This window comes from Oppia nitens, unplaced genomic scaffold (assembly GCF_028296485.1).
Source record: "Oppia nitens isolate AA-2021 unplaced genomic scaffold, nextdenovo-longstitch-racon4-pilon3 scaffold1_pilon_pilon_pilon, whole genome shotgun sequence".
NCBI classification, from domain to species: domain Eukaryota; kingdom Metazoa; phylum Arthropoda; class Arachnida; order Sarcoptiformes; family Oppiidae; genus Oppia; species Oppia nitens.
In genome coordinates, this window is record NW_026533199.1 from 10795937 (window position 1) to 10854777 (window position 58841).

General features: G+C 24.5%; 11 protein-coding genes across 13 annotated transcripts; 7 read left to right on the top strand and 4 right to left on the bottom strand.

Moving 5' to 3' along the window:
• Positions 1–348: 348 nt before the first annotated feature.
• LOC128952435 (NDP-glycosyltransferase YjiC-like) lies at positions 349–2499 on the top strand. Its single transcript, XM_054297834.1, has 2 exons — positions 349–860; positions 1651–2499. Exons 1-2 carry the CDS (start codon positions 365–367, stop codon positions 2454–2456), a joined length of 1302 nt encoding a protein of 433 aa, XP_054153809.1. The 5' UTR covers positions 349–364; the 3' UTR covers positions 2457–2499.
• A 1231-nt stretch (positions 2500–3730) lies between these two features.
• On the top strand, positions 3731–5367 carry LOC128951411 (NDP-glycosyltransferase YjiC-like). Its single transcript, XM_054296659.1, has 3 exons — positions 3731–4022; positions 4110–4304; positions 4532–5367. The coding sequence occupies exons 1-3, from the start codon at positions 3731–3733 to the stop codon at positions 5365–5367; spliced, it is 1323 nt and encodes a 440-aa protein (XP_054152634.1).
• A 1095-nt stretch (positions 5368–6462) lies between these two features.
• Positions 6463–8271, bottom strand: LOC128952162 (di-N-acetylchitobiase-like). The gene is made up of 5 exons (XM_054297506.1): positions 8078–8271; positions 7796–7940; positions 7471–7719; positions 6842–7245; positions 6463–6750 (listed from the first exon to the last, which is right to left on the bottom strand). The coding sequence occupies exons 1-5, from the start codon at positions 8216–8218 to the stop codon at positions 6463–6465; spliced, it is 1227 nt and encodes a 408-aa protein (XP_054153481.1). The 5' UTR covers positions 8219–8271.
• An 808-nt stretch (positions 8272–9079) lies between these two features.
• On the bottom strand, positions 9080–10536 carry LOC128952163 (malate dehydrogenase, cytoplasmic-like). The gene is made up of 3 exons (XM_054297507.1): positions 10133–10536; positions 9410–9851; positions 9080–9324 (listed from the first exon to the last, which is right to left on the bottom strand). Exons 1-3 carry the CDS (start codon positions 10451–10453, stop codon positions 9101–9103), a joined length of 987 nt encoding a protein of 328 aa, XP_054153482.1. The 5' UTR covers positions 10454–10536; the 3' UTR covers positions 9080–9100.
• A 2750-nt stretch (positions 10537–13286) lies between these two features.
• Positions 13287–13955, top strand: LOC128951412 (uncharacterized). Its single transcript, XM_054296660.1, has 2 exons — positions 13287–13295; positions 13380–13955. Exons 1-2 carry the CDS (start codon positions 13287–13289, stop codon positions 13953–13955), a joined length of 585 nt encoding a protein of 194 aa, XP_054152635.1.
• Positions 13956–15835: 1880 nt separating this feature from the next.
• LOC128952434 (uncharacterized) lies at positions 15836–16455 on the top strand. Its single transcript, XM_054297833.1, has one exon. The coding sequence runs from the start codon at positions 15836–15838 to the stop codon at positions 16397–16399; it is 564 nt and encodes a 187-aa protein (XP_054153808.1). The 3' UTR covers positions 16400–16455.
• Positions 16456–17613: 1158 nt separating this feature from the next.
• LOC128952803 (histone acetyltransferase KAT7-like) lies at positions 17614–20624 on the top strand. The gene is made up of 8 exons (XM_054298248.1): positions 17614–17700; positions 17795–18334; positions 18406–18970; positions 19076–19377; positions 19478–19680; positions 19760–19853; positions 19934–20080; positions 20168–20624. Exons 2-8 carry the CDS (start codon positions 17911–17913, stop codon positions 20389–20391), a joined length of 1959 nt encoding a protein of 652 aa, XP_054154223.1. The 5' UTR covers positions 17614–17700; positions 17795–17910; the 3' UTR covers positions 20392–20624.
• A 664-nt stretch (positions 20625–21288) lies between these two features.
• Positions 21289–21866, bottom strand: LOC128952254 (28S ribosomal protein S21, mitochondrial-like). Its single transcript, XM_054297612.1, has one exon. It carries the CDS (start codon positions 21694–21696, stop codon positions 21391–21393), a length of 306 nt encoding a protein of 101 aa, XP_054153587.1. The 5' UTR covers positions 21697–21866; the 3' UTR covers positions 21289–21390.
• Positions 21867–23250: 1384 nt separating this feature from the next.
• Positions 23251–37005, top strand: LOC128953036 (ras-related protein Ral-A-like). 3 transcript variants are annotated; one of them, XM_054298530.1, is made up of 5 exons: positions 23251–23313; positions 31611–31836; positions 36248–36456; positions 36573–36747; positions 36861–37005. In XM_054298530.1, exons 2-5 carry the CDS (start codon positions 31675–31677, stop codon positions 36969–36971), a joined length of 657 nt encoding a protein of 218 aa, XP_054154505.1. In that variant the 5' UTR covers positions 23251–23313; positions 31611–31674; the 3' UTR covers positions 36972–37005. The 3 variants fall into 3 exon arrangements, with proteins under 3 accessions (XP_054154505.1, XP_054154506.1, XP_054154504.1); XM_054298531.1 differs by lacking the exon at positions 23251–23313 and adding an exon at positions 29230–29264; XM_054298529.1 differs by lacking the exon at positions 23251–23313 and adding an exon at positions 31032–31107.
• Positions 37006–38264: 1259 nt separating this feature from the next.
• On the top strand, positions 38265–39707 carry LOC128951413 (ras-related protein Ral-a-like). Its single transcript, XM_054296661.1, has 4 exons — positions 38265–38369; positions 38968–39173; positions 39438–39627; positions 39678–39707. Exons 1-4 carry the CDS (start codon positions 38265–38267, stop codon positions 39705–39707), a joined length of 531 nt encoding a protein of 176 aa, XP_054152636.1.
• Positions 39708–49387: 9680 nt separating this feature from the next.
• Positions 49388–49867, bottom strand: LOC128951414 (uncharacterized). The gene is made up of 2 exons (XM_054296662.1): positions 49762–49867; positions 49388–49683 (listed from the first exon to the last, which is right to left on the bottom strand). Exons 1-2 carry the CDS (start codon positions 49865–49867, stop codon positions 49388–49390), a joined length of 402 nt encoding a protein of 133 aa, XP_054152637.1.
• Between the last annotated feature and the right edge of the window lie 8974 nt (positions 49868–58841).

The window sequence follows — 58841 nt, forward strand, 5'->3', positions numbered from 1 at the left end:
TATTCTAGTAGTCTGTTTGTATATAAATTATCGGTCAAAAACATTTTGAAAATAAAATATTTTAGTATAATTTATATCAAAAAACTAAATTATTTCTAGACATACGTGAAAAATATATATATATCACCACAAGTTTATATAAATATATATATATATTTATATACTTATTGTATAAATAGCCAATAATTGTATCTCTAGTGTCTCTCTTATATATAGATATTTAGTCTTAAGGGTAAAACGTGATCTATTATATTAATATTAATAATAATATTATTTTAATAAAATTTATTATATATTTGTATAGACATTAGTTATTAGTTTATAAATTATTTTAAACCCAACGAAATAGTAGCCCACAAAAGAAATGCCGGCCAAACGTTTGTTAACAGTGTTGTTCACACCATTGGACGGTTGGGGACACATAAATGCGTGCCACGGGTTGGCCGAAACGCTCAGAGATCGCGGCCATCGGGTAGTGTTTGCCGTAGACTCGGCATTCAAAGGCCGACTCGAATCGTTTGGCTTCGACGAGGAACTACACTACAATACAAGGCCAGTGGTGTGCGATATCGATCCGCGTACTGACTATATCAACAAAAATCCCGACTTATATAAGTTAAGTGCCGTCCGAGTGGCCGAAACTGTATGCGTGACAGCCTTCGAGCGTATGTTCAACACGTTTCGCGATCGCGACTCACAATACAAACAGATTATAGCGCGCGTGAGACCCGACATCATTGTCATCGACTCGTATATCGGATCGCCAACATTGACCAATTCGGGCGTACCGTTTGTCTGGCTATATTCAGCTGCACCGTTGATGGCCTTTAACAACGACCAATTGCCGCCACCGTGGTCAGGTTGGTTATCATTTTGTTTTTATATAGTGATACTATTTTTTTTATTATTTTAAAATTATTTTCTACTACTACTACATATTTTATGATAAAATGTATTTAAATTTGTTAGAGATATCAATTGAAAATAATTTTTCTTAGTTGATAACCAGTAAGTATAGTATAAAATTATTTAAATATTTTTTTTAATCAACTAAATGTAATTATTGAATATAAGATACTACTTTTTAATTTATATTTTGTATTATATGTTAATTAATTATGTATTTATAAATAATTTATAATAATTTATTTCTTTTAAATATATTTTATTGTTTATTTTAACAATTTAATTTAATTGTAATGTTAAATTAATATTAATTCATAAATTTATCATATAATAGTAAATAACAAATAGTTTTTAAAAAATATTTATTTATTTGACAACTAATAATATCCTAATCAATGATCTAATATGTTATGTCATATTGTATAATACCTTTAACTTGTTATTGACCTAGATAAATTATATTACTAACTAATATATATATTGTTTTGTATATTTGTTTTTACGCGAGTTTAACCCTATTAGATAAAATACATATATTTAATATGTAAGTTATAAATAGACAAATAAGTCAATTATCTTTAATTATTTGTAGTGTTAAGAAAAAGTTGTAAATATTTATTTATTTACATTTTAAACAATATTTACTAACTATTGTAAATTGTTTTTTTTAATTGCAAAACAAAAAAAAAATCAATCAATCACTCATCAAAACAAACAAACAAAAAATAAAACAAATCAAATTAGGACTTCCCATAAAAGGCAATCGTAAGGAATGGTTAGATTTTAATGGCCAACTCGAGCACATGTATCAATGTCTGCACAATACAATCAACCAATGGCTGCTCAGTGAGGGCGCACCGCCACTGGAGTCCGATTCGTCTACATATTTGCACCCGCGATCAAAACACCTCAACATCTATATGTATCCCAAAGAGCTGGACTACCAGGAGGTTCAACCGTTGCCGTCAAACTGGCGCCGAGTGGACGGCTTTGTCCGGACAACGGACGAAACGTTTACAATACCCGAATGTTTGCGCCATCGACCGGGAAAACTGGTACTACTGTCGATGGGATCGATTGGTTGTTCACATTTGGAGCTTATGATACGTTTGACACAAATATTGGCCAAATCCAGACATCGGTTTATAGTCAATAAAGGACCGCTACATAACAGGTATGACTTGCCGGCCAACATGTGGGGACAGGAGTTTTTGCCTCAGACAGCTGTACTACCGCTGGTCGATCTGGTCATCACTCACGGCGGCAACAATACGGTTACCGAAACCTTCTACTACGGCAAACCAATGCTAGTGTTGCCAATGTTTAGCGATCAGTATGAAAATGCACAGCGACTTTGCGAAACCGGTTTGGGTGTACGTATCAGTCCGTTTCACTGTTCAGATAGTGAACTGTTGGATGCCGTCGACCGGATGGTCAACGATAGCCAATTGGCCCAAACTATGAAAACTATTGGCGATAGGATCAGGAAATCTAACGATAAAGAAGTGGTCGCGGGTTTAATAGAGTCTATTGTTTGGAAACAAAACTGATTGTTTGTGTGTAAGTGTGTGAGTGAGTGGGTGAGTGGGTGAGTGGGTGTGTGTGGGTGAGTGTGTGAGTGTGTAAGTGTGTGTGTGTGTAAAAGTGAAAGAGAGTTTTATTACATTAATTCTCTATAAAAAAAAAAAATTATTTAAAATAATTTCATTTTTATTTTAGGACATAAATACTGTATTATTTCATTGTATAATTTTAAACATTTATTAAAAAATACGATAAATTGTTAATACAATATATAAATATATATCAAATTTTTGTTTTTTATTTAATTTATATTTTTATCTTTAAGTTAATCGTCCGATGATATTCAGTGGTGGATATTATTGATTAAAAAATTTCTATAAAAAAGTCTAAAAATTTAAATTAGATGAATAAAATGCAAACAAAAAATTCATGTAAAATATAAAACTATAATTAATAAACTTTTTATCATAATTTAATTTTATTTAATTTGTCTGTAGATATTATTTTAAATGATAATTAAAATTATTATTTATTTATTTTTGAAAAAATTATATTCATTTTTGACTAGATATTTATAGTAATATAATATACTGTATATAAATTATTATTATTATTATTAACATAAATAACTTGAATAAAGTGCAAAAATTTTAGTATTTTATCACAAAAAATAGTATAACTGTATTTACTTAAAATATTATAACATTGACTTTTATTACAAATATTTAGATTATCAATTTGACCAAATAATGTTAACATAACTACTACTGTACTATAATCACATGTAATATTTTTTGAACATATAATAAACAAATCAAATTCAATGAGAGTTTAAAATTTCAAAACTTTTTTAATGTTTAGTTATCTAATTTATACTTAATTTGTTTTAATGCAAAGATCAATGAAAATTTAGTTTATATATTTCAACATATAATTTAAATAATATATATTAATTTTAATTTAAACAATTTTACACACGCAGCCTGTCAAACACACATGCAATATATAGTGTATATTGTATATTAAATTTATATATATATGTGTGTGTGTAATGTCTAGGCTATATGAGTACATCAAGGATATCAATGATAATTATTTGCACTAAAATTAGTTAATAGCACTAAACATTTTAGGATCTGAAAAATGGATATTATACACTAATAACAATATTGTAAAATTTATAATAGTATTGCCAACATAGCTAATAGTATATATATATACAGTATATAAAATAGTCAATTAATAAAACTTATAAACTTTTAATTTTTAAAAACTAGTATACAAAAAAAATAAATCAAAAATGTTAACTATATTATTTACACCATTGGACTACCATGGTCATATTAACGCTTGTCACGGACTGGCCGACTCGTTGGCCGCACGCGGCCATCGATGTGTGTTTGCTATTGATCAGGCAAGTAAGGGTCGTATGAAAAAATACGGTTACGATGAAGTCTACTATGAAAATGCCGGGTTTCCGGGTGTACCCGAAGGTGAAAACTCGGTCGTCTATTTTATCAATCAAATGAAAGACATATTTAGGGACAGTTCGCTGGTTATCGCCAAACATTTTCAGGCTATGGGTTTTGAGGGTATGTACTAAACAAACAAACAAACAAAACAATTCCCTGTATATAATAATTTGTTTGTTTGGTATTATGTGATGCTATTACCGGTAGGTATGTTCTCAATGTTGACGGCCCGTAAAGAAAGATATCAACAAATTATTGATGAACTACAGCCCGACGTAATTGTGGTCGACTCCTATGTCGGTTGTTATCCATTAACAAACAGTGGCCGACCGTGGGTTTGGCTGTTTTCAGCGTCACCCTTGTTTGCCTTTAACAATAGAAAATTGCCACCACCATGGTCAGGTATTCAAGTATAATATATACTACTATATACTAAAACATTGTTATAATCGATTTATTTATGATAAACCTAATGCAACCATTTTGTCTTATTATTTATTAGCCACAGTAATAGTAATAATGATAATAATATGATATCTTAAATATAAAAAATTGAATATATTTAAAGATAGTGAAGTAAACTAATATTATAAAAAATTATTTATTTTTTGTAAAAAAATTGTTTTCAGGTCTCAAAGTTGATGCCAGCGATGAGTGTCAAGAGTTTTGGCACAGCATTGAAGATATGCTACAAAACTTACACAACATTGTCAAAGAAAGCTATGAATCGTCGTCAGCACCGGTAGATGATAACAATGGTGTCGAAGTAGAGTATGATTGGTCGGACATTTGTACAGTACATCCACGATCGCCATATCTGAACATTTATATGACACCCGAAGAGCTGGACTATCAGGAGATACAGCCGTTGCCCGAAAACTGGCGACGAGTTGACGGTTTTGTTCGGCAAACAGATGAAACATTTGAATTGCCTGATAAACTACTGGACAATCGGTCGGATAGTAAACTAGTGTTTCTGTCGATGGGATCAATAGGTTGCTGTCATATAGAGCTAATGCAACGGCTGATCGCTATTTTCGGCAAATCACGGCATAGGTTTATTGTGGCCACTGGTCCGCTGCACGACAAAATTGTGGACGATCTGCCCGACAATATGTGGGGCCAGGAGTTTGTACCGCAAACGGCAATATTACCGCTGGTCGATCTGGTTATTACACACTGTGGCAACAATACGGTTACCGAAACCTTTTACTACGGCAAACCAATGTTAGCCTTACCGCTGTTTGGCGATCAGTTTGAAAATGCCCAGCGATTGGTCGATACGGGTCTCGGACTCCGTTGTCATCCACTAATAGCCACTGATGACGAACTGTTGTCGTCGGTCGACAAACTGGTCGACGACCAGGTTTTGGCTGATAAGATGAGACTAATCGGCGAAAGGATTAGACAATCAAATGATAATGAAGTGGTCGCCAAACAGATTGAAGATCTTATTGTTAAATAATTTTTTTTAATTAAATTTTTTATATATATCTAAAAAGTAGTTATATTATATAATTATATTACAGTTAAATAATTTAAAAATACTAAACTTTGATATTGTAGTAATAGTTAATTTTGTGATCGGAATTAAAGTAAATATTTATTTAACTTTATAAAGAATATATATGATATTGTAAATTAAATATACAGTAATAAGGTTTACAATATTTTACAACAACAATAACATAAATATTTTAGTTATTAAATATTATGGAAAAAAACTAATTAATATTTTTTCTTTAGATAAATTTTTCAATAATAATCGTTACGATATTTGTTTAAATTTATCGGTCAATGAGTTGTCTTTCAAAAGCGTGTCAATGGCTGTCAGTAACTCCTGTTCAGTGCACTTGTAGGCATCGAGTTGTATACCAAACCGTTTCCCCTCAACTCTCTGTGCATTAACCCACTGATCGCCAAACAGTGGCATAACTATCATAGGCTTTCCAAATGAAAATGTTTCGGTAATAGTATTGTTTCCGCCGTGAGTTATAACCAAATCAAATAATGATAGGACTTGTATTTGCGGTACACTTGACTGTCCCCACATATTATCATACAGTTTGATACTTTCATATTAATTGATCCATTGATACAATAAATCGATTCTCAGTTTTTACTTAATATATCTAAAAGTCTAATCATATTTTTGTGGACATTTGTCGCACTCATTGATCCAAACGAAAAGTATACTAATTTTACAGATTTTCCCATCAATTTTAAACGCCAACTGTTTTACTTCATGTCTCATAAAATTATTTATACTGTACTTCATAAGCAGTTTGAAGGTTATATTATATAACTTATATATACATAATATGTAATGTTATTAGTTATAGAAAATATAATAGAAAATTAAAATTTATTTTCAAATAATTAAGTTTTGCATTAAAATTGAATACATATAAATTACACTGTACCTTTACAATATAAGCTTATTTATAAATATATAAAAAAATAAATAAAAATATTTTCAAATAATATTTAATAGAAATAGAAAATTTTATATATTAATTAATTAATTAATAAATAATAATAATAATAATTTTAACAAATTTTAATAGTTATCATTAACATTATTATTATTATTAATAATAAGCGATTCATATAGAGGCTGATATTTTTTGGCCACTAACTGATGGCCAGTCTTGTTGTGCCGATAATCGGGAAACGTATGCCACATGTCGGCAATCATGGCCTTACTTTCGGCTGTTCCCGAATAGTCCAACATATTTGCGTTCCACATCCCAACCCCACGTAGTTTCTTATAAGTGGCAAAACCTATTTTCAATGACAGTGTATAGGAGTCGTCGTACCAGATCTGACGGGTCTGTCCTAAAGTGTCCTAAAAAATAATACAATAATAATGTGATAACAATATAATTAAACTATAATTTGTGTTAATTCAGAAAAAAATCTAAATTTTTGAAATTTACATTGAAATACAAAAATCTACTCCTGGAGTGTTCGTCCCAATTGCTTCCGTAGGTCTGACTCAACTGTTGTATCTGACGATAGGGTAGCTGACGGCCGGCTGCGTCGCTACAGTTCACACCACGAAACGGTACCTCTTTGATAAAGCATGTCCTCTCCGGACCGGTAGACACGCACGGGTAGTCGTAGCCATACCAGGGCAGACCCAGTACTAATTTTTCAGATGGTATACCCATTTTAAGATAAGCCGATAGTCCGCCTGCTGTCCAAAACAGATCGCTGTTAGCACTGGCCGTACAATCGGTATCGAAAATCTGTGACTTTTCGTCGTAAGACATAACAAACAAAAAGTCTGCCGCAGAGGCCAGTCCTGTAAAGTTGTAGTTACGGCCATCAACTCCTTTACCTGTTTATGGAGAGAACAGTTAGGTTTGTTTCTTAGCTCTTTCTCTCTCTCTCTCTCTCTCTCATACACACACATATAATATAGTATAAAATACAATATATAAACTTATATGTCTGTGTGTTTGAGTGAGTACGTGATTGTGAATTAATGAGAGAGAGAGAGAGAGAGAGAGAGAGAGAGAGAGAGATTAAAAACATTAATGTTATCTATGTTAACATGTGTTACCTTTCTCATTTGTTGGACTCCAGGGTACGTCAAACGTAACCTGTGATTTTGGTAGTGCCGCGTGAAACCTATCCCTTACCCGTCCGGTAAACTCTGTTAAACCATTAATCAGTGGACTGTCGGCATCGATATCGTACTCGACATCAATGTTTATTCCGTCCAAAAAGCGCTCTTTTGCGTAGTCTATCTGTTGTCCGATCCATTTGTCTACTTTTTGTTGGTCCAGTAGGTCCTGTTTGGAGAAGTCCGCTGTCATCAGAAAATCATTAAAAATTTAGTATATATTATGACAATTATTTACATCTAATAAAATAACAATACATACCCAATGTAACGACACGGACCTGGTTTTTATGTGCGTGACACATAAGCTCCGGGTCATAAAAGCCGGCCAATGCTATTGTGGTCAATCGGCTCCAATCGTATAGTTGCCATTCGGTACGATTAGATTGGCCAACAAATGCATACACCTATTAATTAATAATAAATAATTTTTTTTAAAAAATAATTAAATAAATTCATAATTCTTAAGCATAATAAAATTAATAATATTTATTTTTTAAAAATTTTAATTGATAAGTATTATAGTAAAATTAAGCTAATTTACCTCATTGCCATTATAATCAATTGGTTGGCATAATTTTTGGTCCTCACAGGGACATAGTGAACCCAAACATATTGGCAATAATGTTATTATTAATATAAAATAATAATAAATAATATTTTTAACTAAATTATTTGCAAACATAATCAAAAATAATGTTCAATTTTAAAAATTGATATAATTTTGTTTTTAAAAAATCACATAGATACAATAACTTTTTGTTATTTTATATACAGTGTTTATATTGTAATGTTGATAGTATTAGTATTATAGTATAAAGTAGTCATAGTAATAACCAATAATAAACTAAATAATAATCAATGTTGTTTATTATATTTTCAAATTAGTTAAGCTACTTATTAAATTATTATCAAAATAAAAACATATGCTTGTTTTCACTTAAAGTTAAAAGTTCATTGTATTTAAAAAAAATTAAATTATAAAATTAAATTAATCTCAAAAATATATAACTTTATGATGATTTTTTTAATCTACTATTTAAAAAAACTGTTAATTTTATTTATAATTTATATTGAATATTGTATAAGAAATTTTAGTATATATAAATTTATAAATTTTTTCAGTACTCATTGTCATTGTCAACATAAACCTGTTGAGTCAACAATATATATAATTTATTAAATACAAAAATCATGATATTTAATTTTTATTTAAAATTCATGCTTACAGTTGAATATAAAAAGTTATCATAAATATTATTCACTATTTACTATATAAATATACAGATTAGATAATTATATATATAATATTTTAATCATTTTTATTTCAATAATTTAATATTTATTTGTTTTGTTTTTTTTTTAAAAGTATAGCAATAAAAAATAATTATAAATATATTTTAATAAAATTATATTAAATAAATTATTATGTTATAAAAAATAATCAAACACAAATACTATTTTGATAAATTAATAGTAAAATAAATTTACGTTTTAAAATAATATTTTTTTCGTTATTATATATATTATTATATTATTAATATATATACATATAAATAAAAAATAATTATGATTTTAAACAATTTAATGCCTCATATTTTTCCTCAATTAATTCATTTACCGACACTTTTATAGCATTTCTAGATCTATCTGTTAGTGCAATGTTGTCAACAATCATCCACTGTTTGCTACACTTATCTACTGTTACGGGAAAACTAAACACCAGTTCCTGTGGCACACCGTACGGGTTATCATCCGATAAGACTCCCATCGATACCCAGTTATCTGTACCTAAAAAAATGAAGTTAATCATAAATAAATTGTATTTTTAAAACATAATTTTATTTAATAAATGAGAAGCTATTAGGACACCTACCTGTCCACCAGTCATGCATGTGATCAGCCGAAGCTTTGGCCGCCGAAAGTGCCGACGTATTATTGCGAGCTTTAATAACAGCAAAACCTCTTTGTCGGACACTATCGACAAACTCATGGGTGTAATAACTGTCTTTGGCTACTGTTACCAACTGTCCATTTATTAGGACATTACTAGCATCGGGAAACTGTGTGTGCGAGTGATTGCCCCAAATAGCAACACGTGCAACGTCACTGCACCTGACATTATGATAGGCAGCCAACATTTGTACGGCCCGATTGTGGTCCAAACGGGTCAATGCGGTCACATTGCTCGATGATATAACAGGTGCAGCATTTTGGGCCACTACTAGTGCACATGTGTTGGTTGGATTACATACGACCAGCACTTTTACATCAGGTTTAGCATATTTGGCCAAAAGTTTGCCATGTTTTGCACATATCTATTGAATAATATATATTTTTTTATTTTATAAAATTTAATTATTATTTTTTGAGTTAGTATTTAATTATTATTATTAACATAATACTTAGTGATTAATTTTTGTTTAATAATTTATTTTAATAATATAAAATTTTTCATAAAAATTTATAGATTTTATTTAGTTATAATCTATTATATAACAAAAAATTAATTGAAAACTAACTATAAATAAGTTTATAATTTAATTATTATTATTTTTTTAAATATAATAAAATCAATTATTTTTATAGCATTACATACCCTAACATTTGCGGCCAACATATCGCTCCTGACCATACCGGGCAGTTTCGGTGTCGATGCCATCAAAAATGCTGAATCGACTTTAGAAAAAGCTACCGATTCCTCATCGGTGACCACAAACGACTTGACCAACGGATAGACACTGTCCTCGATTTCCATCGCAAGTCCGGCCAATAGATTCACTCGTCGGGCAAATAGATGCAAAATTATCGGCTGATCCAAACCGTAGACCTGTCCACTGGCCAACATCGGTATTAAACTGTAGGCTATACTACCAGTAGCACCGGTAATCAATACTTTTATCGGCGGTTTCATTATCATTGTTGTTATTTTTGTTAATTATTATTATTAATAATTAAAGTAAATAATTTCTAAATATATTTTTTGAATTATTATTTTTTTTAGTAATGTTTATCACCACAAATTGTTTATATACTCATCATTATTATAATAAATGTAATAAATTATTGCACAAATTGTGTGCAAACTGTTATTTCGACAATTATTTTATAAATAATAAATAATTTTTTCTGTAATTATTATTAATTGAGAATCTATTTGTGGGATAGAAATTAGTTATTTATTTTATATTTATTTACAGTTTAATTTGTATGAATTATCAAATATACTTTTATATCACATATATTATATACTGTAGTTAAAATAATTACATTTTTCTAATGATATTTTTGAAATTGTTTAACTAAAAAATATTATTCAAAAATAAATAGTTAATTATTTACTGTAGAAAATATCATTATTTTTTAATACTATCAAGTTCAATATTTAATATTAATTTGATAGTGAAATTAATATAGTAGTATACATTAAGGATATTACTTATCAATTTCATAAATAAATTGTTTATTACATTTAATTTATATTGCATTTCATATTGTTTATCATTTATATTTTGTGTAAAAGACAAAGTATAAAGTATATAATATTGCGTATAATTTTTATTATATAATAGTATTGTATTAATGATAACACTTTTATTTCTAGCAAACTTAAGATAAGTTTATTAATAGTATTAATATATATATATATATAAGTAAAGTTTTATATTTGTATCTACTGTATATTAAATAATTATAATAATCTCCTAATTTATAATATTGCATATTTAGTGTTTAACTTATAATTTTTATAAAAGAAAATTAACATTATTCATAATAATATAACATTTATTAAATTAAAATAATAACTTATAAAATGAAATTAATAAATAGTTTCTGCAAATATATTTATCATATATCATAGTAATCTATTTAATGATAATATTACATTAGATAACTCAATTAAAATACTATTTTGTTGACAATTTGATTATAACTGATTGCAATCATTAAAAGTGAAACTTAAACTAGAATTTTTTGTTTGTAATTATATTGATTTATTTAGTAAATGTGATATTTATTTATTTTTTTAGCATTTTCAATAATAATTGTTTTTTATATTTTACCTTATAAATGTGTAAAGTATATATATATAATTAAACGAGTACATTTTTTGAAAAAACAAAAATTAGTAAGTTACTCATTTTTTAAAAAAAATTATTTAGTTCAAATAATTAATTATTAATAAAATAATATAATTTATAAAAGTTGATTTTTTGACCTTAGATTAACATAATATTTATTATTATTTATTGATAATAAATTGTATATTATTAATTGTTTATCTCATATATCAATATTATTTTTATTATAAATTAATTATATAGATATATATGTACAATAATAAAGTTTTATTTTTTAAACAACAGTTAAATTACATAAAATTTTTTAATCTAATAAAATTAGCATAAATACTAAATTATTATTTACAAGTTATATTAGAATATAATTAAAAATATATTTAATTTATAATTATATTTTTAAAAAAAATTAATATTATTGTATTTTTAAAGTAATTAACATTGTAAATTACATTTTTTCATTAAAATAATATAATATAAAATATATCCAATAATATCTAACATATGTAAGTTATTAAAAAAAATAACTTTAAACCACAAAATTAATTTAAAACACATGACTTAAGGTTTAATTAAAACTTTTAAATAAAATTCAATTACCAAAAAAAATGTTTTTATAATTTTATGACAAATAAATATCTTATTTAAAAGTTAAAAAATAGTGTAATTGATACACAATATATATTCAAATTTTTAATAAAGATTAATAATAACTATTAATTTATTTTATTCAACAATATTTAATGATGAATAAAATAAATTAATAGTTATCATTGATCTTTTATTAAAAATTTAAAAATATATATATTGTGTATTAATTACAATATTTTAATAACACAAATGTTAAATTTATATTTTTGTTATTGAAATACCAATCATTCAATTGCAAGATCATTAAAATATCATTAATAATTTAAATGTTAGTACTATACATTAAAATATATATATATAAAATAAAATTTAATAACAATCAAAAACAAACTGTATTTATTAAATGTACTAATATATCATATAATAATAACAATAATAGTATACTTCTAATTATTCATAATTTAAATTAAGAAATTGTAAAATACTATATAAATATAATCATTATAAACAATTTATTATTTATTATAATATTATTTAAAAAATTAAAAATAAATAAATATAACATTATTATAATTGTATTAAAAATATTTTATTTAGTCTAAGCTGATAATCTACTTAATTAATAACACGTTTTATGTCATTTAAAATGCAATTACACATAATAATGTGTCAATTTTTTTATTGTTAATTTTTATTATTTATATTTAAATTTTTTTTAAAAAAGATATTCATCAGATAATTTAAAATAAGGTGATTTCTCAATATCAAAAATTACACACTAATAATGAAAAATAAAGTACAGTAGTATATAACAGATATTTACTGTATTACATAATTATGAAGTAATGACATTAAAAATTTATAATTAAATAAAAAAAACAATATTTTCAAATTTGGTTGTCTTTTTTTTTATTTTGATTGCTATTATGAAACTCTATGGGTGTGTATGTAAATGACTTGACTTGTATAGTATAGTCCCGGGAGTCGATTGGACTATAAAAGTGGAGACAATTTGAGATATACTTTCATATTTGAATTTGAATTAAAGTTTTATTAATTATAATAATTTTATAATTATTAATAATGCTTAGAGTAAGTCAAGTTTAAATACAGAATTGAAAAATTATATTTTGTGCTAATATTACATATTATATCTAAATTCATTTGTTTATATAGTTTATTGCATTGTCTGCTCTGTTGGCCGTATGTGCCGCCCGTTCCTATCATGGATATGGTGGTGGTATGGGTGGTGGTTATGGCGGCGGTTATGGTGGTGGTAATGGTGGTGGATATGGTGGTCACTCAATTGAATTGCCAGTCAAGTCGAGCCACAGAATCGAAGTGATCCCTGTCCATAGTTCAGGTGAAAGTCACGCAACCTATGTCGATGTTCCCGGTGGTGTTCTCCCCGTTTACATGACATTCCGTACCCAATCGTCACCCGTACACGTCAATCAAGTACACAGAGGCAGCAAAGGATCCTACCAGAGCTCATCGTCCAAAGATGAACCACATGTTTTGGTCCATGAAGTGACCAAACCAGTGATCCAAGAGCTCCGTGAAGTCATCACTCCATTCCGTAAGGTTGTCCAAGTTATCGAACCGGTCAGAGAGGAAGTCCTTACTAAAGTCCATAAGGGAGAACGTGGCGGTTATGGCGGTAATGATGGAGGAAATGGTGGTTATGGTGGCAATGATGGAGGAAACAAAGGTTACGGTGGCAATGATGGTGGATATAAAGGAGGCTATTAAATAATAACTAATGGATAATTTATTCAATGTTTTTTTTCAATGGACTGACCACTAGAAAACAAATTACCTCTTATTTTGATGTTAACTCACGGACCCATTGAATCCTTTTTTAAACACTCCTATTCCTCTCTCTCCCTCCCTATCCCTACAACAACAACAACACATTCACATAAATTGGCACATTTTCACAGTTATTCAAAATTTATATATTATACATAATATTGTATATGTTGTAAAAATTTATTTATTTATATATTAAAATGTTGTGTTCATTTAAAGTATTTGGAGAAAACTTTATTTTATTTTTTAATTTGCAATGATATATAATATTTATTAGTAATACTGTATTATTATTATTATTTAAAACAAATATCCAAAAACGTGTGGACTGGTATCTGTAATGTCGATGATGTCGGTCAACACCTGCGGCAACAGTAGCCATAACTAATCAGACACTATAGTCTAACTATTAATTTTCATTTAGATGCTCCTAAACTGTTTGCATACCGTTCCTATAAAATTTGTATATTTATCAACAATAATTGTGTTATCAAATTATTATTACTACTACTACTACTACTCATCCCACTCAATATAATAAGCATAACAATTTGTACACTTAATTTGATTTAAAAAAATAAATAAGCTAAATTATATTTTAAAATGATAGTCTATTTATTTAAAAAAAAAATTATCTCTAAAAATTATATATAATATTATTGTTATTATTGTTATAAATATATATTTAAAACGTTTTTTTGTTATTATGTGATATGAATGTATAAAATTATTATAATATCATAATTTAAATAAAAAAAATAGAAATTAAAAATAAAGAATTTATTTTTATTTTTTGATTAATATTTTAAAATTAATTTATATTTATGTACAGTATTATTATTATGTCATATCCCAAAAACAATTATTATTTAAAATATTTGAAAAAATAAAAATATATTTATTATATTAATCAATATAATTACAAACAAAAAATTCTAGTTTATGTTTTACTTTTAATGCTTGCAATCTGTTATAATCAAATTAGCAACAAAAGTGTATTTTATAATAATTATTAAATATTAATTATTGAAGTTATCTATGTTAAATTATAATTAATTAGATTAATAAAATCTGAATATTAATTGTTTCATTTTATTATTCATTTTATATATACAGTATATATATTATAATTCAAAATTTTTAGTAGCATTTTTAAATTTTAGACAATAAAATTAATTACAATAATTTAAACAAATAAAAATAATTATATTTATTGTTTGATAATTGATTTATTGTATAATAATTGTTATAATTGTTTATTAATTTCATTATCTAAGTTTTTATTTTAATTGAATTAATGTTAATTTTAATTTATAAAAATATAAGTTATTCTTTAAATATACAAATTTTTATGATTATTTAATATAAATATCAAACATCATACTTACACACACACACATAATATTTTATATAAAAAACATATGCATTACATAATTATGTTATAATGACTAAGAAAACTAAAAAATAAATAGCATTTCAAATTTGATTGTCTTTTTTTAGTTGTTATTAATATTAAACTTTATGGGTGTGTATGTAAATGACTTGACGTATGATATAGTTTCAGGACTATAAAAGTGGAGACAATTTGTGATACACTTTCATATTTGAATTTATTATTCAAGTTTTATTAATTATATTAATTTTATAATTATTAATAATGCTTAGAGTAAGTAAATTTTTAATATATAATTGAAAAGTTATATTTTGTGCTAATATTACAAATTATTAAAAAATTATATATAATTTACATTTATTTGTTTAAATAGTTTATTGCATTGTCTGCTCTGTTGGCCGTATGTGCCGCCCGTTCCTATCATAGTATGGGAGGTGGATATGGTAGTGGTATGGGTGGTGGTTATGGTGGCGGTTATGGCGGCGGTAATGGCGGCGGTAATGGCGGCGGTAATGGTGGTGGTAATGGTGGTCAATCAATTGAACTGCCGGTCAGATCGAGCTACAATATCGAAGTGATCCCTGTCCAGAGTTCCGGTGAAAGTCAATCAACTTTTGTCGATGTTCCCGGTGGTGTTCTCCCCGTTTATATGACATTCCGTACCCAATCGTCACCCGTACACGTCAATCAAGTACACAGAGGTAGCAAAGGATCCTACCAGAGCTCATCATCCAAAGATGAAGCACATGTATTGGTCCACGAAGTGACCAAACCAGTGATCCAAGAGCTCCGTGAAGTCATCACTCCATTCCGTAAGGTTGTCCAAGTTATCGAACCGGTCAGAGAGGAAGTCCTTACTAAAGTCCATAGAGGAGAACGTGGCGGTAATGGTGGAGGAAATGGTGGAGGAAATGGTGGCGGTTATGGTGGCAATGATGGAGGAAATAAAGGTTACGGTGGCAATGATGGTGGACATCTGGGAGGCTATTAAATAATTAATGTATAACTGGATCAATTTTTTAAAGGATGGACCCATTGAATCCATTACCTCCTTTCCCTCTCAATCCCTATCTATCCCAATACCAACACATTCACACAAATTAACACATTTTTGCAGTTATTCAAAATTTATATATATATATAATTTGTATATATTTTAATTATGATATATTTTGTAAAAATTAATTTATTAAAATTTTGTGTTCATTCATTAATATAATTATTTTTATTTTTATTATTATTATTGATAACAAATATTATTCAACAAAATTGGGTTACAATTGATTCTAAAAAAGTTGTTTGAATTTAATATCTCTTTATTGCCGGTGCTATAGCTGCCGACCCCAGACATTATGGTCTAAATAATTATTTTTATTTATCATTCAATCATTAATTTATTATTAATTTATTTACTGAACTTTCAATATAATGAGCATAATAATTTTAATATTTAATTTGATTTACAATATATATATATAAGCTAGATTATATTTTTAAATAATAGACAATTTATTTATTTTTAAAAAATATAATTCTAAAATTATATAATATTATAAAATTATTTTTATAAATATATATATAATTAAGGCGTTTAATAATAATAATGTGATATAAATGTATGAATATTAAAATATCATATTTTAAATCAGATTATTTTTTTTATTTTTTAAATAAATATACAGAACTATTATCTTAAATTGTTATCTTGATTTTTAAAAATTGATTTATATAGTACACAGTACATATTACAATATATAATTATTATGAAATATGAAAATATGAAAAAATATTTAAAAACAAAAATAATTATTAAAATACTGGTGTGTATATTTGTATGGTGTGTATATATTTATATATTAGTAATTTATTTTTTAGAACTTTTTAAACAATTAATTATTAATTATTATCAAATAAAAATAAATTTAAAAAAAATTAAATATAAATAAATAAATTTATAATAATTATTTCAAAAACAAGTTATTAAGCAATACTAAAATCTAAAATACTTTTTGACGTAATTTATGTTAATTTTTATATTGAATATACAGTAATAGTGTAATCAAATAAAAGCGAAAGCATTGTTTGTTTACAAAAAAATACTAAAATAATAATAATTTAACGTTTATTTTGTGTATTAATAATACTATTGAATGAAAACGTTATTATTATTATAATATTTAAGATAATTATTATAATAATAAAAACATAAATAAATGATTGCATCGATTGATTGAATCAAATATTATAGCAGTTATTATAATCACAACAATCAACAAACCATTTGCATCAGTGGTAAGTGATTATCAATTAAAGATAAACAATAATTGATGTATTGATTGATATCTTCAATCGGGTTATCATTTAATTTATTTATTTATTATTTTAGTCAACAAACTGCAGTTGCGGTCACCCGTAATGTACGGTCAATGATTGGTGGTCACCACCAGAGCCAGTGGTCAATTGCCCGACGAAGACGACGTCAACCACTATAATACAATCAAAATGAGAGGCCACCCGACGTCGGCAACAACAACAACAAGACATACCGGTCGTGGCAGAGGACGCGGCGGTGGCGTAACTGGTAGAGCGTCGTCATCGGTGGCTACAGTGGTCGCTACCGGTGCCGCTACGGCCGATACGGTGGCGACGACAACAGCAACCAATGGCGACAGTACACGAAAGACCCGATCAATGGCCAAACAATCGTCCACTGAATCGCCGCCATCGACAACAAGTAGCATAACTAAGAAGAGAGCGAAAGTTAGATCAACTGTAGCCGAACCGACTATTGTGACCAGCGATGATGATGATAATGACAATGGCGTTAATGTCGATGATAGTACATTAACGCCTACGACTAATGGTGGCCGCTTATCGGCCGCGATAACAACACCGCTATTGAGTGGACGAAAGCGCCGAAAGAGAGGTATTTTATTTAATTTCGTGTATTTGACTTCTTAACTCCCGGTGCTCTCTCTCTTTCTCTATAACCATAAGGTCGCGGCGCCGCTTCATATATAGCTCGAATGCGCAACAAAACTCTACGACCATCGACACCGTCAGGTCACGAGTCGGACACCGCCGGTGGTGGCGATACTCAACGCCTATCGGCCGCCTCACCTATGGAAGACACAGACAGCGAGCGCGATAATGCCGGTAATGACAGCTCCGATTTGGACGTACAAAACGATGGCCGTTGTTGTGTACCGGACTGTGACTCTACTGGACACTTGTCCGGCAAGTTTGACGTACATTCCTCGCAAAACATGTGTCCCGTCTATCACAACGTTACGCCTGATGACTGTCGCCAGCGGTACGGCCGACGCCAACAGCGGCGACAAAAACAACGTAACGATGGCTTTGGCACCGATGAGAGCGGTAAACGACGCGAATTGCGCCAAAAGGCAGTCAGTCCGACAAACAAAGAGGACAAACTGACAGTACTATTGGAAAGTCGGCGAAAAGATTTGCAAAAGGAGTTACTTTCGGCCAACAGTCCAAATAAAGGACAGGGAGATGGAGGAGGTGTAGGACCTAAATGTAAACGCCAAAAGACGTCCAGGTTTAAAAAACAATAATTTTTAAAAATTTATTCAATTACTAATACTACCGTACTTTTATATATATTTATGCACACCTGTGCCACACATACCTAACACCTACACAGTCGAGAACCCGATTTGAAAGGTCTGACACCGATATTCGATTTGGATATGTTTCGCGAAGCCCAGGCCAGGGCTGCCGAACTCATTGAGGAACAGTTATCCGCCGAACAGGTCGTCAAACGCCAGGGTATCGGTCTGGTAGAGATGGGCCGCTACGAAATGGCCGCCTGGTATTCTAGTCCCTATCCCGAAGAATATCAGTGCCTACCGAAGCTCTACATATGCGAGTTTTGTTTGAAATACACCAACAGTCCACTGATACTCAGACGCCATCTACACAAGTGTGTCCGCCGCCACCCGCCTGGTATGTATAGATCCTTTCCAATCGGTAGAGTTGGTGCTCTACAACCGGTTTTCTATTATTTCTACGGTTTTTCTAACCATTGGTTTTTGTTTTGTTTCAGGCGATGAAATTTACCGAAAAACGAATATCTCATTCTTCGAAGTGGACGGCGAAACAAACAAACAGTTTTGTCAGAATCTTTGCCTTTTGGCCAAATTATTTTTGGATCACAAGACACTGTACTTCGATGTCGAACCGTTTCTCTTCTATATTATGACCGAAGCTGATGCCGAAGGCTGTCATATTGTCGGATATTTTTCGAAGGTTTGGGGATTTTGCGGAAATTACGACAAAAATTAAAACTTTTTTTTAAATTAATATTTTAAACTTTCACTTTTTTTAGGAGAAACAGTCGTTCCTATCGTATAACGTTTCCTGTATACTAACATTACCCCCTTACCAGAGACAGGGCTACGGACGGATGCTTATCGACTTCAGTATGTCTTATATATAATTGATTTTTGTTGTTTGACATGACATCCCTCTCTAAAAATTTTGTTGATTATTATGTTTGAAGGCTATCTATTGACCAAAACAGAGGGCAAAGTCGGTTCACCAGAAAAGCCGTTATCCGATTTGGGACTAATTTCTTATCGAAGCTATTGGAAACAAGTGATACTCGAGTATCTGTCCTTCTATGAGGGAAAGGATATATCGATAAAAGGTACGGTAATACTACTACCGGTAGTCTACTAACAGAAAAAATAAAATAGAAACTAATTATTCATTTTCTTCATTAAAAAAATACTAGACGTTAGCTCACAGACCGGTATCAATGCCTACGACATAGTGTCCACATTGCAGTCGATGGGAATGTTAAAGTATTGGAAAGGCAAGCACCTGGTGCTCACCCAGAAGGACATACTGGACGAGTTTCGTACAAAACTAAAGCGCCGCAAAAATCCCAAAGTGATTGATCCGAAATTTCTTCACTGGACACCTAAGATGACGGCCAATCATTTAAATAAACTATAGACAGAGAGAAAGAGAGATAGAGAGAATTATTATTACGGTACTTACTTTGACCAGACCACCCGTTCCCATTGCCTACCATTCCCCTCAGAGATAAAATTTCTGCTTTTATATATTGATATATCGATACATTTGTAAGCACCGGGAGATATGACAGACGACTCTTCACACGCTGTTTAATCGTTTGATAGAAAAAAAATCATTATTACATTCATTACTATTTAATATTATTTTTTTTAAAAATACGTTTTCCTAATTTGTAATTTATAATAGTATTAGTGTTTTTTAAAAAAAAAATAATTATAAAACAATTACCTATTATTTTTACTTTACTGTAATAATAATAACTATTGTATTTTGCTGTTATTTATCTTATAATAATAATAATAATTCTAATATAAACTAATTGTATAACTACTGTAAATTGTTTTCAAAAAAAAAAATTCATTTTAAAAATTTTAGTCTCAATATTGTCATTCAAATAGAGAGTTGTGTTTATAAATATATATATATATAAATTAAATATTGTAAATTTCATGTTTTAATATTATTTACTAGTAATTAATTATCATTAATTATTAAGTTTACATTATTGTGTATTTAGAAATTTAATTGTACAAAAAAAATAACATTGATAAATTTTTTATTTATATAACTAAATTAAAACTTTCACACAAACACACACACACCCAGTATTTATTTGTAGAAACCAATTATTTTTTGTTTTATTTTTGACCCTCTATTTCATCGACAAAAATATTAAATAAATTTTTATCAAAAAAAATAATTTAAACACATTTTTTCTATTAATAGATAGAAATTGATTTTTATTTAAAAATTATATATATATTATTATTTTAATATACAAACTAACACTTTGTTATTATCATATATATCTCATAATATTTAATCTACAGTACAAACACTAGTATTATGTAATAGATAATGGGTTGTGAGTTCGAATCCCATTGCGACTATTTATATTCAAAAATTATTTTGTGTCTACAATTTAACCGCCAGATCCCTATCCAGTCGATTGGTTCGCATAACAAATTTGATTTTCCTATCCATGTCCTCATTGTAAATTGATTTGCATAGTTCCCAATTAACCCGACGCCGGGTATTCCACGGCTTTTCATAGGTACGGGTGCGCCGGTAGATATCGAACAGCCGTTCGTTGCCCATAATCTTGTTGACCACTCGGAGAGCGCCGTCCAGATCGCCGTTGCGGACCAAAACTGTACGGCCGATAAACTTGACATCCATTGGCAAATGATTGCGTACACATAGTATACCCGTTACTAACATTATTATGTGTGAGTGTCTGTGTCTGTCTGTATGACTGTCACTACAAACTTATGGACCGATCAAAACACTATAATATTATTTATTATTAATTTTTTTTTAAATTAAAAATTTAGTTAATAATAACAAACAGTATGTACTTTTTAAACTGTATTTTATAATACTATTGATTGTTTAGTATTGTTTTATTATGTGTGTGTGTATTATTTTAAAATATACATGGTACATTACATAAAGTATGTTGTCTAATTAATTTATAAAATACAATAGTTTATTTTATTTTATTTGACTAAAATGTACTGTGGAAAATTTATATGAATATTTTTTTTAAATTTTATTTTTTTAAATACAGTATTTTTTTTACTTGTTTAGCTCATTAAAAAATATCACTAAAATATTATGAATTAATTTTTTTTTATTAATTAATGTACTGTAATATACATATATTAATACTAATAATTTTTTTAAACTAATATTTATTGATTAAATTAAAAAAAATAATATTTTATATAATTATTTCTAATAATTATAACACATATTTTTTGGTATTTATATATAATATATATAAAGTTTTATATTTTTACTCATAAAACTGATAGAAATGTTTATATTAGTATATATATTATTATTATTATTATTATTATTATTATATGATATATATAAGGAATAAAATTAAACCGGATACTATTATAATATTTATTCAATTTTTATAAATCAAATATTTATTATGTGTACATATAGTAAATAAAATAATGTAATATAAAACCATAATGTAGATTATTTAGTAGGCGTGTTTGCAATAAAATAAATTATTAATTATATTATCTGACATTTATTTTTTATGATTATTTGTATAACTATTATTATTATTATTATTATTTATAATACTACAATATTTATAAAAATTAAATTGCTTAGATATGGTTAAAAAAATCAAATAGATTCTCAATATAATGATTGTATAATTATGTTTATTATTTAATAAAATTAATCAATTATAATAATTTAAATTTACTCACTATTTAATAATTATTATTATATTATATTTAATTATTTTTTTTAGTTAAAGTTAGTTATTAAAAATTTTTAAGACAATTTATTAGTTTAACAGTTAATGATCTTGTAAATTGATTTAACTGGTCATAATTAAATATAAATTGATTATAAATTATATTCACAAATGTATATAAATTTCATTTTATTTTATAACAATTAGATTTTTATTGTTAATTTTAAATAACATTTGCCATAATATTTCTCATATTAAATTAATTTTGTTGTGAATAATTTGACATCATTTAGTTTATTTAAAAAATAAATTAATAATTGTAAATATAATTGAATTAGAAATACAATATAAATATATTTTTTATTTTCATTATTAAATTTGTTTGTGAATTAAGTTAATTTAATACAAAGTTGCATATTATTATTATAATCAATCATTTAATCATATATTATAATGTGTTATTGATATATATATTTTTTGTAGTATAAAAAACATTGTGTATTGTATTTTCATAAAACGTGTATATTTCAATCATTATTGTTAATAAAAAAAATTAATTTATATACAATAATTTGTGTATGATTAATAGGTTATCTAATTGAATAAACTAGGTAAGTTTCTTTTTGAATATTAAATATTATATATATATATATATAGACTTGATTTTAAAAAATATGTTACGTTTAAACCATTATATAAAGTTTATTTGAAATTAAAAACTAATTACTTTATCTTATTATTAGTAATTATTATTATAATACATGTAGAAATCTCAATTAATTGAATTTTAATTTAAATAAAATTAATATTTATATACTATTATTATGTAAATTTATTAAAAATAAATAATAAATATTATAATTATTTAGTAATTTATTTTATTGTTATTATCATTATAATTGTTAAAAAGTATTATAAAAATAAATTAAATAAATTTCTAAAGATTTTTCTCATTTACGATTTGAAACTAATAATATTCAAATTGGGAAAAAAATAAAAGTAATATTAATATTAAAATATAATATATTTTTTAATTATAATTGATAATAATAATAATAGTATGGGTAATAATAACTCAATATATTGTAATGATGTTTATTGAAGTAATATAAGAGTAAAAATAAATTAAAGTTTTAGATTATAATTAATTAAATATTTATTCTATTATTATTTTATTTCATAATATAATACAATGTAATAATTGGTTTTTTATATTTTATTTAAACATTGCTTATGATGTAAATTATTATAATTATTTGTTTTTATTCATCAAATAATATATTTTTATTATTATGTTATTCAGTATTGTTATTATTGTTATTATTATTATGATTATTATTGTATTATTTGTGATAAATGATAATATAAGGCGTTTTTCTATATTATTGTTTAATATTGAGTTTTGTGTGTCATTTAAAAGTGTTAATTGTCTATAAAGTGCTAAATGTTTTACTTTTTATTTTCTATTGTTGCACACATAGACATCAATGTCTATTATCTTTAATTTTATAATCTTTTTGTTATTTATTTTATACTGTATCTTATTTTTAGTACATTTTATTGTCTTATATTTACACATATCATTATCATTGACCTTTCAATACCTACCTTTCCTGGAACTGCCTGTCATTGACCACATCCAGTGGCTCCTCAATGACCGGTCAGTATCCTGGTAAGGGATTATCTACTATACAAACCAACCAATACCTGTATCTCCCGCCATACATACCTCTCTATATAAACCCTATCCACTGTACATACACTCCAGTGTTTCACTGCCTCTCAGTCAGTGCTTCTCATACTCCCTTACTGTGCACATCGCTGCCAGTCATTACTGCTACTAATACCTGAGCCAAGCCTCAGCACCTATACCTGTCTCACACATACACTCCACGTGTCCTCTTAAATACTTACCATTTGTATCACCATTTGATCCATTGTTTTACAATAAACTTGTTATTTGTTATCAATCGTGTCTTCATATCATTCATACATATCAGTGATCGGTCTGACCATTCAGTCCACTGATATCTACAGACATACCGTTCGCTGGCCAACCACTCACTGTAGGAGAAGACATCGGAGATTAGGATCACTCCTAAGCCTAGCCTTTGGACCACAACTGCAGATCGGATCTCATATCACCTGTTGGTCTCACAACGACTTACTGGTGATCTTATAGTGGATATCTGTCTCATACCGACACATATCTACTAGTGTTTGGTATTGATTAGACGGAAGTACAGGTCTCATACCGACCCACGCTAAGTACGACCGGTCTATTTGGACATCAATTGTCTAAATAGACATTCCTCTGGAACTAAACAATACCACACCACAACAAATTGGCGCAGTCGGCACCGATCAACAATAGATCCCTATCTACGCGTATTGATGTCCACTCCTATTATCTCTGGCTTAACAAGACACGGGACATCATATCTACTTCAAGACAACATATCTGACGAGACAACCACTGAGTCCGAAGAAATGTCTCAATGCGGAGACAACACAAACAATGCTGACCTGACCGGTCCAACCGCTCTCAGCACTTCCAATGGCACAACAGCTCCGCAACTCATTACTGTAAAGATACCGAAGTATAATGGCTCTAAAGACACACCACTCCGTATAGAAGCATTCCTCCAGATCTTCGAGCGTGTATTCACTCATCTATCCGACGACAACAAACTTATTAAAATCGTTGAATTCCTCGAAGGAGACGTCGCCAACTACTATGGATCAGATATACTCACCAATCTATCCATCACTTGGACCGAAGTCAAGGACCTCTTGACCGGTCGATACACCCATTCAGATATACCTCCAGAAGTAGCCGCAACTCGACGACGTCAACAAAGAACTGAAACCATCCGCACCTACTTCGATGGCAAAATGGAAATCCTCCGCCGCCTAACCAACTATACGGACAGCCAACGCGCTAACCTACTTACAGAAGGCCTACTTCCCGAATACCGTGAATACTTCTATGGCCGCCGCTTCCAGACTCCGAGCTTATGGCTCGAGATGGCTCAAGATATTGAAGCCGACAAACAACGACATAACAGACAGCACCGGCCGCAAGGATCGTCTCACTACACATCCGACAACAGAGGCGACCGGTCCAACAAAAAGCATAGCAAACCAAATCAGGACAACAACAACCGCTCAGACAAACGTCCGCCATATTCATGTCGTATATGCCGCGACAAAGGACTTACTTCATGGCATTATCACAAAGACTGTCCACACAAATCATCCGACTCTTCATATGACAGACAGCCCAACAATGACAACAACGGTCACACCTCCGAAGTGACCGGTCCTACAAACCATTTCATCCGTCCGCAAGCAATGGCTACTCATGTCGTAGCGCAAGACATGATACTGATTCCTGGGCGCATCGGACGCTTCGAATTATCCGCTCTCGCAGATCCCGGTTCCACCGTCGACTTGATGCCACTACATGTAGCAAAGCACCTCCGTCTCCGCATCGACACACGCAAGTCGATGACCATCTCATTGGCCCGTGGATCTGTCCACACTTTAGGTGAGGTTACCTTTACGCTCACCATGAATAGGATGCCGCGCACCGTAACAGCACAAGTACTGCCTGGCTTTCAGTACACTCTACTCCTATCCCTCCGCTCTCTTGGACTCTACGACATCCTTATCGACACCAAAAATACTAAAGCAATATTCAGATCATCACAACCGCTGACCGGTCAGCAATGCCAAGCCATTAGCAGTCGCCTACCTATTCATCCAAACCGGCGACCGGTCAGCCCATTGAATCAAAATAATCAACAGTCCACCATTTCTACTACTTCGCCCCGCATAGGATTGGCCGCCAATCAGCCAACACGACACCGTCAGTATCGTCAGTCACATCAACAGGCGCCACAAGCCAGCCGAGTTATTGAGACGCCCAGTGCTCTCACACAGGTAAGCGTGAGTACTACCGCTGTACCGGTAACTTTGGTAAACTCTAAAGCCGATACAAATGCCGCTTGTCGTATGACTACCGCCGACCAATTCCTATGTGAACCTCCAGCCATCCAAACATCTCAACCATCAGACTCTGGACCGATCCCTACTCCTCCAGCTGTCACCCGTCTAAAGCCTTCTTCAACTTTCAAAGAGATGTTCGATAATATCCGCAAATCCAGACCTACCACACGACAACCTACCGTCAACTCTACTCCGGACAACCACTCCAACCGTACCTACAAACAGATGTTCAACAAACAGCCGCCTAATTCAATACCGGACCGATCGACGCAATCATCGCACCGTCGAACCCGATCTCCTGGTCCGCGTCGGACATCTGTGGCCACATCTATCCTCCGCGACCAGTCTTAAAGCGCCGGGGAATGTTGCACACATAGACATCAATGTCTATTATCTTTAATTTTATAATCTTTTTGTTATTTATTTTATACTGTATCTTATTTTTAGTACATTTTATTGTCTTATATTTACACATATCATTATCATTGACCTTTCAATACCTACCTTTCCTGGAACTGCCTGTCATTGACCACATCCAGTGGCTCCTCAATGACCGGTCAGTATCCTGGTAAGGGATTATCTACTATACAAACCAACCAATACCTGTATCTCCCGCCATACATACCTCTCTATATAAACCCTATCCACTGTACATACACTCCAGTGTTTCACTGCCTCTCAGTCAGTGCTTCTCATACTCCCTTACTGTGCACATCGCTGCCAGTCATTACTGCTACTAATACCTGAGCCAAGCCTCAGCACCTATACCTGTCTCACACATACACTCCACGTGTCCTCTTAAATACTTACCATTTGTATCACCATTTGATCCATTGTTTTACAATAAACTTGTTATTTGTTATCAATCGTGTCTTCATATCATTCATACATATCAGTGATCGGTCTGACCATTCAGTCCACTGATATCTACAGACATACCGTTCGCTGGCCAACCACTCACTGTAGGAGAAGACATCGGAGATTAGGATCACTCCTAAGCCTAGCCTTTGGACCACAACTGCAGATCGGATCTCATATCACCTGTTGGTCTCACAACGACTTACTGGTGATCTTATAGTGGATATCTGTCTCATACCGACACATATCTACTAGTGTTTGGTATTGATTAGACGGAAGTACAGGTCTCATACCGACCCACGCTAAGTACGACCGGTCTATTTGGACATCAATTGTCTAAATAGACATTCCTCTGGAACTAAACAATACCACACCACAACACTATATATATTGTTTAATACATTTAATAGTTAATTTTTTTATAAACATTGCTATTATACTTAACTATAGAAAAATCTATTCACTAAATAATGAATAAATAAAACTAATTTATTTTCACATCAAAATGTTTATACTATTGCTTTAAGATATTGATGTTAAAAATAACTATAAAATTTTATTTAAATTTCAACTATTATTAATCTGTGAGATAAACATATGACAAACCTGTAATAAAAATACTAATATATATATATATATATATATATATATATATATATATATATATATATATATACTCTATATATAATTTATATTTTTACATAAAAATTTATAAAAAAATATATAATAGTGCTATTTTTAGCTGTTTATAATAAAAATTTCAAATGCAAACAAACATTTTTTGCAATTAAATTAAAAATTAAATGTCAATGATTTCTTTTTTTATAAAAACTTTTAAATATTTATAATTTTAAAAATAATTTCACACTACATTTCCTGTATTTCATATTAAAAAAAAATAAGTAAAATTATATATCAAATAAATACACATAAGGCACGCACACACACCTAATTTTGTTTCTATACATAACACCCTCACCACACAGTTTGCCTATCCCTTTAAATTGTAGCAATTGATAGATAATATATTATATAATAATATAAAAAGTGTATAAATAAACTAAGCTAATTTATTTTTGCTATTTATTTAGTTGTATTTAATGTATTATTATTATTGTTAACTTATATGAAAATAGAAATATAACATTTTATATATAAGTTATTTTATATAATAATGTTAATAGCAAATTATATTTTTAATTTTATTATAGAATTATTATTTTTTTTAAAATGATATAAATAATATTATGATTAAATTACATATTTATATATATTTTTATTTCAAATGCTATTTTCTTATTTTCTTACATTTATTATTATTTTGTGATTGAGTAAGTGAATGAATGAGTGAGTGAGTGAGTGAGTGAGTGAGTGAGAGAGAGAGAGAGAGAGAGAGAGAGAGAGAGAGAGAGAGTAAATATATAAAAATAAAAATAATACTAACATTAGTTTCTCAATAACTTTGGCAACATATTGCTAACGATAATAGACAACACAATCAACCAGTTGTTGGCATAATAAGTGATTTTATAGTATATGTATTTCAGTTGATAGTGAGCTGGTATGGCATTACTCGGGGGTATAGCAGATACAAGAGTATGTGAGTGTGACTGACTGTGCGTTAGAATAGTTACGTAACTGTCGGCTCTCTCTCTCTCTCTCTCTCTCCACTGATAGATAGCTAACCTGTTTTGTAAGTATATGTTTTAATGTACTGTAAGTACAGTATATTTAGCCGATGGTTAAGCTAACATTCCTGTGCTAACACAAAACACATACTCACTCACCCGCTCTCTCTTCTCTCTCTCTCTCTCTCTCTCTCTCTCTCTCAGCTTCTCTATGTGTTTACCCATTTGCCAGGCGTTCAGTCGCTTAAATACATTCACACGGTTTGAATGTCTAAAACTCTAGCATTTTTTAAAACACAGATATGTTTCATAAGTTTGGAAATGTTATATAACTGTTGGCCCTCTCTCTCACACACAACTACTCATTCATAGCACTGTGGGCTCATACAAGTGCTGAAAAATTATTTTATATAAATTATTAATATTTTTAGTTGACTTTTTTGTTGTTGTTGTTCAGCTCATGTATGTGTAGTAGTAGTAGTAGTAGTAGTAGTGATGGTTGTATGTCCTATGTTGTCAACCCGATAGTTGTCGGCCGATTGAATCAATCACTGAATTGTTGCAAAAATATATATATATATTTTAAAATTACAAAAAATAAATAAATAAATTTTTTCATTACTATGTGATGTACTGTATAATAAAAAAACAGTCTTTTTATTATGATTTTTAACTAACTGTTGATTTGATATTATTTTGTTAACAAAAAAGATTTTGTCAATCGATTTGTTTGAATAGTTTTCTATACAACTATAACAACAATACCATCAAAAAAAAAAGGATTACTCTCTTTATTTGAAAAGTGTTTTGTCGTATAATTTTATAGTTTTTTTTACTTTATCATTGATAATACATTGATGATAATACATGTGCCTCTTTAGTAATAATGTATTTATGAGCTACCTGTGCAAATCGATAAAGTTTTTTTTATAGAGTATAGATATACAGTATATATATATATATATATATATACAAACATTTTTATTGTCACAACTTTTTTCTGTAATTTTTTATCCACTTATCTTAACGCATGTATACTAGACTACTATTACTTTATACTAGTATTATATCCTTATAATGATGATAATAATAATAATAAAATAAGACAACACTTAATTGTTATAATAATAATAATAACAATAATTGTTTTTTAACTTATATTAGTGTAACTAAAATTAAAAAAAAGACATCCGTTTTTAATGTGTTGTTTGATATTATTTTAAAGTGCGACCAAACACAATACATCTAAAAACATATACTTTATATAAATTTTTTTTTACTTAATTTCATACCTGTTTTTATTACATGTGTGGTGTCATCAATATAGTAAACGATGAGCACCGGTATTTATAACTAGCCCTGACTGATATATATATATGTCTGATGATTCACTATATGTGTCCACGTTTTATGTAATACTTGTTAAAATTTATATATGACATAACTGTATCCCATTAACTGTTATATGGATAATAATAATAATAATATAAAATTCTAGTTATTTACTAATATATTAATTTTTTTTGCAAACCTAAAATCTAAACTACAAATTATTTATACAATTAGTTATTATTATTGTAATATATATATATGGAAAAAATTATTTTGATATATATGTGTAAAAATTAAATAACATACAATATTTATTTATTATTATCAAAACAACATAAATGTTGTGTTAAAAAATTGACAACTATTATATAATTAATTTTAAAATCTATAAATAATTTTGTGTCTATTTTTTGTTGCTGTGTGTCTTTAAGTGTGTTTATTTGTGAGTCTCATAAAAACTTAAATTTAATAAATATTATAATCTTAAAAAATTATGAGTGATTTTAAGAAAATGCGTGATCAAGTCCGGGATCACGCGTCCCGTTTATATCGTCGGGCCAGACAACTTGCCACAAGGTCTAATTTGATTATTTTAGTTTAATATTTTAAAAATTAAATTTATTTTTTGATGTTTTATAATAGATATACTGTAGTAAATAATTATTAATAACATAATGTACTTTTAGAGTATATAATAAATAAGCAAAATAATACATTATACAAAACTGATGTTTATTAATTTAGATAAATTGTTTGATAACGTTATGAATAAATACAATATATATTTAAACTTTTTTTTGAAAAAAATATTAATAATATTTGCGTAACGTTACATACATACACACACAGAGAGAGTATTAATAGCAATTTAAATATAATTACTGATGTTTTAAAAAATAAATAAATACAAACAATAAATAAAAATTTTGCATCATTAAATAAATGATGATTAAATAGTTATAAAATCATTAATTTTTTAAACTAATTAGTAACGAAAAATGCATTTTATTTAAGTTTTTAAATAATATATTTTTTAATTTATTTATTTTTAAAAACATATACAATATATATATATATAGATTATTCACCAAAAGCGACAGTTCAGAGCCTACCGAAGCCGATCGTTACGGTACACCGTCGTCGATGACCAACAATACGATGGCCACCAATAATATGACCTTAAATAATAAACAACTGACAACAACTACCACTACTACTACTACTACACCATTACATAAAGTAATTATGGTGGGCAGTGGCGGTGTCGGCAAATCGGCCCTAACATTACAGTTCATGTATGACGAGGTATGTGTGCTGGCACTAGTAGTTGTAGTTTAAATTAAACAATTTATTTTTTTTAAATATATTTATTTAATCAGTGTCTGTTTGTGCAAAATCCGATAATTTACTCAAACAATAGATTGACACTAAAAATTGATTGATTGACTATAAAAAAAAATATTGTTTAGTTTTTCTATTAGAAACAATAATGTTTTATACAGTATTGTATATATAGTATATTATATATTATATACTGTACTATTTAATATAATTTTTGTCATTATTATTATTATAGTTACTATTATTAAGTGTTTTTCTGACAATATTTTTAAATATAAATCGAAAATTTTTGTATTATAATTGAATTTTTTCTATTATAATAATTACTACTTTTTTGAGGTAATATTATATACCAGTATATATATATATACTGTATATTATAGTGAGGGTGTTATTTTTATATTGATATGTGGGTTTGTTGTTACAAATAAAAATTTAATTATATTGTAGTAGTAGTAATAATAGTGGTTTGACTATTGTTTTAATTATTATTATTATTATTATTATTATTATTATTATTATTATTATTATTATTATTATTATTATGTATGACTCACTGAGCTGTGAATTTGATAAAAAAAACTTTATCGCAAATATTTAATAATTTTTTCTAGTAATAGTGTTTATGTTATTATTATTATTACAATATTATACTTATTGTTACCATGGTTGACTATTGATTATATAAAAATAGTAACTTTAATTTTGTTTTTTTCTTATAAGATATTGTTTCCTAAAAATGGCAACAAAATAATAAATATATAATTATCATAATCATAAAACTAATAATTATCAATTGTTATATAATATTGTATTTTCTTAAAGTAATTATTTAAATATATAAAATATTCAATTTACTATAATTTTTGAAATATACAGTATTTTAAATGCTAATTATCATAAAAAATGCATATTTCAATGTTATATTTTCATTTATTAGTTTCATATATTTTTGTTGAAACTAAATTTTTTTTACTATTAAACAAAAACAATATACAATAAATAATACTTGTCATGTTTAATTTTAATTTAAATAGCAAATAGTAGTAGTAGTAGTAGTATCAGCATTATTTTATTAATTTTTATTTTATACTAATAAAATAATTATTAACAATCAAACATTAACAAAAAAAACATGAATAGCGTAAAAACAATTTTTTAGACACTCATTGTATTTTGTATATACAGGTACATCAGGTATATGTATCATAACAGTCAATAACACTTGTGATTTGTATGTATGTATGTGTGTGTGTCTTATCATATCATATAATCTTTATGTTACCATAACCTCACTAGACATTTATCAAAATATCACTAATAATAATAATAATAATAATAATAACAATAATATCCATAATATGAATCATATTATTAGTATGTTATTTATGAAATAATAACACAACAAAACTTTATTTGTATGACTAATACTCTATTTATCTCTCTCTCTCTCTCTCTCTCTCTCTCGACTTGAAAGTGATTAAAATCTAGTGGCCTTTGTCTGGAAATTTTAGTTTTATTACTAAATAAAAAAAACTAAATTCAAAAATAATTACATAATAACCAACAGAAATACAATACAATCGCAAAACACAATCGCAACAAACTATATATAATTTATATACAGTATATATTCAATAGCCATTCAAAATTTAAATCATATATAATCTATACCATAGACTATGGGTTTCATAATATACTCTTACAGTATATTTGTATTTAAGTTTTTTTAAAAAAGTTATATAACTTGCTAATCATGTACCTCATGCCATGCGTGTAAATACTATAACGTTTATATAATAAACAAATGATAAATGTATTTTTAATAAGTTTATCAAGGTAAATAATTATAGTTTTACATAACACCATTATACTGTACTAGTATATTATATTATATTAATAGCATATAATAAAAAAAAATTGTGGAACAATTGAGTTATTAGTTATTTATATTCTGTTATAGTTTTATGGTTTAAATATATTTTTTAAAAAAGTAAATATTTTAATATTAATTATATAATACATAAGTAATTCTGATTAATATAAAATTAAATATATTTATATGTAAAAAACAGTATAAAAATATGACTTATTTTGTTTTAAAATTAATATATACAGTAAAATAGCTTAATGTTTAGATATATACTTTTATTATTTTAAAGATAATTTAAAATATCAAAAATTTATTTTTTTTTGTTAAATTTATAAATTAACAAATATTTAAGTCAAATATAAGACTAAACATCATTTTAGTTGTATATTTTTATAAATAAAATTTTAAATGTCAAATGTACTGTTAATGACTGATTTAAGAGATAATAATATAAAATTTTATATTTATTATATCATTAATTTAAAAATCTATTGAAATTTTTGAATTTGAAAATGACTTTTCAGAGGACTAACTATTTTTAGTGAACACAACCCATAAATGTCATCCCAAATGGCTTTTATACTCTGATTAATATAACTTTTGATATAAGTATTTGTATATAACATATGGTTTTTATGTTTATTTTTCTTTAAATACTATAATAATTTATATTATTAACGATAATAAGTATTGTTACTCATAATTATGGGGTTTAAATGCTAAATATACATCAAAAAATTGTAATACGATTAATGATAATTATAATGATAATATGCAAATATATTTTATTTATTTTTAATATTATAATAATATTTCTTAATAATAATAATAATGTACACAAAATTTCTTAAACATAATGTTACCTTTAGAAAAAACTTACTAAAATATTTTCAAAAAAAATTATTTACATTTAGATTTTAATAATAATAACATGTGTGGGAAAATTACAGAAAAAATATATAATTATAAAACACAATATTTGGTTTACAACAAACAAAAATAATTTTTATTCAATGAAATATTACAATATTTTGAATAAATAATTTTATTGAAAAAAAATAAAATGTAATTTCTTATAACTATATTTTAATTTAAATATTTGCATTTACAAACTTGAATATAATATATTTTTTTTGTGAAATATTAATGTCAGTTATGACTGATATACATAGTTTTGATTGTATTAATATTGTATTTGTGACCAAAAAAAATCTATCTAAATATTAGGCACTTATGCTGTATATATTGTATACAAAATAATTTGTATAAAATCATTTAAGAAAAAAAATTATGGGATAAGTTGTGTATAACCTAAATAACATAATAATAATAATAATTTTATCATACATTATTAAATGCTATTTTTATAAAGTAACAAAAAATTTAAACTTATTATTATGCATTAAGCAAATAGCTTAAAAACAAAACTAAAGCAAAAAATAATAAAAAAAAACTAGAGATTAATATGTATTTATTTAATTAAAAATTTTAATATACTAGTTACACTTGACATAAAAATTAATTAGTTTGCATTATTATATATTTATAAAAAAAACTAAAATTAAATTTTGTTATAAATTACAAATTACATTAATATATCGTTACTATTTTTGTTACACAAATTTAAATCAAATGTATTATTAAATGAATTTATTTTTACATTTTCATTATTTTCTGATTACATTACAAATGATTTTTATTTTATTTTTTTTTTATTATTATTTTGATTTCCTATGAGAAAGTTTACAAATAATTTATATTACAACACACAGTATGTGTTATATTATACAGTATATTGTATCAAAAAATAATAATCTAATATAATGATGATGAATGCATTAAATACTATGAAATGTGGTTTATTTAATTAATTTTGACTAAACATAATTGAAACACATATAACTTTTAAATTTACAATAGATAATTTTATTAATTTTTTTAAAAGATAATCTTTTTTTGAATTGTAATCAATTTTAATGCCATATAATATTTAAAATTGTATAATTTGTGTGTAATAACAATAACACAATATAGCATTAATCTAAGTACTGTAAAAAATTTTACAATTTGTAACTAAAATTAATGTTGAGAAAATATTTAATAAATACAAGCATATCTGGGCTTATAATAGGATAATTTTAGTTACATTAAATTTTTATTAATAGTTATATAGTGTATGAAAATACAATTTACACGAAAATGTTTGTGACTATTTCAATAAAAATTAAAAACTTGTTTTTTTAATTTTCAATTCCACAAAAAAATATCATACATTTATTAAATTTTGTTTTTATAATTTAATAATTATACCGATTAGAATATAACAAAATAATTTAATGAGTGTATAAAATTTTTAAAAATTAATTAAATAGTAATTACAATTAAAAAAAAATTATTAAGTTTATTATCAAATAAAAACAAGTTATTAAATATTATTAAAAAAATATATTTTAAATGTTTTTTCAAAATATTTTTTTTCTGTTTGTCTGTTTTTCTGTACAGTTTGTCGAAGACTATGAGCCAACTAAAGCCGATTCCTATCGGAAAAAGGTTATCCTCGACAACGAAGAGGTACAGATCGATATACTGGACACTGCCGGCCAAGAGGACTACGCGGCCATTCGGGACAACTATTTCCGATCGGGCGAAGGATTTCTATGTGTTTTCTCAATCACTGAACACGAAAGCTTTGGTTCGGTCAATGAGTTCAGGTATTTATGATTTTTTTGGTGATAATAATAATCATTATTATTATTATTATAAATATTAAAAAAAATCATTTATATATTTATATATCTCTTAATGTTTTTGTTTGTTTTTACTTCAGAGAGCAAATATTGCGCGTGAAAGGCGATGATAACGTGCCGTTTATTTTGGTCGGCAATAAAGCAGACTTAGATGAAAGACGGCGCGTGAGTGTCGATGAGGCACACCGTTTGGCCAACGGATGGAAAGTGCCATACATTGAGACGTCGGCCAAAACAAGGCTCAATGTTGACCGGGTATGTGAACTGAAATTTTTCAAAATAAAACATAAAATTTTTTTTACAGTATATTAATTAATTAATTTTTGTTTTTTTTTAAATATATTAATTATTTTCTATACTATTTACAGGTATTTTTTGATTTGATGCGCGAAATTCAAAAACAAAAACTATCGGACAAAGAGACGAGTAATGGACCGAAAAAAGCTAAAAACAAAAAAAGAAAGTGTATTATACTTTAGTATAGATTTTACTGGATATCAACAACAACTATAACAACACAAATCCAAAATTAAAAACTAGAAATAATATTTATAAAAAAATTAATATATTTTATTAAAAAAATACATAATTTTTTACATTTAATTATATTTATATTTAATAAATTCTAGCAAAATAGATCACAAACCATTTTATTAAATTATATTTTTAAAAATATATATACAGTTATCATTAACATAATTATATACTGTATTATTTTATGTTTGTATTTATTTAAGATAAATAAAAATTATATCGTCAATTGTTTTTTAAAAATAAATTTAATTATAATAATTTTTAATTGTGTTAATTAACAAATTATTAAAATTAAAAAATATAATTTATTTAATTTATATACAGTAGCTACTGCTGTATTAAAATAAAAAAAAACTTAAATGTTTGATAAGTACAGTATATTTAATTTAAATAAATTACTTGTAATTAAAAGATAAGTTAACGATGACATTAAAAATTATATAAATTTATTATTTTATATATTAATTTTCTTAATATTATTTATATATTTTATCTATTATTGTAAATACAATAAACATATTTATAACTATATAGTTTGTTTGATTGATTTATTATTATTATTTATCAATATAATCTAATTAATTTATAGTTATTTTTACTGATATAAAATTTTACTTGATGCATTGTTAGTGAATCATTGATGTGCAATGTGAGGAAATTGAAAAATATTTTTGTTTAATTTAATTATATTATTTTATTTTAAAATCAATTAAGATTTTAAATTAATATTTGTAGTAATATACCAATATGTTTAATTACAGTTTTTAATATATATATTTATAATTTTAATTTATTTTAAATTATATTATTATAAAATGATTTAAATAAAGTTCATATAAAAATTAAAAAATGTTAATATAATTGATACTATTAAAGAAAATATTTTATTATATAAATTAAAAATTAACATTATTCATTGTTAATATTTACTTAATTTGCACACAATAAATTTAATCTTATCATTTATAAATAAATATCAGCAAAAAAATTATAATATAAAAATTTATTATTATCAAACATAATTAGCTTCAAATATATTTATGTTTCAATCAATGTCTATATTAGTAATTTGTAAAATTGTTGCATTTTTTGTTAATATAAAATGTAGTAGTCGTTAAAATTAATTAATTAATTTTATACATTTTGTATACAGTATGTATATATATATAATAAGTAATTTTTTAAAAATAAAATTAAGTTTATAAATAATAAAGATTTAGTTATAATAAATAAGTAAAATGGCCCGTCCAACAATACAAGCTCCTATAGCTTATAAAATTTTAATTGTCGGCACCAGTAGTGCCGGTAAATCATCATTGGCTATACATTTTACATATGATCAGGTATGTGACAAAAAAAAAAGTTATTTAAAAGTTTTTTCCCTAATATTAATTGATTTAAAATATTTATTAGAATTAATAGTAGTCGAGTATTAAAATAAATTTAGTTTATAATTATAATGTACAATAATATTATTATTATTTAATTTGTGAAAATTAGAAATTTTTAATTAATATAAATTGACAAAAAAAACAAACAATTTTCTTAATTATAAAGTTGTAAAATCTATTGTATTACTCAACTATTAAATAAATAATTTTTTTAAAAAAAATCTGTAAAACAGTTGACAACTGAATTTGGAAATTACTTGGCCAATAATAATATAAAAATAGTTTAATTTAAAGAAAATAATTGTTATTTTATTAAAATTTACAGTTTATATTTATAAAATTTTATTGCTTGGTAATATTTTTATAAATATTTTTAGATTTATTTATTACTGTACTATTATTGTTTGTAAAACATTTTTTTAGAAATATTCAATCCAATAAATTTTTAAAAGTACATTACATATACTGTAAAATATTTTTGATTAACCAAATTAATTATCATTTATTTATACAAAAAAAACAAATTTATTTATATTTTAAAATTAATTAGTATGTCACTGGCTATGAACCAACAATAACCGACTCATATCGCAAAAGGGTTGTCATCGATAACAAAGAGGCCTATATTGAAATAGTAGTCATCGGTAGCGATGACTATACGGCCAAACGGGACAACTATTTCCGGTCGGCCGACGGTTTTCTATGTGTGTTCTCTATCATTGATCGACAAAGTTTTCTAGCAGTCAATGAATTTAGGTATTTATTTGTTGTCTATGTATAGTATATCATAACAATTGAGTAAATTATAAAAAAAATATTAAATTAAATTACATAAATGTAAAGTTTTAAGAATTAATATTAAATATAATTTTCTAAAATTATCAATAATTTATTATAGAAACTGGTACATATAAGTTATGTTAATTTTTTAAAAAATAAAAAACTAACTCATGAAATCTTTTAATAATTAATTAATTAATTAATTAATTCACTATTATTTTTTGTTGATTATTTTCAAAGAGATCATATATTGCGTATAAAAAACAATAACATTAATACTAGTGATAACGTGTCTATTGTTTTGGTCGGTACTAATGCACACTTGGATAACAAACGATGTGTTAGTATTGATGAGGCAAACAGTTTGGCCAACAATTGGAAAGTGCCATACATTGAGACATCGGCTAAATCAAGGGACAGTTGTGATCGGGTTTGTCATCAAAATTGTATTAATATACTAATTATTTAATTAATGTCCAGTATTTTAGTAATATCCTAATAATATCCTAATAATATCCTAATAATATCCTAATAATAGTAAATAATTGATTATTTTTTTGCAGTTATTTTTTGATTTGTTGGGCAAAATACATAAACAAAAATTATTAAACAATGAATTTGTTGATAAATGTGAAAATCAAACAAATGAAATGAAAAAATGTCATATTATGTAAATTATGTAAATAACCATAATATTGATTTAAACTAATTTTTATTAAAATCAAAAAATAACTTAAATATATCTAAAAATTTAGATTTATTACAGATTTTATATAATGATTTAAAATTAATTTTATTAATTTAATTTATTAAAAATGTATATGTAGTATATAATATTACAAAAATAGTCAAAAATAAATACAGTATTTGTAAATTAACTTAATAAAAATCTTTAAAATTAATTATGTTTCTAAAATTATAGAAATACTAATTACTTAATTTATTAAAATTATTAAATTTGATAAAATTACATTTTTTATATTAATTATAAAAATTGTGATCTTTTTAAATCCATAATTGTTGCCAACAAATAATTATCAATTACAAATGTTTAGTTTGAATATATTTAAATAACTGTTTTAGTAATAAATATTAGATAAAATTGTTTTGATAAAAATTATCTAATGTAGATACAAACAGTTATTTTTTGTAAATTATTCAATATATAATAGAAATAGTAATAATTATATTAAAATATAATGTAATTTACATTAAACAAAATTAAATAAAAACTTTAAAAATCTAATATACAAAATTTTTTTTTAAAAAAATAACAAAAAATAATTTTAAAAATTTACTTTATTTAACAATTTGAATGTTGTAATCTACCATGCACAGTTAACAATAATAAGTGCAAATAGAAAAGTGAATAATAAAAGTGATAATAAAATTTTCATTTAAAAAATATTTTTATTATAAACTTTAATATAACAATAAAATTAACAAAAATTTAATTTAATTTTGTTTTTCTAATCTATTGTATAATATTAGGTTTATTAAATAAATTTTAATATTATTATATTTAAGTTTAACACGATTTGATACAACTGGCGATTTGATTCAAAATCGATACATCAACTCCAGGACCAGTCAATCCCGACAGTAGAAACTTTGCCGGACATACCGTTCCTCCTAAAGGAACGCTTAGTACAGACAACACAATGTCGAGAACATTGAGTAGGGTATCGACTAAACCGAGTCCATTGATACATGTTTTGATTTGTGGTATCACTTTTGGACATTTACTCAAACCTATTGATTAGTTTTAAAATATAAATTTATAATAAAAATTATTATTTATTATAATTACCACAAATTTTGTTGACCAAATCATCACTGGTAATAGCATTACATTGATTGACCATGCTAATTGTAACCATTGCAATAGCAAGTATAGTAATCATTTTCAAAGATGCCATTATTAATAAACTATAGACAAAATCAATGTATTACTACTAATACATTATATAATAAATAATCATTTTATATTTATTAACTTACTTGTTTTATTAGTTAACTTTTATAATAATTGATTTTATAACTTTTGAATAGAATATATACAGTATTTATATAAACTCTAAATTTGTTTATCGATATATTTTACATAATTTATAAAAATAAATATCATAATAATGTAATTAATAACAATTGATATTTGTTTACTAAATGTGTTGAAATGTGTAATATAAAAAATTTTGCAATCATGATAAGTCAGATAACAATATTATAATAAGATTTTGTATTAAAATATAGCAAAAATTTATTCAAAATTAATTATAAATTATAACTTTATTTATAAAGTTGAAATTTCTAATTCTTAAATAAACAATAATTAAAACAACTTTTGCAAAACATTTTGATTTATATTGTTATTTACAAAAATTATTATAAATACGATAATTATTTATAAAATACTTAAAAAAACAATATCATTCATTATTGCATATTAACTATTGTGAAAAAATAGTATAAATACATCTTATATTTTATAGAAATTTCAAACTTAAATATCAAAATAAAATTTTTTTTAAATTTTGACTAAAACTTTTGATATAATATAAATTTGATTAATAATTGTATACAATGTTGTCAATAAAATTTTATACTATCTCTTCAATAGTGATTGTTATGACACTAACTATTGTTATCAATAGTTGTGATGCCATTACTCCACAACAACTTCTCAATGATATTTGTGGTAATTATTGATTAATAAATTTAATAATTATTTAATATTAAAACATATAATTTTTTATCTAAATATCATAGGTTTGGGTCAATGTACGACTAAATTACCAAATGTTAAACAATGTATCGCTGGACTCGGTTTGAATGTCGGACTCGTCGGACTACTGGACCAATTGTTGGACACCGTTGTCGGCTTAGTTGGCAGTCTTCTCGGTGTATTGGGTGGTATACTCGGAGGACTGGGAGCCATATGTCCCATACTATCGGGTTTGCTATCGGCTACTACACAGTCATTGTTGAACAATGTGTTGGGACAGTTGAATGGTCTGCAAAATCAATCAATTTTGGACAAACTTACCGATTGTCTAAAATGTAATTAAACGGACACTCGATTTATTGAATAATTTTTAATTTTTTAATTAAAAAGATTAAATAGATAGTAGTAATATTTTAGATCATTTGTAGTTTATTTTTTAACCACTTGTAAATTTCTTTATTGTAAAAATCAAATTTTAAAGCATTATAATTTGAATATAAATAACATTTTAAAAATTCAATTAAATAAAATTCTTTAATAATAATTAATATTTTTTATGTTGTTATTTAGTTAATATTAATTATGTAATTAATTGAGGTATCACCTTTTTTAAAAATTTTTAATAGTTTACAAAATGCAGACAATTGTACATAAATTCATGTATTCATTTTTTAGATTTTATAATTATATAAATGTACTAGGCTAACTAATAGATTTGGTTATAATTAATGTTATAAACATGTTAATTAATAATCTATAATTATGTTAAAATAATAAATATAAATTATATATATATATATATATATATATATATTACTTTAGGTTTAATAAAATGTACTTAAATTATTATAAATTTTAATTTATTAATGAAAAACCTTGTGAATGCTGGAAAACATTATCAGTAGAACTTCATATAAATTGCTTAATTAAATCAATTTAAATATATTAAATAATAGTTAAATAATCAAATAACTTAATATAATAAATTAAAAAACTTTAATATTGTTATTTATTAAATAACTCAATTTTATTCATATAATACAATTTATTGTAATATCTAAATATAATTAATGATTAACATACTAATCATGAAATATTAAAGTATCTAATTATTATGTATGACAATAAAATTAATATAATTCAAATGATTCAATATAATAAAATAATGTTAATCATATAAATAATATGACTGATTATTAATATATTTTTATATTTTTAAACTTATTTATTATAAAAAATAAAACATCCTATAATACTATAATCATTTCTTGTACGTCTAAAATATTTAAATAATATTAAATCAGATATGCATTTTAGTTATTGTTAAACCATTACAGTTATATAATCATACTTAATATTAAATATTTATTATTGTATTAAATATTAAATCTAATTATTATAAGTATATAAAAATAGTTAAATATTAACTAAATAAAATTTTAAATATTTAATAAAATTAAATACTTTGAATATAATGCAAAAACACACAAAATTTATTAATTTAAATACATAGAGATTTTTATATAAACATTGAAATACAAAAAAAAATAAAAAAAGAAAACATAATTACAATAAACTATAAAAATAGACAAATTAGACAACTATTAATCAATAGCTTTTTTATATACTATAACTAACATTTTCAATCAATAATCAAGTGTCCGTTTAATTACATTTAAGACAATCGGTAAGTTTGTCCAAAATTGCTTGATTTTGAAGACCATTCAACTGTCCCAACACATTGTTCAACAATGACTGTGTAGTAGCCGATAGCAAACCCGATAGTATGGGACATATGGCTCCCAGTCCTCCGAGTATACCACCCAATACACCGAGAAGACTGCCAACTAAGCCCACAACGGCGTCCAATAGTTGGTCCAGTAGTCCGACGAGTCCGACATTCAAACCGAGTCCAGCGATACATTGTTTAACATTTGGTAATTTAGTCGTACATTGACCCAAACCTATGATATTTAGACAAATATTATATGATTTAATAATAAATAATTATATATTTTTATAAAGAATTATTAAATTTATTAATCAATAATTACCACAAATATCATTGAGAAGTTGTTGTGGAGTAATGGCATCACAACTATTGATAACAATAGTTAGTGTCATAACAATCACTATTGAAGATATGGTTATTAATTTTATTGACATTATTTTATAAATTTATTTAAAAAACTTTTATTAAATCAAGTTTTACTAAAATTAAAACTTTTTATATAAGTTAATATTTTAATATTGATATTTTTTATTATTAAATATTGGATGTATTTATACTACTTAATAAACTGTATTTTTTATAAACATTTTATAATTTGTCATAGTTTTGTCAAAATAATGTATTATTTGTAAATAACAATATAAATCAAAAATTTTGCAAAAGTTGTTTTTATTAATTGTTTATTTAGCAATAAATTTAACTATTTGAAATTTTAACTTGATAAATAAAATCATTATTTAATTAATATAATATTATAAAAATGAATTTTTTATATAATATTATATAACTTAAAAAAATAAATATCATGCTAATGTAATAATTATAAAATTACTAATTGTGTTGATTTTTTTACTATAAATATACATATTCATATATAAAAATAAAATATAATTGTAAAAAATATTATAATACATGTATAGAGTTTATATAAAAATTATTGTTGTTATTTGTATATTATGATAAATGTTAATTTATTACAATATTATTGTTAACATGTAAATAATTTGTAGAATAATTATAAATTACAAAATTAATTATTTATGTTTACTCATTTAATACAAATATTATTAATATTATTTAAAAACTAACTTTTTCATGATATTGTATAAATTTAATAATAATTTTATTTATCAAGCTAAAATTTCAAATAGTTAAATTTATTGTTAATAAACAAATATGAAAAACAACTTTTGCAAAATTTTTGATTTATATTGTTATTTACAAAAATGAAATATATTTTGACAAAACTATGACAATTTATAAAATGTATATTAAAAATATAGTATAAATACTTCGCATATTTAATAAAACTTTCAAAACTTGATTAAAATATTAATATTAAAACATTAAATTATAAAAAAAAATAATTTTGAGTAAAACTTTATTTAATAAAAGTTTTTAAATATTTTCTAGAATAATGTCTATAAAATTAATAACTATAAATTCAATAGTGATTGTTATGACACTAACTATTGTTATCAATAGTTGTGATGCCATTACTCCACAACAACTTCTCAATGATATTTGTGGTAATTATTGATTAATAAATTTAATAATAGTTTATAAAAATATATAATTTTTGTTTAAATATGATAGGTTTGGGTCAATGTACGACTAAATTACCAAATGTTAAACAATGTATCGCTGGACTCGGTTTGAATGTCGGACTCGTCGGACTACTGGACCAACTGTTGGACGCCGTTGTCGGCTTAGTTGGCAGTCTTCTCGGTGTATTGGGTGGTATACTCGGAGGACTGGGAGCCATATGTCCTATACTATCGGGTTTGCTATCGGCTACTACACAATCATTGTTGACCAATGTGTTGGGACAGTTGAATGGTCTGCAAAATCAATCAATTTTGGACAAACTTACCGATTGTCTCAAATGTAATTAAACGGACACTTGATTTATTGATTGAAAATGTTAGTTATAGTATATAAAAAAGCTATTGATTAATAGTTGTCTAATTTGTATATTATTTTTATGGTTTAGTGTAATTATTATTTCTTTTTTATTTTTATTTTTTGTTATTTCAATGTTTAAATGAAAATTTTTTATATATGTATCTTTAAATTAATAAATTTTGTATTTTTATGCATTATATTCAAAGTATTTAATTATATTAAAAATTTTATTTAGTTGATAATTTACATTTTTTATAAACTTATAATAATTTGATTTGTTATTTAATATAAAAAAAACATTTAAAACAATAATAAATATTTATTATTAAGTAGAATTATATAACTGTTATGATTTAACAATAACTAAAAACATATCTGTTTTAATATCAATATAATATTATATATAATAATTAAATTTTTTTAATAATTATTGTATACATTATCTAATGCTTATATTATCAGTGCTTATATTTGGTTATATTATATTAAATATATTATCTTTTAAATGTCACAAAATTATTTCTTATTTATTTACAAAATATATTAATATATATAAAGTACTAATAATTTGCAAATTACTTTATAATATTTATTAATAAGTTCATTAAAAGTATTTTTATTAAAACAAATATTAATAATGGATCAATTTTATTGATATCATATGTATATTATGATACTGTACATAATATTAATATCAAATATTATTTACTAATAAGCATTTTGACTAATATTTTATATAAAAAAGTTTCAAATATTGAATATATTACTAAAATTTTATTCTCTGTATTAAACATAAGAAATACTATATCAACAATTTTATACATTATGTCTATTAATTGAGTATATAAACAGAATAAATGCTTTTTAAATTAATTATCAATAATAATTTTATTTAGAAAAATTATCAATCATTTATATGTATAGATGTATATTATAAATATGTTAACTAAAAATATGAGTTATAATTAAATATATGATTAATTTATCTAGATTATAATTATTGATAATTACATTATAGACTAAGGTATTTATAAATTTTAAATATTATATTTTGACTTTTGAAGATTAAAATCAAAATAATAAAATAATATTTTTTTATAATGCATAATATTATATTAATTTTATTTACTTTTAATAATACCGGTAACTACAAATTATAATATGAGTGAAAAACTAAAATATTTTGTGTTTTTAAAGTGTTTTTACAGATTATATTACTTTAATTTAAAATAACAAAATTCATATAATTAAAAATAAAAATAAAACTTTGCAATTAATAAATCGAGTGTCCTTTTAATTACATTTGAGACAATCGGTAAGTTTGTCCAAAATTGATTGATTTTGAAGACCATTCAACTGTCCCAACACATTGTTCAACAATGATTGTGTAGTAGCCGATAGTAAACCCGATAGTATGGGACATATGGCTCCCAGTCCTCCGAGTATACCACCCAATACACCGAGAAGACTGCCAACTAAGCCGACAACGGTGTCCAACAATTGGTCCAGTAGTCCGACGAGTCCGACATTCAAACCGAGTCCAGCGATACATTGTTTAACATTTGGTAATTTAGTCGTACATTGACCCAAACCTATCATATTTAGACAAAAAATAATATGTTTTAATATTAAATAATTATTAAATTTATTAATCAATAATTACCACAAATATCATTGAGAAGTTGTTGTGGAGTAATGGCATCACAACTATTGATAACAATAGTAAGTGTCATAACAATCACTATTGAAGATATAGTTATTAATTTTGTAGACATTATTCTAGAAAATATTTAAACAACTTTTATTAAATCAAGTTTTACTCAAAATTATTTTTTTTATAATTTAATCTTTTAATCTTTTAATATTGATATTTTTGAATTGTTGAAAGTTTTATTAAATATGGTATGTATTTATACTATTTTATAAACTGTAAATTATCATAGTTTGTAAAAATAAATGTCAATTTTGTAAATAACAATATAAATCAAATATTTTGCAAAAGTTGTGTTTCATAATTGTTTATCAAGCAATAAATTTAACTATTTGAAATTTTAACTTGATAAATAAAATCATTATTTAATAAATACAATGTCATAAAAATGAATTTTTATATAATACTATATAACTTAAAAATAAATATCATGCTAATGTAATTAATAATTACTATTACTAAAATTACTAAATGTGTTGAAATGTATTTTTCAAAAATATACATATATTATACTGTAATATATTTGTATAAAATATTAGTTGTATTCATTGTTGTTATTTGTATACAGGTATTATGATTAGTGATTATTTGTAGAATAATTATAAATTAATTATTTATGTTTGCCTATATACTAAAATTATTAATAATTTATTATGATACAGTATTATATTAATTATATAATGATTAGATTTATCAAATAAAAATTTAAAATAGTTAACTTTATTGATTGATAAACAAATATGAAACACAACTTTTGCAAAATATTTGATTTATATTGTTATTTACAAATAATACTATAATTTTACAAAACAATGACAATTTATAAAATGTATATAAAAAATACAGTTTATAAAATAGTATAAATACATCCCATATTTAATAAAACTTTCAACAATTCAAAAAAATTAAAAGATTAAATTATAAAAAAAATTAATTTTGAGTAAAACTTGATTTAATAAAAATTGTTTAAATATTTTCTAGAATAATGTCTACAAAATTAATAACTATATCTTCAATAGTGATTGTTATGACACTAACTATTGTTATCAATAGTTGTGATGCCATTACTCCACAACAACTTCTCAATGATATTTGTGGTAATTATTGATTAATAAATTTAATAATTATTTAATATTAAAACATATAATTTTTTTTTGTCTAAATATCATAGGTTTGGGTCAATGTACGACTAAATTACCAAATGTTAAACAATGTATCGCTGGACTCGGTTTGAATGTCGGACTCGTCGGACTACTGGACCAATTGTTGGACGCCGTTGTCGGCTTAGTTGGCAGTCTTCTCGGTGTATTGGGTGGTATACTCGGAGGACTGGGAGCCATATGTCCCATACTATCGGGTTTACTATCGGCTACTACACAGTCATTGTTGAACAATGTGTTGGGACAGTTGAATGGTCTGCAAAATCAATCAATTTTGGACAAACTTACCGATTGTCTAAAATGTAATTAAACGGTCACTCGATTTATTGATTGCAAAGTTTTATTTTTAATTATATGAATTTTGTTATTTTAAATTTAATTAATGTAGTTTGTAAAAACAAGTTAAATTATATTTTACTTTTTAATTCATATTATAATTTGTATCTAATATTAACCCTATTTTTTTGTAAATAAAGTTAATATTATATTATACATTATAAAAAAATTTTATTTTATTATTTTTATTTTAATCTAATAGCTCTATATATAACAAGTTCAGTCTAATATTTTATATTTTTCAAAACATTTAATAATAACTATTTTTTGTATTGTATAAAATTATCGGTTATTTTATTTATCTAAAATATCATACTATTACTATCAATTAGCATTTATATTTTAGAAACAATAATTTTTAATATTAATAATATTTTTAAACATTATGCAAAAAATCTTTTTTATTTATATTTCATTTATAACTATTTTAAATCTACAAACAAACTAAAAAATATAGTAATATTATACAATGCAATGTATAATTTATAGGCTTTTATTTATTTAAAAATATCTATTAATCTTTGATAAAAAATTACAACATTTTAAATAATATATAGATATATATATACTGTATATTATATAACTTATATATACTGTATATATATATAACATTTACAGTAATTAACATCTAAGACAAGCAGAAACTTTGTCAAGCAGTCCCTGATTTTGTGAACTAGTTAACTGATCCAGTACTATTTTCAATGCTGACTCAGTAGTAGCTGACAGTAAACCCGACAGTATTGGACATATGGTTGACTGTTGGCCGAGTATGGCACCCAAGACACCCAAAACACTGCCAACTAAACCGATAACAGAATCCAACTGTCGGTACAAATTGCTGAGCAATGATATATCCAAACCTAGACTACTGAGACATTGTCTAATGTTTGGTAGTTTTGTTTTACATTTACTCAAACCTATATTAGAGAAATTAATTAATATATATATATAATTATAATAATATTTAATAAAATTATTAAATAACTATTAATTACCGCAAATATCATTAAATAGCTGTTGTTGTGTAATAGCCTCACATCTATCGACAACAATGGTTAGTGTCATAACAATTACTATTAAAACAATCATTTTAGTAGACATTATGGTTTAAAAAATATTAATACTATTTTTTATTAAAAAATATCAATTTTTATTACTGAATAAAATATTTAGCAATTTTTTAGTTTCTTTATAGTTATATAATATTTTGTTAAACTAGTCTTAAATGTAAAATTACTTAAATATTAGACTAACTAATTCATTTAATTGTAAAACCTTTAAAATTTTTATTTTAAATTTTACAAATAAATATTTTAAAAATTAAATATTATGAATAATAAATAAAATTTATATAAATATTTTATAATTATATATTATATATATATAAATTTATAAATATTTAACTTATATTATGATAAATTGTATTATTTTTTTATTTTTTAATTATCTAATTTATTCCATTTAATTAAATGTAAAATTTTTAAATTAGTCACTCTATTATAAATTTAATACATAAATATTATTTAATTAGTTTTATATTAAAAAAGTTAAGCAATTTTATTAATTTTAATTCAACAGACTTTTTAATTTAATTGAAATATGTTTTTAAAATTTTAATATATAATTGTTGATAATAATTACAGTAAATATTGTATAATCTTATATGTTCTTATATTTAGTTTAAAATAATTTTAATATAAAATCTATTATGATTTAAAAGTTAAATCACAAAATTAGTTCTTATTTATTTACAATAGATATTAATATATATATATATATTTATTATGATACAAAACATTAATATAATGTAATTATTATTAACTAATAAATATTTTAACTCACATTTTTAAAATGTTTAAAATATTGAATGTTATAAATACTAAAAAAATACTATATTGACATTTTTATACAGTATGGGTAATAATGCAGTATATAAACAACATGAATGCTTATTGAATTGATTATTAATATTAACTTAAATAAAATTTTTATATTTATATAAAATATTGAATAATTTTAATCGTATTACTTTAAAAATAATAATCACAAATTACAAATTATTTATAAATTACTAATTTACAATATTAAATTACTACTTACTTATTAATAGTATTAAATTATTAATTAATCTTTTTAATAATTTTAAAAATAATTTTCATTTAAAGTAAAATAAATTTAATTATTGATTTAGTAATAATTATTTTTTAATATCTAAATCATTAAAATATATTAATAATTTCATGATGCTGATTATTAATTGTTATTATTTTAATGCTATTATGCATTATTAATTTTAAAAACATTATATTAAATATTTTGTTGTTTAAACAATATAATTTTATAATTTGATTTTATAATGAATAAATCTCAATTTATTTATAGTGATTATATTATAAAATAAATTTTTGTTAATAAAAAAAATAATATATCGTATTTATAAAATATTTTTAATATCACAATTAAAATATTTAAATTATTTAGTGCTATAAAACTTTATTATAGATAACATACAGACAAAACTGTCCGCCGACCGAAAATAGTTGTCCCGTTTGACCGCATATTCAGCGCTACTGTATAATAATATATATTAAATATATAAATATATTTTTAATTAATTGTTAACTATTAGTTGGCACCTCATTACATTTAATTACACGATTAACATTAACTCAATTTTGTTTTAATTATTATATATAAATATTCAAATTATAATGGATTAAAAATTTATTTTATTTAAAGTACAAATAAGCTAAAGCATTACTACAATTTAATCAGTCAGTTTAGTAAAAAATTATATAATCGATAAAATAGTTTTAAAAATTTATACAATAAATCAAGTGTCCGTTTAATTACATTTTAGACAATCGGTAAGTTTGTCCAAAATTGATTGATTTTGCAGACCATTCAACTGTCCCAACACATTGTTCAACAATGACTGTGTAGTAGCCGATAGCAAACCCGATAGTATGGGACATATGGCTCCCAGTCCTCCGAGTATACCACCCAATACACCGAGAAGACCACCAACTAAGCCGACAACGGCGTCCAATAGTTGGTCCAGTAGTCCGACGAGTCCGACATTCAAACCGAGTCCAGCGATACATTGTTTAACATTTGGTAATTTAGTCGTACATTGACCCAAACCTATGATATTTAGATAAAAAATTATATGTTTTAATATTAAATAATTATTAAATTTATTAATCAATAATTACCACAAATATCATTGAGAAGTTGTTGTGGAGTAATGGCATCACAACTATTGATAACAATAGTTAGTGTCATAACAATCACTATTGAAGATATAGTTATTAATTTTGTAGACATTATTCTAGTAAATATTTAAACAACTTTTATTAAATCAAGATTTACTCAAAATTATTTTTTATTAATTTAATGTTTTAAGCAAGTGTTAAAAGTTTTATTAAATATAAGATGTATTTATACTATTTTATAAACTGCATTTTTATATACATTTTATTAATTGTCATAGTTTTGTCAAAAAATACAGTATTATTTGTAAATAACAATATAAATCAAAAATATTGCAAAATTTGTTTTTCATAATTGTTTATTAAGCAATAAATTTAACTATTTAAAAAAATTGATAAATTAAATATTTATTAAAATCATAGAATATAATGATAAAGTTATTTTTTATATAATTTTAATAATATTTCAATTAAGTAAACATAAATAATTAATCTTGTAATTTCAAAATTTTTTTTTATAGTTTAACAATAATATTGTAATAAATTACTATTTATTATAATATACAAATAACAACAATAATTTTTATCCCAACTCTATACATGTACTATAATATTTTATTTTTATATATGTATATTTTTGAAAAATAAATTTCAACACATTTAGTAATTTTATAATTATTAATTACATTAGCATGATATTTATTTTTTAAGTTAGATAAATATTTTATATAAAAAATTTCAAAATTTTTGATTTATATATTTATTTACAAAAATACTGTATTTTGACAAAACTATGACAATTTATAAAATGTATATAAAAAATACAGTTTATAAAATAGTATAAATACATCAAATATTTAATTAAACTTTCAACACTTGCTTAAAATATTAATATTAAAACATTAAATTATAAAAAAAAAGTTTTTAATTTTAAGTAAAACTTGATTTAATTAAAGTTGTTTAAATAATTTTCTAGAATAATGTCTACAAAATTAATAACTATATCTTCAATAGTGATTGTTATGACACTAACTATTGTTATCAATAGTTGTGATGCCATTACTCCACAACAACTTCTCAATGATATTTGTGGTAATTATTGATTAATAAATTTAATAATTATTTAATATTAAAACATATAATTTTTTATCTAAATATCATAGGTTTGGGTCAATGTACGACTAAATTACCAAATGTTAAACAATGTATCGCTGGACTCGGTTTGAATGTCGGACTCGTCGGACTACTGGACCAATTGTTGGACACCGTTGTCGGCTTAGTTGGCAGTCTTCTCGGTGTATTGGGTGGTATACTCGGAGGACTGGGAGCCATATGTCCCATACTATCGGGTTTGCTATCGGCTACTACACAGTCATTGTTGAACAATGTGTTGGGACAGTTGAATGGTCTGCAAAATCAATCAATTTTGGACAAACTTACCGATTGTCTAAAATGTAATTAAACGGACACTCGATTTATTGAATAATTTTTAATTTTTTAATTAAAAAGATTAAATAGATAGTAGTAATATTTTAGATCATTTGTAGTTTATTTTTTAACCACTTGTAAATTTCTTTATTGTAAAAATCAAATTTTAAAGCATTATAATTTGAATATAAATAACATTTTAAAAATTCAATTAAATAAAATTCTTTAATAATAATTTATATTTTTTATGTTGTTATTTAGTTAATATTAATTATGTAATTAATTGAGGTATCAACTAATAATTAACAATTAATTATTGATAAATTTAGGAATTAATTTTTAAGTATATTAATGATATATTTAAATAAAAAATAAAATTAACATTTAAATAAAATTTAATTAGCTATTTAGTAATATATTTAAAACTATTTTTAATAGTTTACAAAATACAGACAATTGTAGATATATTTATGTGTATGTAGATATATTTGTAGGTTTTATAATTATATAAATATACTAGGCTAACTAATAGATTTGGTTATAAATAATATATAATATATATAATATATAACTGCTATAGTATTGTAACACTACGGTATAGTACTTTATATATGCTAATATATTAAATATTAACATGTTGAAAAATATTCGATTTATATATTTTGAAAAAATAAAATTTCATAATTTATTTTTATAATTTAATATTTAAATAATGTGAAAATCAAATTTTTAAATTGTAATAAAATATACTAAAATTTTTATAAATTTAAATTTACTTATGAAAAACTAGTTGTAAATACTATAAAACATTATTGATATAAATCAATGATTAATTAAATCAATGTAAATATATTAAATAATTGTTAATCAAATAACTATTAAAGTATCTAATTATTATGTATGACAATAAAATGTACGACATTTATTGTTTAATTTGATTTAATATAATTCAAATGAGTCATAATTAATATATTTTTATATTTTAAAACTTAATTATTTATATTTATATATTAACTGAAAATTTATAATTAGAACATTTTCAATTATTTAAACATTTTATTAATAGTAAAAATTTAACAAAAATACAATATCGTATACTACTATAATTATTTTATTGTATGGCTAAAATATTTAATTGATATTAAATCAGATATATTTTTTAGAAATTGTTAAAAAATAACAGTTATATAATCATAGTTAATATTAAATATTTATTATTGTATTAAATGTATTTTTTATATTAATTATTGAATCAAATTAGTATAAGTACAGTATATGAAAATTTAAACTAAATAAATTTTTTAATTTTTAATAAAATTAAATATTTTAAATATAATGTAAAAACATACAAAATTTATTAATTTAAATACATATATAAATAAATAGATTCTGATTTAGACATTGAAATAACAAAAAAAAATAAAAAAGATATAATAATTTTAATAAGTCATAAAAATAATAAACAAATTGTAAAATTATTAATCAATAGCATGTTATATACAAAAATAATATTTTATATCAATAAATCAAGTGTCCGTTTAATTACATTTTAGACAATCGGTAAGTTTGTCCAAAATTAATTGATTTTGCAGACCATTCAACTGTCCCAACACATTGTTCAACAATGACTGTGTAGTAGCCGATAGCAAACCCGATAGTATGGGACATATGGCTCCCAGTCCTCCGAGTATACCACCCAATACACCGAGAAGACTACCAACTAAGCCGACAACGGCGTCCAATAGTTGGTCCAGTAGTCCGACGAGTCCGACATTCAAACCGAGTCCAGCGATACATTGTTTAACATTTGGTAATTTAGTCGTACATTGACCCAAACCTATGATATTTAGATAAAAAATTATATGATTTAATATTAAATAACTTTTATAATTAATATTAAATAAGTAATTATTTTTTTATAAATTAGTGTTAAATGTATTAATCAATAATTACCACAAATATCATTGAGAAGTTGTTGTGGAGTAATGGCTTCACAACTACTGATAACAATAGTTAGTGTCATAACAATCACTATTGAAGATATAGTTATTAATTTTGTAGACATTATTCTAGAAAATTATTTAAACAATTTTTATTAAATAAAGTTTTACTTAAAATTAAAAACTTTTAAAATTTAATGTTTTAATATTAATATTTTAAGCAAGTGTTGAAAGTTTAATTAAATATTTGATGTATTTATACTATTTTATAAACTGTATATTTTATATACATTTTATAAATTGTCATAGTTTTGTCAAAATACAGTATTTTTTGTAAATAAATATATAAATCAAAAATTTTGCAAAAGTTGTTTTTCATAATTGTTTGTTAAGCAATAAATTAAACTATTTGAAATTTTAACTTAATAACTAAGTAAAATAATTATTAAATTAATACAATATCATGATAAAGTTATTTTTTATAAAATATTAATGATATTTGTATTAAATGAGTAAACATAAATAATTAATTTTGCAATTTATAATTATTTACATGTTAACAATAATACTGTAATAAATTAACATTTATCATAATATTCAAATAACAACAATAATTTTTATCCCAACTCTATACATGTATTTTTATATATGTAATATTTTTATAAAAATTTATTTCAACACATTTAGTAATTATATAATTATTAATTACATTAGAATGATATTTATATTTTAAGATAATATTATATAAAAAATCATTCTTATGATATTTTATTAATTAAATAATGATTTTATTTATTAAGTTAAAATTTCAACTAGATAAATTTATTATTTGATTATGAAAAACAAAACAACATTTTTGATTTATATTGTTATTTACAAATAATACTGTATTTTGACAAAACAATGAAAATTCATAAAATGTATATAAAAATACAGTTTATAAAATAGTATATATATATCCCATATTCAATAAAACTTTCAATACATACTTAATTTATCAATATTAAAACATTAACTTATAAAAAAAGTTTTTAATTTTGAGTAAATCTTGATTTAATAAAAGTTGTTTAAATATTTTCTAGAATAATGTCTACAAAATTAATAACTATATCTTCAATAGTGATTGTTATGACACTAACTATTGTTATCAATAGTTGTGATGCCATTACTCCACAACAACTTCTCAATGATATTTGTGGTAATTATTGATTAATACATTTAATAATTATTTATAAAAATATATAATTATTTAATATTAAATAATATAATATTTGTCTAAATATGATAGGTTTGGGTCAATGTACGACTAAATTACCAAATGTTAAACAATGTATCGCTGGACTCGGTTTGAATGTCGGACTCGTCGGACTACTGGACCAACTATTGGACGCCGTTGTCGGCTTAGTTGGCAGTCTTCTCGGTGTATTGGGTGGTATACTCGGAGGACTGGGAGCCATATGTCCCATACTATCGGGTTTACTATCGGCTACTACACAGTCATTGTTGAACAATGTGTTGGGACAGTTGAATGGTCTGCAAAATCAATCAATTTTGGACAAACTTACCGATTGTCTAAAATGCAATTAAACGTACTCTTCAATAATTGAGTACATTGTATTAATTTTGAGTTTTAGTTATTTGAATTTTGTTATTTTAAATTAAAGTATAGTAATCTGTAAAAACATGTTATACAGTATTATATTTATTAATAAATTAAACTAAAATGTAAATCTCAATAACTATAATCAATTAGTCATATATTTAATTATTACAAATATTTTTTAATTAATATTCAATTTAGTTATAATACACATCTATACATTTAAGTGATTGATTATTATTAAAAGTATACTTTTATAATTTTATTTTATTGTTATTAGTTAATTCAAAAAGCATTTAACTGTTTATATACAGTACTGCATAATATACTATAACATTGTCGATACAGTATCAGACATATGGTATAAATAATAAACATTTCACACATAACCCTATTGTATATAAAAACTATTAATATATTTCATTGTGATTTTATAAATACATATTTATAGTTTATATTTCTAACAAAATAGACAAACAATACAATTATTATTTATTAAATGATTAAATTTTTATTACAAATTAAATTAAGTAATACAATAATCAAGGTTTTTATAAAAATTAAAATTTTAAATAAATTTTAAGAGATAAACTTACTTCGAATTTTAATAATATTTTAAAATTATTAACTAAATTTTATTAATAACTAATTTTGTATAGCTTTGTTCTAGTGTTTTAAATTTAATTTAACTAAATTATTATTATGGTCATGATCATGCTATACAATAATTAATTCAAAAATAGTACTTAAATATTTTTATAATAAATATGAATAACAAAATAAAATATTTATAAAAAAAACAATTTATATTATTTTTTAACAATAATATTAAATAGCAACTGATAATTAATTAAACATTTTTTTTTTTGAGTACAACAAAACACAAATAAAAAAAATAAACATATTATCTATATTTGTTGTAAATATAATTTAACTGTAAATTCATTTTTTAAAATCTCAAATTAAAACAATTATTCAATTTTTTTTGATAATTAATTCTAAACTAAACAATCTATTCTTTGAGAATCAAAAAATATTTTCATTAAATTTATTTGTATTATTAATATTATTATTGATGTAAACAAATGTGGTCAACAAAATTATCAAGCAACAACAACAACAATAATAACAATAATAATAATAATAAAAATAAAAACAACAAAAATAATTTATTGGTACAAATGTGGCGCACATTTAACAAAATATTATTACGGCCACAATCGCGCAATCAATTATTATTTCGTTTGGCTATTTCGACAATATGTCTGACCGGGTTTATCTACCAGTCCAACGAAATTATTGGACAATATATGACTGGCCGTACGTTTGTCAATATCAAAATTGAACGATTCAAGGAACGTATACTACCGGCGATAACGGTATGTGCGCCGGGATTTCTAGCCTGGAATCTGGTCAATATGACCGGCTACTATGACTATGCTAAAAATCTAACCGGGTTAGCTAGTAATCATAATAATAATAATAATAATAATAATAATAATAATAATAATAATAATAATAATAATAAAAGCAACTACTTGAATTATGAGAAATATGTTATGCACGTATTGAATGCTAGCCTAGATGATTTTTATGACCGTCTAAGTTTCAATCTAGACAACCACAGTTCAGCCTATTATGAGGAACCGGGAGGTATTAGGATTTCCGATCCCAGACCTATCGAAACTATACTATCGAATCCAATACCTATGAAATGTTTGGCCTATTTTTCCGATTATAACCCCTACTGGAAACACTTTAAGACCGACAATAAGGTTTTAGATGTAATAATTGAGCCCAATCTGGACTGGTTTCCGCCAGATATGCAATACTATTGGTTTATATTGCACTCACCTAATGACATACCGTTTTACAAACTTGAATATTATCAGGAA

What these genes read in the sequence shown, in the direction of transcription:
- LOC128952163 (XM_054297507.1), bottom strand. Translation starts at nt 10,453, where the DNA reads ATGATAATGAAACCGCCGATAAAAGTATTGATTACCGGTGCTACTGGT. An exon ending in TGTTGGCCGCAAATGTTAGG is followed by an intron (nt 9,852 to 10,132) that starts GTATGTAATGCT and finishes ATTATTCAATAG; the next exon opens with ATATGTGCAAAACATGGCAA. An exon ending in CATGCATGACTGGTGGACAG is followed by an intron (nt 9,325 to 9,409) that starts GTAGGTGTCCTA and finishes TCATTTTTTTAG; the next exon opens with GTACAGATAACTGGGTATCG.
- LOC128952435 (XM_054297834.1), top strand. Translation starts at nt 365, where the DNA reads ATGCCGGCCAAACGTTTGTTAACAGTGTTGTTCACACCATTGGACGGT. An exon ending in ATTGCCGCCACCGTGGTCAG is followed by an intron (nt 861 to 1,650) that starts GTTGGTTATCAT and finishes AAATCAAATTAG; the next exon opens with GACTTCCCATAAAAGGCAAT.
- LOC128951414 (XM_054296662.1), bottom strand. Translation starts at nt 49,867, where the DNA reads ATGTCTACTAAAATGATTGTTTTAATAGTAATTGTTATGACACTAACC. An exon ending in GCTATTTAATGATATTTGCG is followed by an intron (nt 49,684 to 49,761) that starts GTAATTAATAGT and finishes TCTCTAATATAG; the next exon opens with GTTTGAGTAAATGTAAAACA.
- LOC128952254 (XM_054297612.1), bottom strand. Translation starts at nt 21,696, where the DNA reads ATGTTAGTAACGGGTATACTATGTGTACGCAATCATTTGCCAATGGAT.
- LOC128951411 (XM_054296659.1), top strand. Translation starts at nt 3,731, where the DNA reads ATGTTAACTATATTATTTACACCATTGGACTACCATGGTCATATTAAC. An exon ending in TCAGGCTATGGGTTTTGAGG is followed by an intron (nt 4,023 to 4,109) that starts GTATGTACTAAA and finishes TATTACCGGTAG; the next exon opens with GTATGTTCTCAATGTTGACG. An exon ending in ATTGCCACCACCATGGTCAG is followed by an intron (nt 4,305 to 4,531) that starts GTATTCAAGTAT and finishes AATTGTTTTCAG; the next exon opens with GTCTCAAAGTTGATGCCAGC.
- LOC128952162 (XM_054297506.1), bottom strand. Translation starts at nt 8,218, where the DNA reads ATGTTTGCAAATAATTTAGTTAAAAATATTATTTATTATTATTTTATA. An exon ending in GAGTCCAACAAATGAGAAAG is followed by an intron (nt 7,246 to 7,470) that starts GTAACACATGTT and finishes CTCCATAAACAG; the next exon opens with GTAAAGGAGTTGATGGCCGT. An exon ending in GTAGATTTTTGTATTTCAAT is followed by an intron (nt 6,751 to 6,841) that starts GTAAATTTCAAA and finishes ATTATTTTTTAG; the next exon opens with GACACTTTAGGACAGACCCG.
- LOC128952434 (XM_054297833.1), top strand. Translation starts at nt 15,836, where the DNA reads ATGGGAGGTGGATATGGTAGTGGTATGGGTGGTGGTTATGGTGGCGGT.
- LOC128951413 (XM_054296661.1), top strand. Translation starts at nt 38,265, where the DNA reads ATGGCCCGTCCAACAATACAAGCTCCTATAGCTTATAAAATTTTAATT. An exon ending in CTAGCAGTCAATGAATTTAG is followed by an intron (nt 39,174 to 39,437) that starts GTATTTATTTGT and finishes TTATTTTCAAAG; the next exon opens with AGATCATATATTGCGTATAA. An exon ending in CAAGGGACAGTTGTGATCGG is followed by an intron (nt 39,628 to 39,677) that starts GTTTGTCATCAA and finishes ATTAATGTCCAG; the next exon opens with TATTTTAGTAATATCCTAAT.
- LOC128952803 (XM_054298248.1), top strand. Translation starts at nt 17,911, where the DNA reads ATGAGAGGCCACCCGACGTCGGCAACAACAACAACAAGACATACCGGT. An exon ending in ACGAAAGCGCCGAAAGAGAG is followed by an intron (nt 18,335 to 18,405) that starts GTATTTTATTTA and finishes TATAACCATAAG; the next exon opens with GTCGCGGCGCCGCTTCATAT. An exon ending in AAACGCCAAAAGACGTCCAG is followed by an intron (nt 18,971 to 19,075) that starts GTTTAAAAAACA and finishes ACACCTACACAG; the next exon opens with TCGAGAACCCGATTTGAAAG.
- LOC128953036 (XM_054298529.1), top strand. Translation starts at nt 31,043, where the DNA reads ATGCGTGATCAAGTCCGGGATCACGCGTCCCGTTTATATCGTCGGGCC. An exon ending in GCCAGACAACTTGCCACAAG is followed by an intron (nt 31,108 to 31,610) that starts GTCTAATTTGAT and finishes ATATATATATAG; the next exon opens with ATTATTCACCAAAAGCGACA. An exon ending in CAAGGCTCAATGTTGACCGG is followed by an intron (nt 36,748 to 36,860) that starts GTATGTGAACTG and finishes TACTATTTACAG; the next exon opens with GTATTTTTTGATTTGATGCG.